Source organism: Capra hircus, chromosome 1 (assembly GCF_001704415.2).
Source record: "Capra hircus breed San Clemente chromosome 1, ASM170441v1, whole genome shotgun sequence".
NCBI lineage: Eukaryota > Metazoa > Chordata > Mammalia > Artiodactyla > Bovidae > Capra > Capra hircus.
The window spans coordinates 129249118-129321206 of record NC_030808.1 but is presented as its reverse complement, the minus strand read 5'-3'; the positions used below and the strand labels follow the sequence as shown (position 1 = coordinate 129321206).

General features: G+C 40.1%; 2 protein-coding genes and 1 non-coding gene across 3 annotated transcripts; 1 reads left to right on the top strand and 2 right to left on the bottom strand.

Annotated features, from left to right (window-relative positions):
• Positions 20496-34324, top strand: MRPS22 (mitochondrial ribosomal protein S22). Its single transcript, XM_005675507.3, has 8 exons — positions 20496-20723; positions 24968-25131; positions 26224-26388; positions 27882-28025; positions 28340-28423; positions 29591-29736; positions 33125-33233; positions 34191-34324. The coding sequence occupies exons 1-8, from the start codon at positions 20552-20554 to the stop codon at positions 34284-34286; spliced, it is 1080 nt and encodes a 359-aa protein (XP_005675564.1). The 5' UTR covers positions 20496-20551; the 3' UTR covers positions 34287-34324.
• Positions 34891-69492, bottom strand: COPB2 (coatomer protein complex subunit beta 2). The gene is made up of 22 exons (XM_005675506.2): positions 69361-69492; positions 64118-64255; positions 58462-58548; positions 58133-58259; positions 57062-57210; positions 54963-55109; positions 54030-54129; positions 53228-53370; positions 52784-52983; positions 51346-51456; positions 48240-48328; positions 48041-48147; positions 46617-46760; positions 45602-45732; positions 45138-45345; positions 40162-40272; positions 38850-39064; positions 36853-36945; positions 36587-36767; positions 35710-35778; positions 35496-35567; positions 34891-35261 (listed from the first exon to the last, which is right to left on the bottom strand). The coding sequence occupies exons 1-22, from the start codon at positions 69361-69363 to the stop codon at positions 35166-35168; spliced, it is 2721 nt and encodes a 906-aa protein (XP_005675563.1). The 5' UTR covers positions 69364-69492; the 3' UTR covers positions 34891-35165.
• On the bottom strand, positions 43816-43887 carry TRNAC-GCA. The gene has a single exon. It is a non-coding gene; the product is annotated as a tRNA-Cys (tRNA).

Below are 72089 nucleotides of genomic sequence, written 5' to 3'. Positions count from 1 at the left end.
CCAAGTAACATACTAGTAAATAAACCATGGATTAAAGAAAAAGTTTTAAAAAGAAAAATTTTAAGTTATTTTGATTTGAATTAAAAAGAAAACAACATATAAAAAGTTATGGGATGCTGACAAATCAGATCTTAAGAGGAAACTTATAGCATGAAATGCTTATATTGGAGAAAAAGAAAGATCTCAAAACAACTTCAGTTTCCACCTTAAGAAACTAGAAAAAGAAGCAGAATAAAGAGAGTAAACAGAAGATCAACACAGAAATCAACATAAAACTGAAGAACAATAGCAAAATAAAACACGAAAAACTGGATCTTTGAGAAATCAAAACTGATAAACTTCTGGTTAGACTTATTAGAAAAGAGAATATACAAATTACTAACATCAGGAAAAAGAGAAGGAATATCATTATAGAATATATAGATAATAAAAATTTACCGGTAATACTGTGGACAGTATTTACTAATAAATTTGAAAACTGACATGAAATGGACCAATTCCTTGAAAGGTACAAACTAGCAAAGCTCACTCAAAATAAATAAATAAGCTACCTGAATAACTCTATTTCTACTAAAGAAATTAAAATTTTGTTAAAAACCTTCCCTCACTGTAAACTCCAGGCCCAGATGACTTAGTTGGTGAATTCTACCAAACATTTAAGGGAGAAACGATACAAATTCTACACAAACTCTTCCAGAAAATTGAAGAGACTAAAAGGTTTCTTCATTGTGAGATGTTTGGATGGCATCACTGACTCAATGGACATGAGTTTGAATAAACTCTGGGAGTTGGTGATGGACAGGGAGGCCTGGCTTGCTGCAGTCCATGGGGTCGCAAAGAGTCAGACACAACTGAGCAACTGAACTGAACTGGAAAGGTTTCTCAACTCATTCTAGACAGCTAGCATTACTCTCATACTAATACTAAAATCAGACAAACACTTCAAGAAAAGGTAACAATAGACCGATATCTTCATGAACATAGAGTAAAAACTGTTAAAGTTTTATTAAATCAATCCAACAATATTTATGGAAGTATGATACATTCTTATCAAATGGGTTTATTCCAGGAATACAGGGTTGGTTTAACATACAAAAATCAATCAGTGTAATTCACCATATTAAACTATATAAATAAAGTCCCGTGATCATCTCAACAGGTTTGAAAAAAATTTATAAAAGTCCAGTATTCATTCCTGAAAGAAATTCTCAGCAGACTGGAAATAGAAGAGAATTTCTACAAACTGACAAAGGACATATATGAAAAACCTACTGCTAACATCACACTTAATATAAAATATAGAATGCTTTCCCTCGAAGATCCAAGGAACAAGATAAGGATGTTAGCTCTTGCTACTGACATTTGACATTGTACTAGTGGTTCTAGCAAGTGCAATCAAGTAAGAAAAGGAAAAAATGTCCTCCAGATTGTAAAAGAAGAATTAAAGCTACCTTTATTTACAGACAATGTGATTGTTTATGTAAAGCACCTGATGGAATTTACAGACAACCTAGTAAAACTAAAAAAGTGAGTTGAGCAGGTTTTCAGGATATTATATACAAAAATCAATAGTATCTCTATAGACTAGCAACACTCATAAATCAAAACGAAATTAACATTTATAAATAACATCAAATATATAAACCCTAAGGATATGTCTAATAGCTATATTTTAGCAATCCTTATACTATATTTTAAAAATTAACCCAAAATGGACCATAGACCTAAATATGAAATATAAAACTATGAACCTTCTAAAAGAAAACATTGTGACCTTGGGTTGGGCAAAGCATAACCCATAAAAGAACACAGTGGTAAATTTAAAATTTCTGTTTACAAGATATTGTTAAAGGCAAGCTACAAAGTGGGAGAAAATATTTGCAAACATTTTAAGTATAGGACTCGTATCAAGAATATATAAGGATTTCTGAAATTCAGTAAGAAAACAAATAACCCAACTTTAAAAATAAGCATAAGATTTGAATAGACAAGTTATCAAAGAAGATACATGAATAGCAAATATGCATATTACATGCAGACAATACTATATATGGGCTTCCCAGGTGACTCAGTGGTAAAGAATCCACCTGGAGAGCAGTCCTAAGATGGCAGAGGAATAGGACGGGGAGACCACTTTCTCCCTCACAAATTCATCAAAAGAACATTTCAACGCTGAGTAAATTCCACAAAACAACTTCTGAATGCTGGCAGAGGACATCAGGCACCCAGAAAAGTAGATCATTGTCTTCAAAAACAGGTAGGAAAAAATATAAAAGACGAAAAAGGAGACAAAGGAGGTAGGGAGGGAGCTCCGTCGTGGGAAGGGAATCTTAAGAAGAGAGGTTTCCAAACACCAGGAAACACTCGCTGCCGAGTCTGTGGCGAGCCTTGGAAGCACAGAGGGCAACATAACAGGAAGGAAAAATAATTAAAACCAACAGATTATGAGCCCAACAGTAACTCCCCCAGCGGAAAAGCAGTGCAGACGCCTGCATCCGCCACTAGCAAGTGGGGGCTGGGCAAGGAGGCGCGGGAGGCGCAGGCTGCAGTGCTTTGTAAGATTCGGGCAGAACGCCCCACGCGTAACCAGAGCGAACTAACTTGGGCTAGCAAACCAGACTGTGGATAGCTACCACGCGAAAAGCTTGAACATAAGACACCGCCAGGACCGTGCACAGAACAAAGAACGGAACAGAAATAGCCAGCTGCAGGCCATCCCCCTCCGGTGACAGGCAGCCAGAGCCGTAAGGGCTGGAAGGGGGCAATCGCAGCCCAAGAGAGACGTTACCTACCGAAATGCAAGCAGGCTTCTTTGCTAACTAAGACTTATGGGGGTTCTGGACAGTCATCAGCCGCTAGAGAAGGGACGCCAGTGATACACCCAGAAATCTGAGCAGCAGAGACAGGAAAGGCTGAGCTACTCGGACCTGGGAAGGGCACAAAATGCAGGCCCAACAGAATCTGCGCCTCTGAGGGCTACCTGAGCACCAAGCCTGAGTGGCTTAGACCAGGGAGGTGCATGCAGCCTAGGGCCGGCCTCAGACGGTTCCCGGTAGAGCAACGTAGGGCCTGAGCAGTGTGCGCCCTGAGCAGGGGCAGGCCCAGCGGATCTGAGACACTGCAAGCACACGCAAGTGTTACTCGTTTGCAGCATCCCTCCCTCCCCACAGCGCAACTGAACAAGTGAGCCTAAAAAAAAAAAGTGTCCACCACCGCCCCCCCCACCCCCACCCCCGTGACAGGGCGGATATCAGACACTGAAGAGACCAGCAAACAGAAGAAGTTAAACAGAGGGAACCGCCTTGGAAGTGACCCCACACTGCCCACAACACCAGAGAAAGGGCCAGATATATCTTTACTATTTTTATGATCATTCTTTTTTGTTGTTGTTGTTTTTAATATTGTTGTGTGATTGTTTTTTCTTTTCTTTTTCCTCTTCTTTTTTTTTAACCTTTTAAAATTTTTAAGTCCTCTATTTTTCTTTTAATTTTTATTTTTATAACCTACTATTACTTAAAAAAAAAAAGACCCTATTTTTAAAGCAAACACCATATATACTCTTTTTGTGGTTGTTGTTGTTTTTAAATAATTCTTGTGGCTTTTTTTTTCTTTTGTCTCCTTCTTCTTCTTCTTTTCTTTAATATTGTATTTTTGAAAATCCAACCTCTACTCTAGATTTTTAATCTTTGCTTTTTGGTATTTGTTGTCAATTTTGTACATTTAAAAACCCAATCTTCAGTACCCAATTTTACCTGAGAGTGAGATTACTGGCTTGACCACTCTCTTCTCCTTTGGACTCTCCTTTTTCTCCACCAGGTGGCCTCTGTTTCTTCCCTCCCCCTTCTCTTCTCTACCCAACTCTGTGAATCTCTGTGTGTTCCAGACGGTGGCAACACTTAGGGAACTGGTTACTGGCTGGATCTGTCTCTATCCTTTTCATTTCCCTCTTTTATCCTCCTGGCCACCTCTGTCTACTTCCTCCCTCTCCTCTTCCCTGTATAACTCTGTGAACATCTCTGAGCGGTCCAGACTGAGGAGTGCACATAAGGAAGTGACTACTGACTAGCTTGCTGTCTCCTCTTTTGATCCCACCTCATCTCATTCCAGTCACCTCTAACTACCCCCTCCCTCTTCTCTTCTCCATGTAACTCAGTGAACCTCTCTGGGTGTCCCTCAATGTGGAGAAACTTTTCATCTTTAACCTAGATGTTTTATCATTGGTGCTGTATAGATAGAGAAGTCTTGAGACTACTGTAAAAATAAGACTGAAAACCAGAAGCAGGAGGCTTAAGTCCAAATCCTGAGAACATCAGAGAACTCCTGAATCCAGGGAACATTAATTGACAGGAGCTCATCAAAAGCCTTGATACCTACACTGAAACCAAGCACCACCCAAGGGCCAACAAGTTCCAGAGCAAGACATACCATGCAAATTCTCCAGCAACACAGGAACACACCCCTGAGCTTCAATATACAGGCAGCTCAAAGTCACTCCAAAACCACTGACATCTCATAACCCATTACTGGTCACTTCATTGCACTCCAGAAAGAAGAAATTCAGCTCCACCCACCAGAACTCCAACACAAGCCTCCCTAACCAAGAAACCTTGACAAGCCACTGATACAACCCTGCCCACAGTAAGGAAACTCCATAATAAAGAGAACTCCACAAATTCCCAAAATATAGAAAGGCCACCCCAAATGCAGCAATATAACCAAGATGAAGAGACAGAGGAATACCCACCAGGTAAAGGAACAGGAGAAATGCTCGCCAAACCAAACAAAGGAGGAAGAGATAGGGAATCTACCTGAGAAAGAATTCCGAATATTGATAGTGAAAATGATCCAAAATCTTGAAATCAAAATGGACTCACAGATAAATAGCCTAGAGACAAGGATTGAGAAGATGCAAGAAAGGTTCAACAAGGACCTAGAAGAAATAAAAAAAAGAGTCAATATTTAATGAATAATGCAATAAATGAGATCAGAAACACTCTGGAGGCAACGAATAGTAGAATAATGGAGGCAGAAGATAGGATTAGTGAAATAGAAGATAGAATGGTAGAAATAAATAAATCAGAGAGGAAAAGAGAAAAACGAATTAAAAGAAATGAGGACAATCTCAGAGACCTCCAGGACAATATGAAACGCTCCAACATTCGAATTATAGGAGTCCCAGAAGAAGAAGACAAAAAGAAAGACCATGAGAAAATACTTCAGGAGATAATAGTTGAAAACTTCCCCAAAATGGGGAAGGAAATAATTACCCAAGTCCAAGAAACCAAGAGAATTCCAAATAGGATAAACCCAAGGCGAAACACCCCAAGACACATATTAATCAAGTTAACAAAGATCGAACACAAAGAAAAAATATTAAAAGCAGCAAGGGAAAAACAACAAATAACACACAAGGGGATTCCCATAAGGATAATTGCAGATCTTTCAATAGAAACTCTTCAGGCCAGGAGGGAATGGCAAGACATACTTAAAGTGATGAAAGAAAATAACCTACAGCCCAGATTACTGTACCCAGCAAGGATCTCATTCAAATATGAAGGAAAAATCAAAAGCTTTACAGACAAGCAAAAGCTGAGAGAATTCAGCACCGCCAAACCAGCTCTCCAACAAATGCTAAACGATCTTCTCTAGACAGGAAACACAAAAAGGGCGTATAAACCCAAACCCAAAACAGTAAAGTAAATGGCAATGGTATCATACTTATCAATAGTTACCTTAAACATAAATGGGTCGAATGCCCCAACCAAAAGACGAAGACTGGCTGAATGGATACAAAAACAAGATCCCTATATATGCTGTCTACAAGATACCCACCTCAAAACAAGGGACACATACAGACTGAAAGTGAAGGGCTGGAAAAATATATTCCATGCAAAGAGAGACAAAAAGAAAGCAGGAGTAGCAATACTCATATTAGATAAAATAGACTTTAAAACAAAGGCTGTGAAAAGAGACAAGGCCACTACATAATGATCAAAGGATCAATCCAAGAAGAAGATATAACAATTATAAATATATATGCACCCAACATAGAAGCACCGCAATATGTAAGACAAATGCAAACAAGTATGAAAGGGGAAATTAACAGTAACACAATAATAGTGGGAGACTTTAATACCCCACTCACACCTATGGGCAGATCAACTAAACAGAAAATTAACAAAGAAATGCAAACTTTAAATGATACAATAGACCAGTTAGACCTAACTGATATCTATAGGACATTTTACCCCAAAACAATGAATTTCACCTTTTTCTCAAGTGCGCATGGAACCTTCTCCAGGATAGATCACATCCTGGGCCATAAATCCAACCTTGATAAATTCAAAAAAATCGAAGTCATTCCAAGCATCTTTTCTGACCATAATGCATTAAGATTAGATGTCAATTACAGGAGAAAAACTATTAAAAATTCCAACATATGGAGGCTGAACAACACTCTTCTGAATAACCAACAAATCACAGAAGAAATCAAAAAAGAAATCAAAATATGCATAGAAACAAATGAAAATGAAAACACAACAACCCAAAACCTGTGGGACACTATAAAAGCAGTGCTTAGAGGAAAGTTCATAGCACTACAGGCATACCTCAAGAAACAAGAAAAAAGCCAAACAAATAACCTAACTCTACACCTAAAGCAACTAGAAAAGGAACAAATGGAGAACCCAAGGATTAGTAGAAGGAAAGAAATCTTAAAAATTAGGGCAGAAATAAATGCAAAAGAAACAAAAGAGACCATAGCAAAAATCAACAAAGCCAAAAGCTGGTTCTTTGAAAGGATAAATAAAATTGACAAACCATTAGCCAGACTCATCATGAAACAAAGAGAGAAAAATCAAATCAATAAAATTAGAAATGAAAATGGAGAGATCACAAACAGACAACACAGAAATACAAAAGATCATAAGAGACTACTATCAGCAATTATATGCCAATAAAATGGACAACGTGGAAGAAATGGACAAATTCTTAGAAAAGTACATTTCCAAAACTGAACCAAGAAGAAATAGAAAATCTTAACAGACCCACCACAAGCACGGAAATTGAAACTGTAATCAGAAATCTTTCAGCAAACAAAAGCCCAGGTCCAGATGGCTTCACAGCTGAATTCTACCAAAAATTTAGAGAAGAGCTAACACCTATCCTACTCAAATTCTTCCAGAAAATTGCAGAGGAAGGTAAACTTCCAAACTCACTCTATGAGGCCACCATCACCCTAATACCAAAACCTGACAAAGATGCCACAGAAAAAGAAAACTACAGGCCAATATCACTGATGATATCACATAGATGCAAAAATCCTCAACAAAATTCTAGCAATCAGAATGCAACAACACATTAAAAAGATCATACACCATGACCAAGTGGGCTTTATCCCAGGGATGCAAGGATTCTTCAATATCCACAAATCAATCAATGTAATTCACCACATTAACAAATTGAAAAATAAAAGCCGTATGATTGTCTCAATAGATGCAGAGAAGGCCTTTGACAAAATTCAACATCCATTTATGATAAAAACTCTCCAGAAAGCAGGAATAGAAGGAACATACCTCAACATAATAAAAGCTATATATGACAAACCCACAGCAAACATTATCCTCAATGGTGAAAAATTGAAAGCATTTTCCCTAAAGTCAGGAACAAGACAAGGGTGCCCACTTTCACTGCTACTATTCAACATAGTTTTGGAAGTTTTGGCCACAGCAATCAGAGCAGAAAAGGAAATGAATCCAAATTGGAAAGAAGAAGTAAAACTCTCACTGTTTGCAGATGCCATGATCCTCTACATAGAAAACCCTAAAGACTCCACCAGAAAATTACTAGAGCTAATCAATGAATATAGTAAAGTTTCAGGATATAAAATCAACACTCAGAAATCCCTTGCATTCCTATACACTAATAATGAGAAAGTAGAAAAAGAAATTAAGGAAACAATTCCATTCACCATTGCAACGAAAAGAATAAAATACTTGTGAATATATCTACCTAAAGAAACTAAAGACCTATATATAGAAAACTATAAAACACTGATGAAAGAAATCAAAGAGGACACCAATAGATGGAGAAATATACCATGTTCATGGATTGGAAGAATCAATATAGTGAAAATGAGTACACTACCCAAAGCAATCTACAGATTCAATGCAATCCCTATCAAGCTACCAGCGGTATTTTTCACAGAACTAGAACAAATAATTTCAATATTTGTATGGAAATACAAAAAAACTCGAATAGCCAAAGCAATCTTGAGAAAGAAGAATGGAATTGGAGGAATCAACTTGCCTGACTTCAGGCTCTACTACAAAGCCACAGTCATCAAGATAGTATGGTACTGGCACAAAGACAGAAATATAGATCAATGGAACAAAATAGAAAGCCCAGAGATAAATCCACACACCTTATCTTTGACAAAGGAGGCAAGAATATACAATGGAGTAAAGACAATCTCTTTAACAAGTGGTGCTGGGAAAACTGGTCAACCACTTGTAAAAGAGTAAAACTAGATCACTTTCTAACACCACACACAAAAATAAACTCAAAATGGATTAAAGATCTAAACGTAAGACCAGAAACTATAAAACTCCTAGAGGAAAACATAGGCAAAACACTCTCAGACATAAATCACAGCAGGATCCTCTATGATCCACCTCCCAGAATACTGGAAATAAAAGCAAAAATAAACAAATGGGATCTAATTAAAATTAAAAGCTTCTGCACAACAAAGGAAACTGTAAGCAAGGTGAAAAGACAGCCTTCTGAATGGGAGAAAATAATAGCAAATGAAGCAACTGACAAACAACTAATCTCAAAAATATACAAGCAACTTATGCAGCTCAATTCCAGAAAAAATAAATGACCCAATCAAAAAGTGGGCCAAAGAACTAAATAGACATTTCTCCAAAGAAGACATACAGATGGCTAACAAACACATGAAAAATGCTCAACATCATTCATTATCAGAGAAATGCAAATCAAAACCACAATGAGGTACCATATCACACCAGTCAGAATGGCTGCGATCCAAAAGTCTGCACGCAATAAATGCTGGAGAGGGTGTGGAGAAAAGGGAACCCTGTTACGCTGTTGGTGGGAATGTAAACTAGTACAGCCACTATGGAGAACAGTGCGGAGATTCCTTAAAAAATTGCAAATAGAACTGCCTTATGACCCAGCAATCCCGCTGCTGGGCATACACACCAAGGAAACCAGAATTGAAAGAGACACATGTACCCCAATGTTCAACGCAGCACTGTTTATAATAGCCAGGACATGGGAGCAACCTAGATGTCCATCAGCAGATGAATGGATAAGCAAGCTGTGGTACATATACACAATGGAGTATTACATTAAAAAGAATACATTTGAATCAATTCTAATGAGATGGATGAAACTGGAGCCGATTATACAGAGTGAAGTAAGCCAGAAGGAAAAACACCAATACAGTATACTAACACATATATATGGAATTTAGAAAGATGGTAATGATAACCCTGTATGCAAGACAGCAAAAGAGACACAGATGTATAGAACGGACTTTTGGACTCTGTGTGAGAGGGAGAGGGTGGGATGATTTGGGAGAATGGCACTGAAACATGTATACTATCATGTAAGAAATGAATCGCCAGTCTAGGTTCGATGCAGGATACAGGATGCTTGGGGCTGGTGCACTGGGATGATCCAGAGAGATGATATGGGGTGGGAGGTGGGAGGGGGGTTCAGGATTGGGAACTCATGTACACCCGTGGCGGATTCATGTCAATGTATGGCAAAACCAATACAGTATTGTAAAGTAAAATAAAGTAAAAAAGAAGAAGAAGAATCCACCTGCTTATACAGGAGATGCAGGTTTGATCCCTGGGTTGCGAAGATCCCCTGGAGAAGGAAATGGCAACCCACTCCAGCATTCTTGCCTGGGAAATCCCATGGACAAAGGAGTCTGGCTGGTTACAGTCCATGGGGTCACAAAGAGTCAGACACGACTTAGCAACTAAACAACAGCTACTACTATATATAAGATAATCAACAAGGTACTACTGCATAGCACAGTAAACTCTATCCAATATTCTGCAATAATCTATATGAGAAAAGAATCTGAAAAAGAATGAATATATGAATATGTATAACTGAGTCACTTTGCTGTACATGTGAAACTAGCACAATATTGTAAATCAACTATACTCCAAAAAAATATTTTTAGAAAGAAAGAAAACATATTCAACAACATTAGTCAGTAAGTCACACAAATTAAAAACCACAATGAGATACCACAACACACGTATGAAAATGGCTAAAATGAGAAGACTGATCATATCAAGTGTTGGTGAGGATGTTGAGGAGTCAGAACTCTCATACACTGCTCATGGAGATGTAAAATGGCACAATTACCTAGAAAACAGTTTGAATATTTCTTAAAAAGTTAAATATACACCTATCATGATTCAACCATCCCACTCCTAGATACTTTACCAAGAGAAATATTAACATATGTCCAAAGACTTGTACATAAATGTTCATAGGCATTTTATTTGTAATAGAGAAAAACAACCCCAAAGTTCCTCAGCAGGTGAATGGATAGCAAATTGTGCTACATCCATATAATAGAATATTATTCAATAATAAAAAGGAATAAGCTGACATGATAACATGTATGAAGTTTAAAATAATTATGCTGAATGCAAAAATCTAAAAAGAGAATTCATGCTTATGATTATAGTCTGGAGCTTATAGAACTCTAAAAAATGCAAACAAGTCTGTAAAGAAAGCATGGTAGCCTGAGGGAAGGTGTTGTACAGGAAGAGTGGGAGGGAGAAATGGGCTGATGGACATGTTCATTATCTTGATTGTGGTGATGCGTACATAACCTATGTACATACATAGGTTAAAATTTATCAGATCATAAGCTTATTTGTGTGTAGTTTCAGTTCAGTTCAGTCACTCAGTCGTGTCCGACTCTGCAACCCCATGAATTGCAGCACACCAGGCCTCCCTGTCCATCATCAACTCCCGGAGTTCACTCAAACTCATGTCCATCGAGTCGGTGATGCCATCCAGCCATCTCATCCTCTGTCATCCCCTTCTCCTCCTGCCCCCAATCCCTCCCAGCATCAGGATCTTTTCCAATGAGTCAACTCTTTGCATCAGTTGGCCAAAGTATTGGAGTTTCAGCTTCAGCATCAGTCCTTCCAATGAACACCCAGGGCTGATCTCCTTCAGAAAGGACTGGTTGGATCTCCTTGCAATCCAAGGCACTCTCAAGGGTCTTCGCCAACACCACAGTTCAAAAGCATCAATTCTTCAGCACTCAGCTTTCTTCACAATCCAACTCTCACATCATACATGACCACTGGAAAAACCATAGCCTTGACTAGACAGACCTTTGTTGGCAAAGTAATGTCTCTGCTTTTCAATATGCTGTCTAGGTTGGTCATAACTTTCCTTCCAAGGAGTAAGCGTCTTTTCATTTCATGGCTGCACTCACCATCTGCAGTGATTTTGGAGCCCAAAAAAATAAAGTCTGACACTGGTTCCCCATTTATTTCCCATGAAGTGATGGGACCAGATGCCATGATCTTCGTTTCCTGAATGTTGAGCTTTAAGCCAACTTTTTCACTCTCCTCTTTCACTTTCATCAAGAGGCTTTTTAGTTCCTCTTCACTCTCTGCCATAAGGGTGGTGTCATCTGCATATCTGAGGTTATTGATATATCTCCCGGCAATCTTGATTCCAGCTTGTGCTTCTTCCAGCCCAGCATTTCTCATGATGTACTCTGCATATAAGTTAAATAAGCAGGGTGACAATATACAGCCTTGACGTACTCTTTTTCCTATTTGGAACCAGTCTGTTGTTCCATGTCTGGTTGTAACTTTTGCTTCCTGACCGGCATATAGGCTTCTCAAGAGGCAGGTCAGGTGGTCTGGTACTCCCATCTCTTTCAGAATTTTCCACAGTTTATTGTGATCCACACAATCGAAGGCTTTGGCATAGTCAATAAAGCAGAAATAGATGTCTTTCTGGAACTCTCTTGCTTTTTTGATGATCCAGCGGATGTTGGCAATTTGATCTCTGGTTCCTCTGCCTTTTCTAAAACCAGCTTGAACATCTGGAAGTTCATGGATCACGTATTGCTGAAGGCTGGCTTACAGAATTTTGAGTATTCCTTTGCTAGCATGTGAGATGAGTGCAATCGTGTGGTAGTTTGAACGTTCTTTGGCATTGCCTTTCTTTGGGATTGGAATGAAAACTGACCTTTTCCAGTCCTGTGGCCACTGCTGAGTTTCCCAAATTTGCTGGCATATTGAGTGCAGCACTTTCACAGCATCATCTTTCAGGATTTGAAATAGCTCAATCATGTGTAGTTTATTGTACACATATTCCTGAATAAGCCTGTTTAATTGTTTATTTTTTAAAAACAATAGGGCGACTCCTCTGGAAATTGTTAAGGTCATGGATATGTGTTTTCTTTTCTCATAGGTTCTATGGAGCCCTATGCCAGGCCTGGGTGTGCAGAAAGCAGTTGAAAACCATTTAATTACCTTCATCTCTGCAAGATGTACCAGCATAGGAAAAAACCTCATTGAGTGGGGGTTGTTACTTGTGCCACTTGGCTGATAGGGAAATTGTGATTTATTGATGTAGCCAGAGTCACAATGCATGAGGGGAATTGGTGTGGTCACTCATTTCTCTGGGCTTCTAGTTCAAGTCAGTTCATTTACATCTGAAATATTTGCAGCCCTGGGTGGGTTTTAAAGAGACAAAACGCATGCTACACAGCCAGGGAACAAAATGGCAAGGGGCAAGAATGATGATGTTGGTGGAGGTGATGATAGTGATAGCAGTGATATTATCTACCACTTGCTGGGCACTGACTATGTGCCAGGGCTGTATTGTTCCATGGCTGTTAACCTTCTCCCTGGGCCTGTGAGGAAGCTGTTCTCATCCCAACTTGGAGAGGAGGAAGCCAAGGTGGTGAATAGCAAAGGCTCATGTAGCTAGTAAATTATAGAGTTATAATTTGAACCCATATCTGTCTGATTCCAAATCTCTAATCATTAAACTGCCCCATTTCCAGGCCAGCATAGATGTTTGAACACATGTACAAATTCCAGTTGAGCTATTTAAAACCCTAAAAGATGATGCTGTGAAAGTGCTGCACTCAATATGCCAGCAAATTTGGAAAACTCAGCAGTGGCCACAGGACTGTAAAAGGTCAGTTTTCATTCCAATCTCAAAGAAAGGCAATGCCAAAGAATGTTCAGACTACCACACCTTGCAGTCATCTCACATGCTAGCAAGGTAATGCTCAAAATTCTCCAAGCCAGGCTTCAACAGTACGTGAACTGTGAACTTTCAGATGTTCAAGCTGGTTTTAGAAAAGGCAGAGGAACCAGAGGACAAATTGCCAACATTTGGATCATCGAAAAAGCAAGAGAGTTCCAGAAAAAAAACATCTACTTTTGCTTTATTGACTATGCCAAAGCCTTTGAATATGTGGATCACAACAAACTATGGAAAATTCTGAAAGAGATGGGCATACCAAACCAACTGACCTGACTCCTGAGAAATCTGTATGGAGGTCAAGAAGCAACAGTTACAACCAGACATGGAACAACAGACTGGTTCCAAATTGGGAAAGGAGTACGTCAAGGCTGTATATTGTCACCCTGCCTATTTGACTTATATGCAGAGTACATCATGAGAAATGCTGGGCTGGATGAAGCACAAGCTGGAATCAAAATTTCCAGGAGAAATATCAATAACTTCAGATACACAGATGACACCATCCTTATAGCAAAAAGTGAAGAGGAACTAAAGATCCTCTTGATGAAAGAGGAAGAGGAGAGTGAAAAAGTTGGCTTAAAACTCAACATTCAGAAAACGAAGATCATGGCATCTGGCCTCATCACTTCATGGCAAATAGATGGAAAAACAATGGAAACAGTGACAGACTTCATTAGTTGGGGGGGGGCTCCAAAATCACTGCAGATGATGACTTCAGCCATGAAAGTAAAAGACACTTGCTCCTTGGAAGAAAAGCTATGACCAACCTAGATAGCATATTAAAAAGCAGAGACATTACTTCGCCAACAAAGTCCATCTAGTCAAAGCTATGGTTTTTCCAGTAGTCATGTATGGATGTGAAAGTTGGACTATAAAGAAATCTGAGTGCCAAAAAATTGATGTTTTTGAACTGTGGTGTTGGAGAAGACTCTTGAGAGTCTCTTGGACTGCACGGAGATCCAAGCAGTCAATCCTAAAGGAAATCAGTCGTGAATATTCATTGGAAGGACTGATGCTGAGGCTGAAACTCCACTACTTTGGCCACCTGATGTGAAGAACTGATTCACTGGAAAAGACCCTGATGCTGGGAAAGACTGAAGGCAGGAGAAGGGGATGACAGACGATGAGGTGGTTGGATGGCATCACCAACTCAATGGACAAGAGTTTGAGTAAGGTCCAGGAGTTGGTGATGGACAGGGAAGCCTGGTGTGCTACAGCCCATGGGGTCAGAAAAAGTTGGACAGGGCTGAGCAACTGAACTGAACTGAACCGAATGTGCATCAGTGCATACACAAGACCACCCAAATGCACACACATTCAAAATAACATATACATAGATGCATGTACACACACATCTGAACACACACTTTCACACCAATTGGCTACTCTGACCTACACATATGCACAAATACATGTTCCCTGAAGACAAACAAACATGCACATAAACATTTGTGTGACACATATAGCCAAACACACACACACTGCATGTGCACATGCACACAGGCACACACTTAGGGCATCCTGAGACCGTACATTCTGCCCTATCTGGCTTTCCATTAGTAGCTTCAATGCTTCTCCCATTCTGGGCCCCAAGACACTGCAGTCCTGAGTCTGAAGTGAAATAATGTTCAGGTCCTGATCTGGGAACTGCATGCAAGTCAGGGCAATCAGATGCATCACATTTTCCCATGAAAGAAATCTCTGATGGGCTTAGTAACCTTTGAAAATATCAGCTCTCAGTCCGAAAGACTTCCTGAGTCCAGATTGAACTGAAAAATAACCTTGTGACAGACCACCCGGTTCTGAGCTGATGGGAATTACTTTCAACCCAGGCCAGCATATCCCTCAGACAAAATGTTCCACATACCAAACCTGACAGCAGCCAGCTCTCACGAGTAGGGGAGCCAAGTGTCTGCTATCATAGATCATATCCACTGTGGCTGTGATAGGCGGTGATGCTCTGGGCCTGCATCATGGTGGGGGCCCCAGAATGGCAGTAAGGAGCTGGCCTAAGTGCCTTTGATATCCATGTCCTTGTGCTATAGGACAGAGAGTCTGCCTGTCATCACAGACAGATGTAGCCTTGGCTTTGGGCAATCATTTTCTGTTTTGAGTGTTCAGTTTGAGGTATAATTGTAGTTCAGTAGGTGCTGTCGGAAGAAAAGAGACAGAGTGTCGTGTGGAAAATTGAGGATAAACAGATAATTCCATGGTTGGAAGAACTGACTCATCCACCCCATCATCTGTGGGGGAGGACAGTCTTCCCGCCTGCTCTCTTTTGGGCTATGTTCAGTCTCTATTATTTCTGCAACTCTCAGTGTTTTTCCCTCACCCTACTAAACACACGTGAAACAGAGCTTTTCCATTGTAACAGCTGCCAGGGACCACAAAGTGTATAGGCTTGTCTCTAAATTGGGTGGCCCCAGGCAAGACCCTTCACTCTGCAGAATCTCAGCTTGTGTATAGAAGATGGGAATATCAGTATCTGCCTTGTCTACTTCATCAGTCTGCCATGAGGACACACTGGACTAATGAGAAGTCTGTGCTCTGAGTGAGTGGGAAGTTTGTCTGAGTGAGTGCTCTGAGTGAGTGGGAAGGTGCTTTGCCATGTCTGATAACATCCTCACCATTGCTCACGGTTCTTCTCCTCAGATACAGCCTTGCACAGGCTTCCAGGCACATCTTCAAATGTTTTCCATTTTCCTCCGGAACTAGGAGGAATAGTTTCCTGGGTTCCAGATCTTGATTCCTTTCTAGCCCTGCTTCAGAGCCTCCCACTACTTGGTGGACTGTGTGGATTCAAGTTCTAGCATCAGAGCCTTGTGCACAGCCCCCACCAGCTCCTTCAGACTTTTAACTCCTGCAGCTCCCGATACAACCCTGCCTTTTCTCAGCCAATGACTTTGCTTTCCACTGCTCAGAGAAGAAAGGCTGAGAATCAGGAAAGCCCTCTGATTCTCCACTCAAAACCTATCCACACGCCACCATCTTTACCTCCCTGCCTCCTGGTACAAAGGCCCCATCCCATCAATGGCCATTGTCCCTACTTAGACCTTATTTGCTGCAGCTTCTTTGGGAACCTCCCATCATCATGTACCTCTTCTCACTTTACTCTTTTCCTTGCTAATGGTTCCTTCTCAGCGCACAGAGGGGCTTTGGCCTTGGAATTTTTGTGTGTGGGAACCTTGGAGATTTGGACCTTGAACAGGAGCAGGGGAAAACATTCTGGGTGAGGATAAAAATGGGAGCACATGTGCCCCTTAGGGACAGCTTCAAAGATAGGGTTTTGAAGATTATGTGGAAGTTGCAAGGGTGCTGCTGAAGATTGAAAGGGTTCTTGGATTGTCCAAACTGTTACCCTTCTCCTTCAGTCTCTGTCATTCCTCTCCCTGACATCTATCCTCACACCCTTATCTTGAAGTATTCTAAAAGACCAGGGCAAAATCCTAGTCCCTTTAGAGAAATAATGAAAAGTTCAGACCTTGTAAAATCAAAATTGAGTAATTGAAACATCACTATACTTTTGCTTTACAAATAATAGGACTCATTCTTGCTCCACAGAGCTGGTGATCCCTCTCTCGTATTTTACCTGATGAATCCTACTACCAGATGCAGCCACATTGTCTTGGAACTGTCAGAGGATCAACTTCCTGTTTCCAAGTAAACAGAGCCCCACCAGGGCAATCTGCTTTTCTCACCAGGAACTTGAATTTAGTGGGAAGCATGTAGAGTCATCCCTCAAGATCCACAGAGGGCTGGTTCTAGGACTCTCTCAGACACTAAAATATAAGGATGCTCCAGTCTCTTACATAAAATGGCATACTGTTTGCTTATAATATACACACACTCTCACTTACAGTTTAAATCATCTCGATTACTTACAATACCTGACACACTGTAAATCCTATATTGTTGTTGTTGTGTATTATGCTAAGTTGTGTCCAACTCTTTGTGACCCCATGGACTGCAGCACACCAGGCTTCCCTGTCCTTCACTATCTTCCAGAGTTTGCTCAAATTCATGTCCACTGAATTGATGGTGCCATCCAACCGTCTCATCCTCTGTCACCCCCTTCTCCTTCTGCCCTCAATCTTTCCCAGCATCAGGGGCTTTTCTAGTGAGTTGACTCTTTGCATCAGGTGGCCCAAGTATTGGAGTTTCAGCTTCAGCATCGGTCCTTCCAATGAATATTCAGGGTTGATTTCCTTTAGGATTAACTGGTTGGATCTCCTTGCTGTCCAAAGCTATATAAATAGTTGTAAATACAATGTAAATAATATGTAAATATTTGCTGACATGTGGCAGATTCAAGCTTTGCTTTATGGAACTTTTAAAAATATTGTTTATTTTAATATTTTCGATATACAGTTGGTTGAACCTGTGGATTTGTAATCCGTGGGTTCAGAGGGCCAACTGAGTTGGAATCAAGTCATTCTGACATCCTGAAGCAATTTCTCTTAAGTTCTTGCCTTTGAGGATGCTGGAGCTTCCATCCTTCAAGTCTTTCAGCTTTCTCTTTAACTGTGTGAGATATTAAGCATCCTTCCCATCACTTCTGTCTCTGTTTCGTAAGAAAGATTTCTGTCATTTGCAACCAGAGAATCTTAACTGATAACCATATAATGCTGTAAAGCTTTCCTTGTGAAGATCTTCAGAAAGCCACCAACTTGCTGCCACATGAGCTTCTTGCACCCCCTTTGGAAACACCAGGCATTAGATCCTGAAAGTACTTTGTCCTCAGAGTCTGCCAAATAAGTACTATCATCATATCCAGTTTTCAGGTGAGAGACTGAGGCTCTGAAAGATGTGGGCATTTGCCCAAGGTTACAGCTGAAATTAAGAATCTTGGTAATCTCATCAGTAATTTAGTGTAGCCCAAGAAAATACAGGAAGGTGGGAGCATCTCTGGGCAAGATAGCACACCTCTCCCTGCCTCTCTTTCTCAAGCACCCTAGTTTGCCATTTATGTTTCTGATCCCTTTCCTGCCTTTCTCTGAGACTGGCATTCTCTCTGCTTGTTGATTAGTGAGCATAATGCTGGAAAAGTCTGCTCCAGACCTTTCTAAACAGTTACCCATTTTAAGCTTCTGCTATCAACTGTTTTTCTGAGTTTGAAATATCAAGATAAAATCTGCTTGGTGCCTGGACAGCTGGGGTCAGCTGAAAATGTTCTTCCTCCTGAATGGATATTTATTTCCTAGTTCCTGTAACCTATGAATGTTATATGGAAACAGGATCTTTGCAAAAATGATTAAGCATTTGAAGATGGAGAGATTATCCTGGATTATCTGGGTGGGTCCTAAATACAATCATATGTATAACCTTACAGAGTGTGGTAAAATGCAGTTGGACACAGACAGAACAGAAGGTGCAGTGAAGCAGAGATTATAGTGATGCAGCCATAAACCAAGGAGTGTTTGCAGTCACAAGAATCTGGGAGACAGGTTTTCCCCTGGAGCCTCCGAAAGGGGCACAGCTCTGCTAATACTTTGACCTAGCTGAGTGATACTGATTTTAGATGACTTGTATCCAGAACTGTGAGATGATTTCTGTTGTTTTAAGTAACCAAATTTGTCATAATTTGCTACAGAAGCTATAGGGAACTAATGCAACATCCAATGAGTCATTTCTCCTGCATTAGGTGTCTACTCATTGTCCAATCAGTTTTATCTAGGAGGATGTTAATAAGACAAACACAACCACAGAAGCCTATCCTCTGGGAAAGTAGGTGGAATATTCTCAGAGAAAGGACATGACTGGGAGACACTTGCATGCATCCCACTAGCACACCCTGACACCTTTTATCTTGTAGGTGTGAGAAGAAGTGTTGAGATGTATTGGGCAGCAGTCATGCCTGAATACAGCACCAAGCCTAGGGCTCTCTCTTTCCCTGCCCAAATAGGGTATGAGTTCATAAACAGAGCTTTTAACTGGGCAATGGTGAGGTGAGGTTATAAGATGAGTTTATCTGTCTAGCAAAATTCAAATAGTCATTTACTTAACACCTCTTTTTAGTCAGATGTTGGGAGTAAGTTAGCACAGGAACCAGTCTGGGGAGGATAAAACCTACACATCCTGGACGACTGAGAAGAACATAACAGGATCCTCTAATCCTTCATTTAGTCATTTATTCAACCAATGTTTGCTGTGTGCATATGTACCAGGCTAGGTGATCTTATAACACAATATATAATGTCATTGATTTCATGGCATGAGAAAAATAAGCAAGCAGATAAATGAGAAAAATAATTGAGCACAAATTGAGAAAAGGGCTGCAAAAGAGACTTAAGATTCTGAGACAGAAAAAGGTGTGTGAGTTGAAGGGGAATGATAGGTGCCATATTGAAAAGCAGAGACATTACTTTGCCAACAAAGGTCCGTCTAGTCAAGGCTATGGTTTTTCCAGTGGTCATGTATGGATGTGAGAGTTGGACTGTGAAGAAAGCTGAGCGCCGAAGAACTGATGCTTTTGAACTGTGGTGTTGGAGAAGACTCTTGAGAGTCCCTTGGACTGCAAGGAAATCCAACCAGTCCTTTCTGAAGGAGATCAACCCTGGGATTTCTTTGGAAGGAGTGATGCTAAAGCTGAAACTCCAGTACTTTGGGCACCTCATGCGAAGAGTTGACTCATTGGACAAGACTTTGATGCTGGGAGGAATTGGGGGCAGGAGAAGGGGACGACAGAGGATGAGATGGTTGAATGGCATCACGGACTCGTTGGACGTGAGTCTGAGTGAACTCCAGGAGTTGATGGAAGGGAGGCCTGGCGTGCTGCAATTCATGGGGTCGCAAAGAGTCGGACACGACTGAGCCACTGAACTGAACTGAACTGATAGGTGCCACGGCAATCGGGGTCTACAATCAGGTGTTATTTGTCCGGAGTAGTGGGGCAGGGTGGGGGCGGGGTTGGGGGCGTGAGAAGTTTGAATGGAGAAGTAGGATGCTTAGGCAGTTGAATTTAAACCTGGGGCTGGGAGAAAAGGTTTGGGCTGGAAGTGGGAATTTGTTATTTAGAGCCATGGAAAGAAAGGAAAGGTCCAGAAAAAAGAGCATATAAACACCTTTTACGTGTGAACAAGCTGTTTACAAGAAACAATCTATTTTTAAACAAGTTTACTGTTTCATAAATAGGAATTGCGTCGCTTCCTCCTCCTCCTTCATCCAGACTACATTTCCCAGGGTGCCGTGCGAACCGCGTGAGACCCAGCATCTTTCTCAGCCGTTTCCGGCGTAAGTGGCCCGGATAATCATGGCGACCCTCAGAGTGTCTTTATCGTTGTGGAATCTCCATGCAGGTTCTCGGGGTGCTGGGCGAGTCTATTTCCGGGCCCGCTCTCGGCCCCGGCCCGGCGACCTGTTCCAGCCTCTGCCCGGGGTCTGTGGGGCGGGAACGCCATGCCGTGGGCTCTGTTCCGAGTCCGGTGAGTGACCTGCTAGGCGTCCCCTGGGGCGTTCTGGGAGATCTAGAGCCCTTCTGATGACGAGACCCACGCGGGGGCCCCGGTTCTTCCCGTGGCGCGCCCTTAGACCCGGGCGGCTCTCTCCTGTACGCACCGGCTCGGACGGTGATTTTTCCTGAACTTGGAATGTTTCAAACACTGCTTGAGCTCCGCTCTTCGTAGAGCACCAAGCTAAGTTTAGGGGTTAAGACTGACCCGGGTTTTTGCGTCAGTCTTAGGGAGTCTAGGGAAGTCGTGGTCCAGTGGGAAGAGGCAGTGCAGTGTGACCTGGACTGTGATTGGGGATAGAGGAGTGAGTGAATGATAGTCGCTCAGTCGTGTCCGACTATATCCGCCCGAATGGACTGTAGTCTGCCAGGCTCCTATGTCCGTGGAATTATCCAGGCAAGGATACTGGAGTGGGTTGCCATTTCCTTCTCCAATGGAGAGAAGAGTGGCACTCAAACTAGGCTGGAAGGGCAGGGGAGCTCGAAAATGTGATCACAGTTGAAACTTGATTAATCGTGTTGAGAAAACAAACATTTCAAGTGCAGGAAACAGCATAAGCAAAAGTCCAGAAATGAGACTGAACCCAGGTAGTTTGGGAACCCATTTTGGAAGTAGGATTGATGAGGTTGGTTATAACTGTGAATCTGGATATAAAAGGAGAAATCAGTATTATTAATATTTCTCAGGTTTCTGGCCTGAGCAGTTGAGTGGAGAGTAAGTCCTATTTGTACCCGGAGAGAGAAAATTAATTATAAGAGTGTTTTAGAAGGGAATGAGAGGAGGAGAAGTGAGGGAAACGGCAGTAGTGGATGAGGTAAGGAGATGGGAAAGGGAGTGGAATTAAACATCTGTTTTGGATGCATTAAATTTGAAATTTGAAATGCCTGTGAAATTCAAGTGGAGGTGTCAGATATGCAATTACATATAAGGCGAGAAACATTGGAGTTAAAATGTTAACAGAAGCTGGGGGGAATGGGTGAGGTTGTCTGAGGTGAGATGTAGTGCTGAGCGCTATTGTGTATTAGGCACTGTAAGAGACCTTCGGTGCCAGAGACCAGTACAAGACAGGGTTGTCGCCTTGGGAGAGCACAAAGTCTACTCGGGACACAGTTTCAATTATTAGTTGGCTGTATATACATGAGTTTATTTCTGCACTGTCTGTTCTCTTGGTCTGTGTGTCTTTTTTTATGCCAGGACCATACTGTTTTGATTAAATGTTAATGGCTTGAAGTCAGAAGTGGGATGCCTCCTGCTTTGTTCTTCTTAGGATTGGTTTGGCAATCACAGGATCTCTTGTGATTTTGATTCCATACAGATTTGTCAATTGTTTTTTTTCCACTTCTGTAAAAAATGCTGTTGAACTCTTGATAGGGGTTGCATTGAATCTGTAGATAGCTTTGGGTAGTATGGACATTTTAATGATATTAATTCTCTAATCCATGAACACAGTACCTGCCCACTTATTATATGTTTGATTTCTTTCATCAACGTTTTGTGGTTTTCAGCAAAGCAATCTTTCACCTCCTTGGTTAAATTTAGTACTAAATATTATTATGTATTTGGTACTTTATTACTTTTTCAGGTAATTTGTTGTTAGTGTATAGAAATGGTATTGGTTTGGGGATATTGATTTTGTATCTTGCAACTTTGCTGAATTTGTTGATCTAATAGTTTACTGATGGAGTCTTTAGGATTTTTATAGATAACATCATGTTGTCTGCTGCAGAGAGACAATTTTACTCCTTTTCAATTCTGACACCTTTTATTTCTTTTTCTTGGCTGAGTACTCAGACTAGAACTTCCAGTACTGGGTTGTATAGGAGTGGTGAGAGTGGGCAGCCCTGTCTTGTTTCTGTTTTTGGAGAAAAGACTGTCAACCTTTCCTCACTGAGTATGTTAGCAGTGTGTTTGTCATTTATGGTCTTTATTGTGTTGAGGTGTGTTCCATTTATACCTAATTTGTTAGAAGTTTAAAATCATTAATTTTGTCACATGCTTTTTTACATCTATCGAAGAAATCTTCTTCCTTCTTTCTATGAATATGTTTCATGTTGATTGGTTTAGTATATTGAGCCGTATTTGCATCCCGAATCTTATTTGATCATGGTGAACAAACTTTTTAACGTTCTGCTGAATCAGTTTGCTAGTAATTACTGAGAATTTTTGCATCTGTATTCATCAGGGATATTGGCCTGTAGATTTCTGTTAGTATCCTTTATTGATTTCAGTATCAGGATAATGCTGGCCTTAAGAGTTTGGGAGTGCTTCCTGCTCTTCAGTTTTTTGGAAGAGTTTGAGAAGGATGGGCATACTTTGTCTTTAAACATTTGAAAAGTCTCCTGTGAAACCATTTGGTCCTGAGCCTGTTTTCACTGGAGGATTTTCAATTATTGATTCAGTCTTCTTAGTAGTAATTGGTCTGCTTTGATTTTCTATTACTTCCTGATTTAGTCTTGGTAGATTGTATGTTTCTAAGAATTTTTCCATTTCTTCTAGGTTGTCCAATTTGCTGGCATATTGTTACTCATAGTAGCCCTTTATGATCCTTTGTAATTCTGTAGTATCAGTTGTAATGTCTTTTTTAGTTATAATTTTGTTAGTTTGGGTCCACTTTTTCCCTTGGTCTAGCTAAAGGTTTGTCAGTTTTGTTTATGTTTTCAAAGAACCACCTCTTTGTTAATCTTTTCTGTTGTTTGGATTACATATTTAATAGATGACTGTGATTGATCTGTGGAGAATGGTCAGAATGGAGGCAAGGAGACAGGTTAGAAGGCTGAGGCAAGAGATAGGATGGCCTTGACTAGGGTAGTGGCAGTGGGAAATAGAGAGTTAAAGACTAATTTATAAGATGTAACAGGCAATTGATTTGTGTCAGTGTCCTTTTGTAAAAATGGGACTAATCATAGTATTTATAGGGTTGTTATGAGGATTAAATGTACCAAGTATGTAAAAGTATCAGTCAGTACTGGCACATAGTGAATATCTAACAGATGTTAGCTGTTAACATGACCGTTTTTATTACTGATGCTATTGGCTAGATGTGGAGGGTAGTGGGGAAGTCAAGAATGACTGTAGGTTTCTGGCCCATGTGACCTATTGGATGGTGCTAAGGATAGGAGGGGAGGCAGGTTTGTGACAGAAGAGAAGTTACGAGTTCTGCTTTGGCAGTATTGAAGTACATGTGAGATGTTTGTTGGGTAGTTGGATGGAAGATGATCTGGCTGGAGATTCAGCTTTTAGAGTTTCTAGGTAATTAATAGTTACAGAAGGTTAGGAGATAATCCATCAAGAATGTGAGAAAGGAGAGAAGAAGAATGTAGTTCAGAATCCTGTGGGACCCCAGCATTTATAGGACCAGCAGAGGAAGAGGTGGTTGGGAAGGAATGGCTTCCCCCACCCACAGTGGAAATGGAGGTTGGGCAGAGGGATAGGCACAATAGGACGGGCAGAGCTGGGATCTGCATCTCTGCTCCTGTCCAGCTTTCTTCCATAGCACCACATGGCCTTTTCATATCGTGTCCAGTGATCCAGGCCTCTCTTTCCTAACTGGAACCTCTCAGCCTAGAATTTCCTTCCCTTTTTTTCTCTGCCCTATTCAGGGCCCCTGGGAAGCATTCTTTGACTCTACCATGCCTTTCTCTGCTCCCAGACTAAGTTTAGTTTCAGTCTCTGTTATCACACAACCCCCTGTACCTCCCTTGTATATAGCACTTAACTCTGAGGAACATGATGGTAAATTGAAATTGATCTAGGTTCTAGAATCAGATAAATTTTGGTTTAAATCCTAGGTATACCATTTAATAGCTAATTGTCTTTAGCAAGGCTCCAGTATCCTCATATACAAAACTGGGATATCAGTACATACTTTGTGGCTTGTTGTAAGCATTCCTGAAAATGTGTGTAACTCCTGTCAGATAGGAAACAATTCTTTGGTTGGCAGTAACCGTTATTGTCATTAATATTGCATTAACTACTCTTTTTCCTGTTGCTTCCTTCACTAGATTTTGAGTGCCTTTTTGGCAGAAACTGTATCTTGATCATCGTGAATGCCCAGTAAATTTTAAATGAATGAATGAATGAGTGAATCTTGTAGGTATTAGCATTATGCATACTGAGGTAGACATGGTGTTAATCATTTTTATCATTGACTTTTTCCGTTTCGATGTCTTGTTGTCTTGTCATTTTTGCCATCTTATTTACTAAAATTTATTTAACAGAATCTGGTAGCCCAAAGATCAAGAAACCTACTTTTATGGATGAGGAAGTCCAAAGCATACTCATCAAGATGACAGGCTTGGATTTACTGAAGATTTTTAAGCCAGCAATACAAGAAACGAAGCCACCAACTTACAAGCTAATGACCCAGGCACAATTGGAAGAGGTATGTGAATGCAGGAATATTGGTAGAATATCTTTCTTTAAAAGATTAAACAAAAATTTCAGGGTCCCTCCAGATTCTGATAGTTGCTTTTCTATAGGTACTAATGAGGGGGAGTTCCAGGCACAGAACTGAGAAAAGAAACTTGTGCAGTCTGGCAGAGAGGAGTAGGGAAGATTGCCATAATTAGACAGACTGCACGTATGGTTCAGGTCTGGCTATCAGGCGGAACCACCTCTGCTCCAAAACCAGCCTAGCATCCTTCCTCTGTCCTTCCTGCTCCAGCCTCCTTCCTGCAGAAACATTTGTTGTGAGCTGCTTTAAGGCTGAAGCTTGGTGAGATTGTGAGATCCTTCTGAACAGTATTCTGTTCCAGGCAGGTGCCCTCCTGCAGTCATGGGTATTGAGTGCTTTGTGGAAAACCCTTTCATGTATGAATATGTGAGAGATTGTTGCTTTTCTTTCAACTCAAAAATCATTGAGAGCCATAGCAGAGTTCAAATACCGAAAAGTATATAGCACATGAAGAGTGAAAGGCCTCTCATCTCTCAGAGGTAACCACTGTCAGCAGTATGGCACGGAGCACTGTGCTCAGTGGTTAAGGGCATGGGCTCTGGAGTTAAACTGCCAGGGTCAAATTGTAGTGCTGCAGCTTCTTAGCAGTTTACATAACATTGTGTGCCTCTATTTTCTCTCATAAAATGACCTCTAAACAGTAACACTTAGCTCATATGGGTAGTTGTGGCATTAAAGGAGCCAGATGCACTCAGAGTATTTGAGCAATATCTGGAACATAGTAAGCCCCCAGTAGGTGAAGTCCTCTGTCCTGTTTTGGGTGGCTCTTGTGGCCTGGCTCTGTCTCAGAGCCTCCCTTTGCTGTTTTGAGAGTGGTTGAGCCTGTGACTGGTGCTTTCATACAGAGACAAAGGCCAGGGCCCAGGAGCTCAAATTTGGCTTTTCACTCACTTATTTGTGCCTACAGCTTCTGTCTGCAGTCTTTAGCACTTTTTTTTTATTAGTATCTGCTTTTGTCAGATGATCCTTTTGGTCTGTAACCTGTGGCTTTCCCTAAGATATATTTTATTTCATTATTAGGCCACAAGACAGGCGATTGAGGCAGCTAAAGTCCGATTAAAAATGCCACCAGTTCTGGAAGAGCGAACACCAATAAATGATGTGTTAGCCGAAGATAAGATTTTGGAAGGAACCGAAACAGCCAAATATGTGTTTACTGATATATCATACAGCATACCACATCGGGTAAGTTTATGTCTAATCGCAAAATGATTCTGCCCAAGCTAGATTGACATCAAAAAGCTCAGTCTTTTTGAGAAGATGGAAATGCTTGCTGATGCCCCAAAATCTCAGACTTCCCAAAGGATTTTCACTTTTCAGAATCTGCAGTAAGAATATCACACTTGCCCAGATAATTTTTAGGCACCACTTCATCTGCTGTAGTTTTTATTGTCTAGCTTCTTTTCCCTTGATTGGCAGTTCCAAAAGAACATTCTAGCACTTATAAAATAAAATACACTAGTTTTGTGTTTGAACCTTTTCAAGTAATGAGTGAAAAGAGTAATTTACATTTCAGCCCACAAACTGCAGTAGAGTATTGAATAGTGATAGGGTTGAAAAAAGGACCACCCCATACTCTTTTATCATATTGATTACGGTTAGAAGACACAATGTGAGCAGTGTCCATGTCTGTGTCAGTCACCTGTATATCTGACATAATGAATGGGATCAGAGTTTCATTTTATTAGAATTTTTGAAGTATTTTAATATACGTTTGCAGTGCTGTGAAGGCTGGTTATGGGAGCATTCTATAACCTGAAAGGGAGAAAGGAACTTGGAATTCAAATTGCCAAAATCTGTTTGAGGAACAACTGTGTTACTTTACCATCTTCTTTTTTTTCTGTTTGCAGTGCTTGATGAAAGTTTTAATTATATTATGCTCAAAACACATTTAGAGACTCTTATTAAAGTTCTGAAGAGTTGAGTCACTACCATCTGGTTAATTTAAACATTAATCAGATGTGTAGCATTTATCAGCTCTTTGCAAAACTCTGTGTAAGTCATTCTGGGTTTTGTAAAGAATTAATATCCAGTTCCTGACCTTTTCTAGTTCTGAAACAATTAACAGTATCTAAGAGGTGTCAAGAATGCTGCCTGTGTTAAATTAGATTGCCAGTTGAGTGGTACAGACAGTGGGTGGAATTCACCCAGTGGGTGAAAGAAGCATCCTTTGGCCTGGGATTTGGCAGTTAAGAGAGTGAAGAGACCAGAGGCAGGTGCACCAGTCAGTCTCTCTGACACATCTGTCTCTTGCCAGAATGAGGAATCGCAGAGGTGTGACATGGACCATAAAACAGTCAAGTCTTATCTGGGTGAGACTTTAGGATAAGAAAACAATTTAAAAAGTTTATAGCACTTCTTTTTTCTGAAATGGATTTAGATGAATCTCAACTTATTTTAGTTGAATCATTTTATGTATTCAACTCACTTTAGGACTGTAGTTCATATTTAATAAATACTTTCATTAGATTTTTGATTGTCAGAGGCACTGCAATGATTATCAAATCTCGCCAAATCTGAGGTTTAAAATTACTATTGAAATCATACACACGATTGCATTTTGTTTGCCCATTGCATTTTATGTTGTTGATTGCAAATTATTCTTGTAATGGTACATAGTGGGACACTGGAACTAAAAATCAGCCCTCACAAACTCATCCTTGTGTTTTCTATTTCAGGAGCGTTTTATTGTTGTCAGAGAACCAAGTGGCACACTACGCAAAGCCTCTTGGGAAGAACGGGACCGCATGATTCAAATTTATTTCCCAAAAGAAGGCCGTAGAGTTTTAACACCAGTAATTTTCAGGGAAGAAAATCTTGAGGTAAGATGACTTCGGGGTCATAGAGGCAGTGGTGATGATTTCTTTGTTGAACCAATTGACTCTGGTGCTGCTGGGTATTTTGCTTTGATAAACACAGGCATTTCTAATGATAAGTAGGGTCATTTGTCTTGTAATTGGGTTAGCTGGGATTTGAATCCAGGTGTGACATGTGGTCTGTGTGTGGTTTCTGCCTCCCTCATGCTGGGCACAGATGTGGCCTGTGTGTGGATGGGCAGGGCTGTCATGGTGTCCGGACAGGTGTCCGGCACTTTCTTTTCTTCTCATCTAATTCCAACTCTGCTATGTGGGTTTAGACCATGTACAGTCAGGACCGGCATGTTGATGTCCTCAATCTCTGCGTTGCCCAGTTTGAGCCAGATTCTGCTGACTATATCAAAGTGAGTATTTAGTTTCTAAATTATGGGTGTAAGTATGGTTATGAGTAAGATTTTTTAGTCCAACACAATGAGTTAGGTTATAAGCTTCAATACAGGGGGAGGAAAAGGGAAATTCCTGAACACCTGTCCAGTGCTGGATGTACATCAAATAGACATTTTCATCCTTTCAACAACCCTTAAGGATGAGAGAACTTAAGCTTAGAGAGTTAAGTAACTCGTTGGAAGTTGCACAGCTAATAAGTGATAGAGTTAGTACCCAAAGCTGATGGCAGATTTTTCTTCAGTGCATGTGTCTTATGTTGCAATTTAATAATCATATAGTACCTTCTGTGTGTAAGGTGTTACTGTGGAGGTACAGGTGATGACAACATGAATTAGGACAGGGAGCCTTGTCGAAGCTTGCAGTCCAGGAGAGATCGTGGGGAAGTATAATCACCACCATAGGTCTAAGATGTTAGGTGCTAAGAGAAGGCTGCAACATGCTCTCAGGGAAGGCCTAAGAGGGCTCTAGGAGGATAGGGAACATTGTGGCAAGCGGATGGAGAAGTATTTCAGGTAGAGAGGAAAGTACGAACAATAGGCAGGACACAAAAGTAGACTTGAGAAATGGCCAGTCATCTGTTTTGCTTGTACACGTGGTGAATACCTAGGGAAGTGGTTCAAGATTAAGCTAGAAAGGTAGATGGGGCCCTATCACAGGTGACCTCAGACGCTAGGCTGACGAGTCTGGACTTCAGTCAGCAGCCTTTTTAATATAGGAATGCCCTCATCAGAGTCCTCATTTAAAATCAGTCCGGAAGAACTGAAGGAATATTAATTAGTAAGATGGAATGGGATAGTTGATTGGATAGGGGAAAGAAGTGGAAGTCCATTATTTCCAGTGGTCTATATATATAATAGGTGCTTCATATATAGTGTATGGCTGCTGAAGAGTAATTGATTTGGCTATAAATGTCTGGCAGACTTGTTCCAGGTTCCACACACTTCTGCAGTGGTGAGCTGTCCTTAATCATACCTGCTAGTTAATGATTGATAGTGGATGCAAGATCAGGAGACCTGGTTTACTAATACTTTCTTGGACACCTTGCATGCTAGTGGATGTATATCCAGTAATGTTGGCTCACTTTTATTTTTGTATTTCTGAAAAATTGCATTTTGTATGGATAGATTCATCATCAGACCTATGAAGATATAGATAAATACGGAAAGTATGACCTGTTACGTTCAACAAGACACTTTGGTGGAATGGCTTGGTATTTTGTAAATAAGAAAAAGATTGATGGTTTATTGATTGACCAGATTCAGAGAGATTTGTAAGTATGATCTTAGTAAGTAAAGAAATTCTCATTATCATTACAGTAAACCTATACTTCAGTTCAGTTCAGTTACTCAGTCGCGTCCCACTCTTTGCGACCCCATGAACCGCAGGATGCCAGGCATCCCTGTCCATCACCAACTCCTGGAATCCACCCAAACCCACGTCCGTCCAGTAGGTGATGCCATCCAACCATCTCATCCTCTGTCGTCTCCTTCTCCTCCTGCCTTCAATCTTTCCCAGCATCAGGGTCTTTTCCAATGAGTCAGCTCTTCGCATCAGGTAGCCGAAGTATTGGACTTTCAGCTTCAACATCAGTCCTTCCAATGAACACCCAGGACTGATCTCCTTTAGGATGGACTGGCTGGATCTCCTTGCAGTCCAAGGGACTCTCAAGAGTCTTCTCCAACACCACAGTTCAAAAGCATCAATTCTTCTGTGCTCAGCTTTCTTTATAGTCCAACTCTCACATCCATACATGACCACTGGAAAAACCATAGCCTTGACTAGACAGACCTTTGTTGTTGGCAAACCTGTATTTAATCTGTGTTATTTTTCCAGTGATAACAGTGTACTGCCCAGTGATAAGGGCTTCCCTTGTAGCTCAGTGGTAAAGAATCTGTCTAAAATGTAGGAGACACAGGAGACATGATGAGTTCAATACCAGGAGTGGGAAAATCCCCTAGAGGAGGGCATGGCAACTCACTCCAGTATTCTTGTCTGGAGAGTACCATGGATAGAGCTTGGCGGGCTGCGGTCCATGGGGTCTGAGTTGGACACCACTGAAGCAACTGAGCACACGTGCACGCCCAGTGATAGCTTTCACTTAGTTCAGTTTATTTATGGATCTGTTTTTCCAGTATAACCCAGTTTTCTCAGTCTTCGCTTCTGTGTCATGTAAACATGGCTAGATTCTTTGAAAAAGTAAATGACTCTGGACCTGTGTTGTGTACCCTGGATGTTGACTTATCCCTAGCCTTGCTTATGCTTCTGGGTACCAGTGAACTTGGCAATGAACAAGGAGATTAGATAGGAAATGCAAAGAAGTAGACATAAGGTCTGCTGGGTGCTTTTCAGTAAAAATCATCATTTATGAAAATACTCCTGCTTTTGATCCTCCTTGTTTTTGCAAGATTTTTAAGGTGTTAAAAAGGTTACAGGTTTTTTTCAAAGTTGAATAAAACAAAGAATGTCTATTGTATTTTAGTACACAACTGCTGTGTGCCCTGCCTTCTAGCTGAGATAATACTTTATGATTTGTGATGACACTGAAGAGAAAATTGTCTTTTGAGTATCTTTCCATTGGTTGAGTTAAAGATCAAAATGGCAAGAAAAAGAAACAAGCATGGCTGTAGTAAGAAGGTCACAGGAAGGGTTAGTGATTACTGTCACCTTGAATGTAAGGAGTTTTGACTCAGTCTATCTATCCTCCATGTAATCTGACCCATTCGCACAAAGGCTTTGGAACTAGAAAGTTCCATATTGTCTTAAGAAAGTCCATATGGAAATAGCATCATTTCTCGTAGAAACATTCATAATGGGAAATGATTTCCAGGCCAGCCCTCTTCACCAGCATGTGTGGTGTAATCGTGTAATCCAATTCAGAGGGCAGAAATATGCCTTCACCCCACGTAAGTAGGAGACTGCTGGTGATGATGAGCATGTTCAAAAATGACTTGCCTTTAGGTGCATCAGCTGTGAATGAATTTAAAGCTGCTCAGCTGTAAATGTTCTGAAATTATTTAACATTTTTTGGCAAGAAATTAGAGCAACACAGAATGTATTTCACTGAAAATTAGTTATTTATTAAGGTGTACTCCTAAGTTATTATAGTAATGCTTATCACATGTAAGCTTTACCTCTGAAGCAATTCATTTGCATAATGGGAGGGAATTTTGAGTACTTAACCTTTCCTGCTCTGCGTAAGTTTAAACTTCCTGTGAGAATCAGCAGGACAGTTTGCTGCAAATCCCAGGTTAAACAGCAGAGGGTGCATATCCTTGGCAAATGGAGCCCATGCCAGAATTCTGCACAGATTTATTTCACACTCAAGTTCCCTGTTGGTCTTGAATTGAGGTGCTTTAAAATCTTTTTTACATGCGGATTTACCTGCTTTTAATTTCAAATACAGGCTGGGTGTGAAGCTAAATCAGTCCGTGAAACAGGTATTATACAGCAGCATGAATGTAAAGAAGCCCTGCTGTGACCAAGATATAGAAACCCAGTTAAGCTCTTTATGGACTCACATGCTTAGCTCTTAAGAGAATGACTGTTATCTTCTGTTGCCACGTTTGTTGAGCTATTAGAGTACAACAAACACAACAGATTGATAATGAACATTAAACAAATATTTTTCCTCTGCAAAGTTTGGTTTCTCAGCTCTGGTTTTCTCAGTTTTACCAAGAGATGACCTTTCAGGTGAACAGGCTTTGGGATGAGCCCAGAGCATTTCTCTAAAGTTACCATGGCTTAAGAAACTCTTTACCCGACTCCCACTCCACTCTAGAAGGGCTTTGAGGTGGCAAATGGAAGGTGTTGACTGTGTGAGAGGATAGAGGTTATTTAGTTTGGGGAAGGCTAACTTTCAGTGTTGATAAAAATTGTCTATAGGTTTCTCAAAAGGTTAAGTACAAACTGTAAGAACTGAGCTCTTGTTCTGGCTTCATCATGGGTAGCTGTGTGACAAGACATAAGACAGATTGCTGAGGGAGAACCTGAATTCTCTTCTGTCTAGAGTGCATAATTTCACATTTGCTTCCCTAGGATGCTGGTTTTTAACTAATGGGATCCTGTGAATTGACAGGTGGCTTGGGAGTCTTTCCTTGGACTTCTAGATGCCTCTCAGAGGCATTTATCCACTAATTCAGAGTCTCAATGAAAATTCCTCAGCAGATGTCACTGCTAGTGCACCTGAAGGCAAGTGGACTGAGCATCCCCATGCCCACCAGCCTCTGGCTTATGTGGGATGAGGGTACAGACCCACCCTCTGAGTTGTATTACTATCTGCTGGTGATGTGGGCCAGCCTGGAAATCATCCACTGTTAGAACACTGTTTCTATGAGAAATGATGCTCCACTTTCAGAAAGGATACAGCCACATTTTGAATATATTCACTTTCATAAACTGGGTACCCGCCTGTATTGACTCTTGCCCTGTGAAACCTAAACTAGCCAATATTCCTGAAAATGCTTTTGAAATATGAAACTGAAGGCTGTAAAAAAGTTTTTTTTCTGGCCCAAAGGAAGTTTGAAATGTAATTTATAAAGTTCAGCATATACTTTTATAGGATTGTGAAGCCAAAGAAGAAAACTATAAACTAAAGTTAAATATGTAAAAAGAAAATGAAAACAACAAACCCTTTCTAACAGTAAACCCTTTCCCTCCAGAGCTGATGATGCCACCAGCTTGGTCCAGCTCTATCACATCCTCCATCCTGATGGCCAGTCAGCTCAAGAGGCCAAAGAGCAGGCTGCTGAGGGATTACAGTTAATTAAGGTAAAGGGACTTCTTTCACATTCATTATCATGTAGTGACTGAGTGAAGAAATCATAGGGTTCGCTCTCTGGGTCAGGAAGATACCCTGGAGAAGGGAATGGTAACCTGCTCCAGTATTCTTACTTGGAGAATCCCGTGGACAGAGGAGACTAGAGGGCTACACCCCGTGGGGGTTGCAAAGAGTAGCACACACCTGAGTGACTAACACATACAGATTCGTGGTCTTAAACCAGAGTGATTAGAGCCCCTACTTCTTCAGCCTGGACAATAGAAACAGCTGCCACTGGGTCCACGAAGTTCAGATAGTGGGTGGCAGGTCCTGTGCTCTTTGGAGCACATGTCGGACAGTTTGGTCACATTCCTGTCCAGAAGTGGGGAGGATAGTGCATTCTCATTTTGGAACTATATAGCTCTCAAAAACGATGGGCTTACACAGATTTCTCTGTAAATGTTGAAATTTTTTTCAGAATGTGGGGAAACCATCATACGATTTTCATCTTTTCTAATGCTCAGAATAGACATGTATTTGTGGATCTGGCTTCTGTCCCAATATTACTTTATGCTACTGCAAAGCAGTTAGAAAGCTTACTGAGGATAAGAACAACCAGTGGTGACATTATAGGTAGAGTAGGAAAAGCCCATTCTTTAAAGTGAAAAACCATAGTGCTAACTTCCATCCTCTGGATTTCTCTTGAACCTAATGCTTCTCATTTTGATCCAGCAGTGTCAGGTTTTCTTAATTTTTTTCTGAAAAATGACAGTCACGTTTGGAAACTTCTGGTGTTTGGAATTAGGTTGCTTTAACTGTGATACTGTTTTTCTGTCCATGTAGTATGCTTATTGTTTGGTAATCAGAAAAATATTGTGAAATGTGGAGGGTTTTTTAAACTGGGACTTCACTAGGAACTTTATCAATAGTATATTCTCTATTTTAAAACTTTTTTTTTTTTTAAACAGGTCTTTGCAAAAACAGAAGCACAGAAGGGAGCATATATAGAATTAACACTGCAAGCTTACCAAGAAGCATTCATTAGTAGTTCTGCAGCTTCCTAAAAATATTTTTTAAATAAACTTCATTTTACTAAATTCTAGCTGGTTTTCTATCGATACTGAAAAAAATGTCAAAATTGAGAGTTCCTTATAAAATTGTTTTTTAGATGCCAAATTGTGCCTCTATCAGAAATACAAAGAAAAAACTGTTTACTCCACTCACTTTCCGAGGCTATGAGAGGATAATCAAGAAGTATATTTAAATGCCTGGTTATGAATTTCTCTAATCATGTCAGATGAGTACAGCATAAAAAGAAAGAAAAAAAGTACTATGTCTCTGTGTTACCAAATGGGTCAGTTGGTAATTTAAACAGAGCCCAGCTTAATGAGGTCAGGGGAGCTGACTCTAGAAATAGGTACTACCAGACAAAGTCAGAGGAAGGCATAAGAAAGCTACATAGAATGAGGGGAATAATGCAGTGAGGTCAAGGGAAAGTTTAGAAAATTATAGCACAGATACTCAATTCTAAGAAAAATATGAGTGATGCTATTTGAAAATAGTTATTCAAAGAGAAGAGAACATGGGCTGATACCTAGAAAAGGTGTAGTTTTGGCTCAGCCAAACTCGAATCCTGTTTTCATTTTGCAGAAAGGAAACTCTGAAGTATCTTCATTAATTCAAAAGATTTTATGAGATATGGTCCAATGACAGTATGAAAAAAAATCAAAGCCCACAGCTGTTTTAGTTAATAAGGGAACAGTGATTTAGATGCTGCACATAAACTCCTCTGAAGATGAGGGGATTGTGCTCCTAGTGGGCAACAACGTCTATACATAAAAAATGTAAGGAGTTTCTCAGAGTCCAAAGCATGGTGGTCAGGGTGACGATCAATACCTGTCCATAATAATGATCTGTTTAGCTGAGTAAACGGGAAACATTATTTAGTCGTCCAAAATATCTTCATCCAGGTTGATATCTGTTGTGTCAATATCGTCTAATTCCAAATTATCCAAATCTACTTCCAGCTCAAGTAAACTCTGCAAACAAAAGGAAGAGGGTGAGTTCTATAGTACTGTGTTAAAGAAAAGTTACCTGTGATTCATGATCCAAAGAGAACTAAACCAACAGTCAGAAAAGTGTATCTTTCCATTTCAAAGCTCCTGCTCTGAAACTGATTACATCACTTAAAACACAGGCCTGCACAGCTAGCACACGTTCACGTGGAGAGAGGGTGAGGCTGGGGTCCACCGGGAAGCTGGGTATGTCAATACCTTTTCTTCTTTGTTGGCTGTCTGGGAGGTCACGATAACAGGAGTAGGAGAAGCAGGTTTCCCATCAAGTTCCTGAAAATCCACAAAACAAAGGAATTTGTTCAGGAATTTGAAGTTTTTCCCAAAGGGAAAACTGATCGGGATTAGGAAGTGGGAGATGGTACTTAAAATCAACAAATCTCAACCAGACTATCTTGTGTAGTAGTCTACTGACCTGCTGAGCTGCAGATCTTGAGGGCTGAAAGCCCTTTGCCTCTTCCATAACATTTCTTTCTTCATTTGGCTATCAGGGAATGAAGCAATGATGAAATGAAATATTCTGAAAGTATAATTCATCTATGAACTTAGCCCAAATCCCAAATACTAGCTCTCAATTAAACCAAAACGTATGTTCAGTTCAGTCACTCAGTCGTGTCCGACTCTTTGCAACCCCATGAATCGCAGCAAGCCAGGCCTCCCTGCCATCACCAACTTCTGGAGTTCACTCAAACTCATGTCCATCTAGCCATCTCATCCTCTCTCATCCCCTTTTCCTCCTGCCCCCAATCCCTCCCAGCGTCAGAGTCTTTCTCAATGAGTCAACTCTTTGCATGAGGTGGCCAAAGTACTGGAGTTTCAGCTTTAGCATCATTCCTTCCAAAGAAATCCCAGGGCTGATCTCCTTCAGAATGTACTGGTTGGATCTCCTTGCAGTCCAAGGGACTCTCAAGAGTCTTCTCCAACACCACAGTTCAAAAGCATCAATTCTTCGGTGCTCAGCCTTCTTCACAGTCCAACTCTCACATCCATACATGACCACAGGAAAAACCATAGCCTTGACTAGATGGACCTTAGTCGGCAAAGTAATGTCTCTGCTTTTGAATATGCTATCTAGGTCGGTCATAACTTTTCTTCCAAGGAGTAAGGGTCTTTTAATTTCATGGCTGCAGTCACCATCTGCAGTGATTTTGGAGCCTAAAAAAATGAAGTCTGACACTGTTTCCACTGTTTCCCCATCTATTTCCCATGAAGTGATGGTACAGTTTAAAACCTTAAGTTGTGAATGCCCTTCTACTTGTAGTTACACAAAATTAGGGACCCCAGGCACTCACCGTGACAAGAGGGTACTGTTTGGCCGGCCAGAGGTCGGCATGCGTTTCCTTCACCCATTCTTCTACAACAAAGGCTTCCTTTAATCCAGGGAAAAGGTTTTCATATTCTGTTGGATCAGCAAGGGATTCTGCTGCTTTCTGATTGACTTTTGAGAGGTTTTCTCTCCAGAGTTTCACCACCCTGTTACAGATACGGAACCAGAGGGAGATTGGTAAGGACTCTGTTTTTACCTGAAATATTTTCTCCCAAAATGAAAAGTCTGTACCTTGAAACCTGACTGGGTAGGTAAGTTCGTGCCAGGAAGGCAGCTTCTGGCAGTCGTCCAGTTCTAATCAAAAGCTCCAGGCAAGCATCAAGCCTACAGATTAAAGACAGGCACTGTTACCACGAATAAACGCTGTAATGATGGCACTTAGCACATTAGAGAAATGTGAATTTAGTGCTGCAAAGTCAGCATTCCCTCTCCAGCTCCCACATGTATACCTCTTTTCTGTCACTGAGCCATTAACTTATCACCAGTGAGCTACAAAATAGACTCCAGGAGTGTGAGAAATAAGACAGCTTTTGTGACCATTTTCAATCTCCTTAACTGTCCTAGGCAGACTCTAAAGGGGCTTTTTAAGACAAGGTAGCTGATACAAACACATTTAAAGGCTTCAGGAGATACAAAGGAGAAACTCTGTTTCACAAGTATATTACTGAGGGCAGCATCTCTAAGATGAACAGTGCTGGACAATGCAGTGGTGCCCAGTAGGAAAATATCCAAGTGTCCATTTTCTTTATTTCAGTTTTTTCCTGTGTAAGTTTGATAAAGTGGATAATGTGTTTTAGAATTAAGAATTTTTTTGATTTTAAAAAGGTAAGCATGTAAGAATTAAAGATTTTAAAATTAAAAAAAAAATAAAAAAATAAAAAGGTAATACTTGGATTTTACAAAGTAATATGCCATACACTGCATAACATCCTCAGCACCAAAGTCACAAACGTTAATATTCTGCAAAAAACGTGACTACTAAATACAATAAAAACACACCAAGTGGCATAAAAACATAAAAACAAATGATAAGAGTTTAGGTCTGATTCTGCCACCAAATACTCGCTTCAGAATTTTCTGGGTTTTTGAATGATCGATAAGAAATAGACCAGACTTCCCTGGTGGTCCAATGGTTAAGAATCTGCCTGCCAATGCAAGGACGACATGTTGCAGGGCAGCTGAGCCCAGGTGCCACAACTATGGAAGCCCCCATGCTCTAGAGTCCCTGCTCCCCAGTGAGAGAAGCCATCACAGTGAGAAGCTAGTGCCCCACACCTATAGACGCCCTCGCTCGCTGCAGCTGGAGAAAGCCCCTGCTCAGCGACAGACCGGCGCAGCCAAAAAGCAAACAGTGGACCTATTCTTGTTAAGTTGCTCAGTCGTGTCTGACTCTTTTGCAACCCCATGGGCTGAAGCCCACCAGGTTCCTCTGTCCATGGGATTTACCAGGCAAAAATACTGGAGTGGGTTGCCATTTCCTTCTCCAGGGGATCTTCCCAACCCGGGGATCTAACCCATGTCTCCAGCATTGGCAAGCAGATTCTTTACTACTGAGCCACCAGGGAAGCCCAGACCTTTTCTCACAGGTATATAAATGTATGCATACACATGTTATAAAATACATATACATTCAAAGTTTTTATGATTAACTGTGAGGTTCAGAAAGTCTGTAAGGCAAAATTAATGAACACTTTTGCATTTTATTCCATAATGGTCAACTAATGAAAAGATCTGATATGTATACTAACTGCTACACTTTTGAAAATATATGACATTTCAATGCTTTAAATGCAAATCTAGTTACTAGTTAATAACTAGTAACTAGCATCCTGATCCCCCTTAATTTTTGTTGTAAACAGATCATTCAATTTCGGCAAAATCACCTGCAACATTCACGTACCAAATGACAGCCTCTTGCTGTCATTAAATAAAATACCTTAGCCAGGAAGTGGCAGGGCTATTGAGAAAGGGGTTTAACATTTCTCCCAGTTGACCTTCCCTGAAGCTCAACTCTGCTCAAACATTTAGACCAACTGTGGTAAAAGCATCCTTTGCTGAAGCAGCCCTGTCCCCCTGCCTGCTCCTACCAGCAATAGCCCCTAGCCAGGCATCAGTGCACTCTCCAGGGTTTCCTCTTCACATTCTTCTCAAAAGGCCACCCTCAAAACTCAGTGCAGACAGTGCTTCTCATTACTCTGCCCACCTTTAGACCTTGGGTTCATACTTACTTGCCCTGTAAAAAGTAGCTCATGAAAGCCACATTATTCTTGCCGTCTCTCTCTGCGCCCTCTGCTAGCTTGCTCACCATACTAGCGTTACCAGAGGCAGTGGCCAGAAGCAGCAGACCCCCATAGTCCTGTGCATGATGCAGGCACTCCTGGGCCAGGCCAAACTGGCACTTACTAACGGCAAGCTCAGCAAGCTGCTTCCACTTCTGTTCTGACTGTAAGAAAGAGTTTCCACATTAAAATAGCTTTTAAATAAACATCTGAATTTCCAATACCAACATTATTCTGTTAATCTGAGCATTACTGTGCTGACAATTTTATATTTTCTATAATTATAAAAGATATGTTTTATGTGTACTGAGCTGTGCTTGTTAAGTTGGTTCTGTCAGTCAAAATAAGAATAGTGAAGTGAAGTCGCTCAGTCGTGTCCGACTCTTCGCGACCCCATGGACTGCAGCCTCTCAGGCTCCTCCGTCCATGGGATTTTCCAGGCAAGAGTACTGGAGTGGGGTGCCATTGGAATGACAAAATATATAATGAGGAAATGGAAACTATTCAGATACAAAATTAATTCAAACACAAATCAATTTTAATGCTGTATGAATAATCATTAGCCCAGTATATTTTTATTTTGTAATTATACAGTGAAACTAAAACTAATAAGTTTTAAGGTAATTAGATTGTCATTTAAGGAATGATTTACAACTATTTTTTAAAAGACTAGAAAAAAAGATTTTATGTTCTTAAATATTTAGTAATAAATATTATTTTTGTCATTGGTAGCTTCTCAGAAATCAAATAAAATGCTGCTCATTTGGATAATCTTAACATAGCTAAAATTTCTTTAGTACATCTGAAATGAATTTACCTGTAAAAGCTAGATTGAAACTATAACGGAAGCCCTCAATATACGACCCATAAAAATGTCATTAAACTGTCTCAAAATGTCAGAACCCTTCTTTAAAACCAACATCTTCCTCACTAGCTTGGATTACTGACAAATTACTGCTGTGTCTGCATTCTTTGAAAGTTCCAGATTCCTTTATCTACTATCTTCCAGCTTTTCTTCTCTTCCAAAATAGATCCCATGTAAGATAAAAAAACAAACTTTAGCTTTAATTAGAATGCTAAGAATATATTAATAAGAATATAGAAATAACTAATTATTTTTAAAAAGACCAAAGAAAGGCAATAACCTCACCAAAATGAGTTACTAATTTGCATTTCAGAAAACTTTAGTAACACAACTTACAATAAACACATACCTACTGACTTTTCCATCAGTTACAATCAATCATAAATTAGTACATACCTCTGCTTCCACTGCTAACTGGTATGCAATTTTTAGTTCTCCAAGCTGAAGAGCAAGTTCAAAGCGATGCTCAGGGTCTGTGGATACTGTAAGAGCTTGCTGCTTGAAGCCCTGAACAGATAAGATATATGTGTGTGTTTATGTACAGCAAAACCTGTGTGTGTGGTCTACATATTCAGTGCATACAAATGGCAAATAATCCATTTTCCCCTCAAAACTAAATACACTGCTGACATTGGAAGCCCCGTTACTTAAACAAAAGTAACAACAACAATAACTACTCTTCAATAAGAAGACAGAAAAATTAAGGAGCCGTTAAATCAACTGGTAAGAACATACAGGGCAGACAAAATTCAGTTGCACGCCTGTTTTCTAAGCATGGAAGCCGACCAATGCTTGATAAACTCAAGTTAAACAACTAGTAAAACTTAGAAGTATAAAAGTAAACATGAAAAATGATTCTGGAAAGTTGACTGAATAAGAACCATTTTTTAAAAAAAGGCACAGTAGTATATACCTAGCTGTCTGTAATTGCCCAAGCTGGGCCTTAGAGATCTAGATCTGGGCCTCAGAGAAAGTGAAAGTGAAGTCGCTCAGTCGTGTCCGACTCTTTGCAACACCATGGACAGTAGCCTGCACCAGGCTCCTCTGTCCATGGGATTTTCTAGGCAAGAGTACTGGAGTGGGTTGCCATTTCCTTCTCCAGGGAATCTTCCTGACCCAGGGATCGAACCCAGGTCTCCCGCATTGTAGACAGACGCTTTACCATCTGAGCCACCAGGGAAGTGCTCAGAGAAAGGAAAGTCAAATGTAAAACTTGACAATTTTCAATAATCCGCAGGTCATTTAGCAAACATTTTGCTTTCAGGTCCAGACACTGATTAGGTGTCATTACCTATGCCTTTAGTTGGTCTCATGTCCAGTTTACTCATCAGCAAGTATTCCAGAGGGCAGAAGTCTAAAACCTCCTTCCCATGCTCCAGTCAGTCATCAGAAACAAGCTTTTAAGCCAACCACTATAATCACTATATTAGCTTCTCCCTCAAGACAGTGCTGATGGGGGTCTGCCCTACGGGCAAGCTCTTCAGCTCCAGGGGATTGATATAATGAGACAAAAAGTTCAAGCTGCAGAAGACTTCCTCAGACTGAGGGTGAATGCTCTGTTAGGTCAGGATGCAGAAATTGGACAGTTTTGTCTCACTAGATAGTCAGCATGGCTGTATCACTGTGTTCAAAATAAGTTCCCAGACTATACAAGCTGATCCTCCCTCCACTCACTCCTGAGTACAATGTAACAAGGAATTCTGAATAATCTGCATTACTCCTTTTCTCCCCTAGCACTAATGTAGACAATATACAATCCAAGAGTGGAGGATAGAAAATCTATAGAACTAGTCAGATATAGGTGAGGGCGAAGCAAAGGAAATGAGGTGACTATATATGTTTACTTTTGTTTTCCTCCAAATCCCCACTGAAATGACACTTTAAAGCACAAACTCCCAAGGACACAGAGAAAGGCAGAGGAGAAATCAGTATTAATAACAACACTTTGTGAAGCTTGAAAGTTGGTGAAAGAGTTAAACTCACCGAAATAAACATTCAGTTAAAACACTGCTGCTGCTAAGTCACTTCAGTCGTGTCCGACTTTGTGCAATCCCATAGATGGCAGCCCACCAGGCTCCCCCGTCCCTGGGATTTTCCAGGCAAGAACACTGGAGTGGGTTGCCATTTCCTTCTCCAATGCATGAAAGTGAAAAGTGAAAGTGAAGTCGCTCAGTCATGTCTGACTCTTAGCGACCCCATGGACTACAGCCTACCAGGCTCCTCCATCCATGGGATTTTCCAGGCAGGAGTACTGGAGTGGGGTGCCATTGCCTTCTCCGAGTTAAAACACTAAAGAAGACTAATCCCTAAATCTGGAGTCAAGACAGGATAGAAATAACTCAATTCACACCTCAGCAGTGTCTTGTTAAGGACAGTATTAAAGCCAGCAAAGAAATCAAACTGCTTAGGTCTATATAAGAAGCAGTTAGACACCCCAGGTCCTCACGCCTCCCCACATCCTCTCAACACACATGGAAGACAAGGCCTGTTTTCTAGAGAAGGTAAACTAGAGGGTCTCCAGCCTGAGGGATACCTACAAACCCAAAGGAATACTAAGTGGCAAAAGGAAAACAGGAGATTATAAGAATGCATACTTAACTAAATGTTTGAAATACTAAATACTGAGACACCAAGCTGTACTCTACTCCCCACCAGAATGATGGTGATTGGGGAGCTTCTCTGTAAACTAACCAGTCAAAGGGGCTAGACTTAAAAATACTAAAATGTCAATGAGAATTATATGCCAGCCTGAGCAGTGGTTGGTACAATATTAAGTGCTCATTAAACTTACTAAATGAACAAATTCATTACATGAAGATACTGACACTGAGGTTTCCCAATCAAATGGCCCAGCCACATCACATATTTTAAGTTCATACTCAGTAAGTTCACCCATAAACTCAGATCTTTTGACCTGCTTCTTAGACCTCCACTCTTAAACGAGTGCCCAAAGACCATCAGATACCTGAGGAAAATCTTTAAAAGGAAAGACAGAAATCAAACCAATAATAGCAGAACCAGTAACAGTAATCTGAAGAAAGCATACCAATAAGGGAAAAAGAAAACTTCAGCTATCACTTATACCCTAACAGAGGGTATGAAGAGAAACTCTGATCCATAAACAAGATTTTAAAAGTTCAAGAATAACAAAATGAGAAAACCAGTGCAAGAAGCCCAACATCTGAATAACAGTTCCACGGAGAGAATATGGAAAATACAGGGAGGAAATCAACAGAAACATGATTCAACAAAATCTCTCAAAAATGAAGGAATGAGCTTCCAATTAAGAGAGCTTATCTAATACCCAGCAGAATGAATGATAACTGACCCCTAAACCAGGGCCCACCATCATGACAGCATTACAGAACAAGAGGAACAAGATCCAAAAAACTTCCAAAGAGAAAAAACAGATCAGGTACCAAGAATCAGGAATACAATGGTTTAGACTTCAACAATAACTAGAAACTAGAAGACAAAATAGAATTTTTTCCTCAAAATTCTGAGAGAAAACTATCTCCAACTTAGAATTCTATATCCAGTTAAGTGGCCAAATATGTTCTAGGGTAGAACAATGGCATTTTCAGATATGCAAGATCACAAAAATATTTACTTCCTATCAATAAAAAACCCTTTTCTCAGAAAACTACTGAAGGACATACTCCAGCAAAATGAGGGAGTAAACCAGCAAAGAAGACAGGGGATATAGGAAACAATGGCTCAAGCCAAAGGGAGGCCCCAACATGATGGGGAGGGGATACCCATGATGAGGGAAAAAGTCAGTTGAGCCTGAAGCAGACTGAACACACTGAAAGGAGATAGCAAGGAAATCTGGAGCAGCACAGTAGGAGGAAAAACCCTCAACACAAAGAATAAGCAAAGTTAATAAAAGAATCAATTATTAACTCAGGGAAGTAGTAGTTAGCAGTTTGTCACTCAGTCGTGTCCGACTCTTTGCGACCCCACGGACTGTAGCCTACCAGGCTCCTCCCTCCATGGGATTCTCCAGGCAAGAGTACTGGAGTGGGTTGCCATTTCCTTCTCCAGGGGATCTTCCCGACCCAGGGATCGAACCCGGGTCTCCCGCGTTGCAGGCGGACGCTTTAACCTCTGAGCCACCAGGGAAGCCCAAGATATGGCTCAGCTGTGAACAGCGTTTAAATAGCCATAACAATATAAACAATGGATACTGATCTAATAAAAATTATGATGTAACGATTTAAGTGGCATGTAGGTTGTTGAAGCAGGGGGACTGAAAGAAAGATAAATTCTTCATTTTCTACAGAGTGTGAAGTCCCAAGAAATACCTAAAACTGAGAAACAGCAATATAACAAGCATGTTAAACATGTGGAAATAAATGCCAATAGTCAGCTAAAAGAATTAAAAGTGATTACCACTAGGGAGCATAAATGAGAGAAGGGAGAGGGCTGTGTTTTCCTAAGCCTTGCAAAGCTTTTGTGCATATAACTTGGATTTTAAAGCAGCACTTTCCACAAAAGTCAGAAACAACCAAAATGTCCACTGACAGAGGACTAGATAAAGATGAGGTACATAGATACAATGGTATACTACACAGCCATCAACAGGATGAAATAATGCCAATGGGTCTAGAAGTTATCATACTAAGTGAAGTAAGTCAGAAAGACAAAGACAAATATCACGTAGTATCACTTATATGTGGAATTTAAAATATGGCACAAATGAACCTATTTAAGAAACAGAAACAGATTCACAGACATAGAGAACAGATTTGTGGTTGCCTAGGAGGGGAGAGGGAGAGAGATGGACTAGGAGTTTGGGGTCGATAGGTGCAAACCATTTTGTATAGAATGGATAGACAACACCCTACTGTATAGCACAGAGAACTATATTCAATATTCTGCAATAAGCCACAATGGAAAAGATTATAAAAAAAGAATGTATATTTGTGTATAACTGAGTCATATACAGCAGACAGGCTCAACACTGTAAATCAACTATGTTTCAAGAATAAACCAACTTTGATCATGAAAATGCTACTTTAAGGAAAACACTCATCACTAATGATAAATTTGATGTGTATTTTACAGAAAGAGAGAAGCTAGCTAGGAGAGAGAAAAATACAGCACAGAAATGAAAATACTGATAGAATGGAAAAGAAGTCTACAGAAAGGGAAGACTAATTAATCACCTTCAACATATAAAGGGGATATGAAGGACTATGAGAAAGGAGAGGGAAGCATATTAACAAGTGACTTAAATTTATAAGAGAAAGTCCACTGCCATAAGGAAATCAGTGACAATTAAGAAATAAAGTTCTTCAAACTCATACAAACATTCTTTCAAATTGCTGGCTTTAAAAACACACACAAATAAACAAACAACCCCCCCCTACCTGCTTTTCCAAGAAGTGTGCAACTCTGGTCCTCTGCTCTTTTGGGATGGTCGGGAGGACCTTATCAGCCATGCTGAAGTCCCTCCGCATGACGGCTGTCTGGTACTCCAGCACTGAAACCAGCAGGGAGTAGCTAACAATGTTCAGTTCCTTATCCCCCAGATAAAGCCTGTTGTCTTTAGGAATATAGCCCAGGAGATACATCGTCCTGTAAGAGAAATGGAAACTAATTTAGAATTAAGCCCAAATCAGTACACACTCTCTCCCGCCCTCCCTCACTCTGCCTCTTGCTCATAATCTTTTCATTTGATTGATGCAGTTTTAGTTAGCAATTGCCACCTATTAAAACCATAAAACTGAAAAACCAGGCCTACCATTGTAACAAGCCAGCAACTGGTTTTATTTTTAAAGTATACTTTTAAATTTAGGATGTTAAAAACAAAAGCAAAATGACAGTCAGCTACCTGTCCAAGTGGGCAATGGTGACTATTTCTCCTCCGACATAATAATTTAATCTGTTCACAGAACTTGTGTAAATGAAGCAATCGCCTACCCACAGCCCTGTTTTCACAATTTCCTGAATCTCACCAAGAACCTACAGAAAGAAAATGAAGCCTGTTATTATCTTATTCAACAACAAATAACAAACTGTCAATAACAAAAAACTGAATATAATTAGGGGTGATGGATAGAAAAAGAGATGCAAAGAAAGAATCCTACTTCAAGAAAGAAAATCTTTCTTGGAATGTCTATCTTCTTTATTCATTTAAGAACAGATTCCTGGATGAGCATCTATAATGTTAAGTCTCACCGTTGAGTCAAAGCTATAATCTAAGAAAGTGCTGATCGAAATTCCTAACATACATGAGACTGGCATAATAAGTATTTCATAAAATCTTCTAAGATACCTCCACCATGGATGATTTATCTTTATATTTGGAGGTTCATTTAATTTATTTTTTTAAAGATAATTATAGACGCTCTTATTTTAATTTACTTTTTAAATGGAGGAAAACTGCTTTACAATATTGTATTGGTTTTTGCGGTACAACAAAGTGAATCAGCCATAATTAATATATATATCTTCTCCCTCTTGAGCTCCCATCCCTTCCCCGCCAAGTTCCACCCCTCTAAGTCATCGAAGAGCACCAGGCTAGGCTCCCTCTGCTTGAAAACCCATTTTAAATAACTCTAGCTAAACTGTCTTAGGACCATAACAACTTCTAACTTCCTTACTGAAAAACTGTCAAAGTTGGTCTAAAGATTTCCTATAATCAAAGCACAAATCTCTTTTAACAAATACTTTCAGACCCTGATCTCTGAGCCAAGACTTTAATTTTCACATTTTACCGTAACCCCTTAAATGTTTATTAAGTTTTCCCAAACCTAATTTATAATAAAATGTTACAATGAGTGAAGTTCAGCTGTAAGTACATAATTCATTTAAAAACAAAGCTGAAGTTTTATTGATGCAATTACCTCAAAACCGTCTTCAATGCCATCTTCAGTAACTCCTTCATGTGTTTCCTGTGCAGCCAAGACTTTTTCTGACAGATATTTAAGGATAAAAAATGACTCCTCAGTTGCAATACAGACTAGCTCTCCAGAGTCAGACCAGAAAATCTACGACATGACAAACAAAAACACAGATAAACGATTTTAGAGTCTATATGAATGTGACAAACTGCATATGCTGTTTCCTACAAGACTTATCTTCTTACATTAGGATAATAAGTAAGCACTTAATCTGATACATATATATGTACACACACACACATGTGGGAGGGTGGACAGGGCGCTGCTATTTTATGTACAGAAATGGAAAGCCCTAAGGGAGGCAGGAAGAAACGCTGGCAGTAAGTCCCGGGTGCACTGAGTTCAAAGGAGCACGAGAATATTCCCAGCTGCTCTTCAACAGTGTTTCTCCCTCCCTCCCACCCCCATTATGACCTCCACCCCAAACCTTTTTTAGGCATTGTTTCCCAATCACTTTCCTTTATCAAGTTTTATTATCACAGATACTACACATCTGAAAGTGAAAGTTGCTCAGTCATGTCGACTCTTTGCAGCCCCATGGAGAGTATCCTGCCAAGCTCCTCTGTCCACGGAATTCTCCAGGCAAGAATACCGGAGTGGGTAGCCATTCCCTTCTCCAGGGGATCTTTCCAACTCAGGGATCAAACTCAGGTCTCCTACACTGCAGGCAGATTCGCTACTGACTGAGCCACCAGGGACGCCCACTGTCCATCTATACATTATGTAACACATAAACATACACACAGTACACAAGCTCATGACATGTATGAACATATGAACATCTATGCTTTACAGACAGAACAGAGTACTTTTTCTCATCACTGGTTTCAGGAACTGATGTCTGTCCCCTTAAGGATGATGCCCCCCTTGCTGAGAATGCAGACTCTAGAAATCAGAACTAGGACCCTGGGAGATACCGGTCTCCAGAGATAACTTCCTGACAGTGAAAGCTCTCAAAGAAGCAGGCAGATCTAAAGGTAGAAAACTGTCGCTGGTGAAAGGCCGCCTAAAGTTTAAATAGCCGTTATCAGGTAACGTAGGCAAAGGCTTTCTGAACTGAGTGGGAGACTTGCAGGTCTTGCCACGCCAAGAACTCATTGACTTTTCCTCTTCAAAGCATTAAAGCCATTTAAAATAAGACTAGCACTTGGCATCTGTACAACTCTTTATACTTTTCAAAAAGCCCAAAATCTACTGCCTTATTCAAATACCCCAATCTTCCTTTTTAAAGCAATCCTGAGGTAAATGGCCCCATGTCCAGCACAATGGGACAGGGACAGCAGGGTACCAGGGTATTTCTTGGCCTCAGGGACCCAGAGTTTGTCACAAAGAGGTACATTCCAACAATAGCAAAGATGGAAGCTCACGTGTTTGGGTTGAATTTCAATTCTGCGTATGAGTTCCGTATTTTCCCAGTCATAGAAAGCTAAACCATTTACAGACCTGACTCCCAGTAAGAAGCCTCCATAGATACCTACAAAGAACAACAAAATATTTTCAAATCTTTAGATGTTTTTGAGCGATTACAAAGTTTCTAAAATTGTATCATATATAAACAGCACTTACTTTCAGCTCCAAAGTCTGGTTTAAATGATTTTTTTTCCTTAAAGTTCTTAAATATCTTTACAACACTGTTGCTCTCTCTTATTGCATATCTGTGGGGAAAAGGAAAGCAATCATAACCTATTACATATATACTAAACTGTAATTCCACCAAATATTATAAGTATCTTCACATGTATTTAAGTAGTGAATTACACAAAAATATAAAATTAATATCTGAAGATTCACTAATGTATTTTTTTCCTAAGAGATCAGTGAACTGCTTACAGTTGGACAAATAATGAACAGGCTTCACAATGTCTATTATACAAATTACTAGGGCTTACAAACCATTTTATAAGATCCAAATGTCGTTCAACAGGTGAATGAGTAAACCAACTGTCGTCTATGCATAAAATGGAATACTACTCTGCCCAAAAGGGAGCCAGTCATCGATCCATGCAACAAGCTGCTGTTTAGTTGCTCAGTCATGTTTGACCCTTTGCAACCCCAGACTGTAGCCCGCCAGGCTCCTCTGTCCATGGGATTCCACAGGCAAAAATACTGGAGTGGGTAGCCATTCCCTTCTCCAGGGGATCTTCCCAGATAAGAGATCAAACCCGCACATATCCTGCATTGCAGGCAGATTCGTTACCACTGAGCAATCTGGGAAGCCCATGTAACAACATGGATGCAACTCAAATACATTATGCTGAGCAAAACAAGCCAGACGACAAGTACATACCGCACAACTCCACTGACGAAATCCTAAAGAAGACAAATCTAATGTAGTGGGGAACAAGGGTGGGATGCTGACTAAGAGAAACAAGGGGATTGGTTTTGAGGTGACAGAAATGTTGACTGTGCTGGTGGTTACAGGTTACATCCATTTGTCCAAATTCGCTGATACACTTAAAACAGTGCCTTTTATTTTGTATAAATTATTCCTCAATAAAAAGTAACTTAAAAAAACACATCTTTTATAAGTGGCTCACTAGTCAGTCATGCTTAGCAACAACTTAATAAATTGTGTATACTCGGGCCTCTCTCTTGAAAGGGGTCTATGACTGGATATTCAAGAGTATATGAGAAAGGGATGGAATAAGTACTTTGCTCCAACAGGAAAGATGCTGAACAGGGAGGGTCTGGGCTGGATAAACCTGAAAGAGGGAACTAGCAAAACAGAGGGAGACGTGTGCTGAGAGAGGTATGGCAATTCACAAACTATAACTGTGCTCAAGGTAACAAAGTACATTTTACTATATGGAACTGTGCATAAATGAGTTTATTTAGGAAATTGATGACAAGATCTTACCTCTCAGTGACCTTTTTGTTAAAAACTAAAAAGCATGCATCTTACTGAGCAATGCTGAGGCCTAAGTTCCTCACTGTTGGCAGAAGAGGCAACACAAAATACGGAGAAAACCAAACCAAGAAAACTATGAAGATGTAATTCAGTGTGTAGTCTGGAAAAAACCAAAACCCCCATGTTTATTACATGCACCAAACAGGAATCAAAAAGGAACCAGTCAGTATATATCTAGTATAATATTGAGAGGTAGATTTTTTTTCTGTTTTTAATGAGACAATTATGAACATTTTTAATTCAGACAGAATTTGTTAAGAATGGGAGATAAGTAACATCATGAAAACTCATTTTCATGATGTTAAGTTTTTATCATGATTACATTAGAATCTAGCATCTCTCCAAGTGGCTCAGATGAGGGCAGCAGCGGCAGCTCAGGATATAGGTTCTGGGGTGGGGGTGGGACCTGCCAAGGTCTTTATCTGAGGGCCTACTCTGCCTTCAGCCCTGCCGTGGGCTCCACCAAGGAAAAACAGGTGTTGGGTCCCCAGTTTATTATTGGGTCAGACTGAGTGAGCCAGCTCAAAACTGGGTATAAAATGTTAAAAGCAGCTCATGCTGTACATTTGCCCCTGACTATTCTGAAAGAGATGGGAATACCAGACCACCTGACCTGCCTCTTGAGAAACCTATATGCAGGTCAGGAAGCAACAGTTAGAACTAGACATGGAACAACAGACTGGTTCCAAACAGGAAAAGGAGTACGTCAAGGCTGTAGATTGTCACCCTGCTTATTTAACTTATATGCAGAGTACATCATAAGAAACGCTCGGCTGGAAGAAGCACAAGCTGGAATCAAGATTTCTGGGAGAAATATCAATAACCTCAGATATGCAGATGACACCACCTTTATGACAGAAAGTGAAGAGGAACTAAAAAGCCTCTTGATGAAAGTGAAAGAGGAGAGTGAAAAAGTTGGCTTAAAGCTCAACATTCAGAAAACGAAGATCATGGCATCTGGTCCCATCACTTCATGGGAAATAGGTGGAGAAACGGTGGAAACAGTGTCAGACTTTATTTTTTGGGGCTCCAAAATCACTGCAGATGGGGACTGCAGCCATGAAATTAAAAGACGCTTATTCCTTGGAGGAAAGTTATGACCAACCTAGATAGCATATTCAAAAGCAGAGACATTACTTTTCCAACAAAGGTCCGTCTAGCCAAGGCTATGGTTTTTCCAGTGGTCATGTACGGATGTGAGAGTTGGACTGTGAAGAAAGCTGAGTGCCAAAGAATTGATGCTTTTGAACTGTGGTGTTGGAGAAGACTCTTGAGAGTCCCTTGGACTGCAAGGAGATCCAACCAGTCCATCCTAAAGGAGATCGGCCCTGGGTGTTCTTTGGAAGGAATGATGCTAAAGCTGGAACTCCGATACTTTGGCCACCTCATGCGAAGAGTTGACTCACTGGAAAAGACTCTGATGCTGGGAGGGATTGGGGGCAGGAGGAGAAGGGGACGACAGAGGATGAGATGGCTGGATGGCATCACTGACTCGATGGACGTAAGCTTGAGTGAACTCCGGGAGTTGGCGATGGACAGGGAGGCCAGGCGTGCTGCAGTTCATGGGGTCACAAAGAGTCGGACACAACTGAGCAACTGAACTGAACTGAACTGAACTGAATCCTTCAACACAGGTCTGGTGAGAACTGGTCTTCAACATGGAGCAGCACAGCCTACTGAGCCTTGCAGACCTCTTCAATACAGCTGCACACAGAATGTCCACTGGCAATCAGGGGTAGCTGATATGACACAGACAAAACTTACTCTGAAGAATCGTGGGCCCACGCGAACTCCTGGGCAGACCCAAAACTCTTGTTCCTCAGTGCCATTGCTGTGTAGATGATGTACTCGCCGTCACCACACACCACAACAAACCTACAAGTTAGAAAAGCCAGGGTGGGGAGAAGTACAGAGGACCAATGACATGCAGAAGTTAAAAAACAATGATTTATCTTGTTTCTAATACGGTGAAATATTTCTAATAACAAACGTTATTTCAGTTGACTGTTACAAATGAACCTAATATCTTTTAAAGTTATATATTTCTTAGAATACAGAGCTAGACGTAAATATTACACCCAACAAATCAAAAGCAGATTATGAAGATGGGGTTACTGCTGAAAATATTGCAATGGCCTCTCTTACAAACAAAGGGTCAGGAAGATAAGAAAGGCTGGTGACGTATAGGAGAGGACTCCAATAATTCAACTAGCATTTATTGAGTACTCAGATACCTGGCATTTTGCTCATTACATCTACACAATAAGAAGGCATGATCTTCTTGCAAGGCTACCATCATTTTAAAGCTGATCATTCACATAAGTGAAAATATCTTATCCCACTTTTTAATGACTGTTAAATTTATGATGTTTATAACAAACAGGGTATTTTTAACATTTGTTAAGAAAAAAAGAATGTTGCATAGTCAAAACTTTCTCAACAGACATATTGGCTGTTATTAGACTGCCAAAGCTGAAATGTAAAACTTAAGCAAAAATTGTTTTATGATATTAAGGGGAAAATATGTAATGTGTTCTTACTCTTCATAAGAAAACTTTATTGCAAGTAATTATGGAGACCATTTACTGAACAAGGCAGCATACTTGGTTTATATACTTGGTCTTTTTTAATACTCAGGACAACATTATAAAATACTCAGATCTACTGTAAAGTAATTTTTAAAGTTTACACGTTTAAACTCATTGTATGAGAAACTTTTCTTTCACAAGATGTTTAGCGCTTTACAAATCTTAAGGGAGAAACAAAGCTGATGATACAAATTACAGAGAAGAAGCAGAATTATTACCTTTCCCAAAACTTTTTCAAAAGACAAAGACCTCACCACTCTTCTTAAGAGCAATGAGTCAGCAAATATTTAGAGAGCACCTACTAAGTCTCGGGTAAGATAGGATTCTTGCTCTTGAAGGAGCATAGGACATGTCATAAGGACGCATACCAATATATATGAAATAGAGTCAACACAAAACTATTCCACTGTTCAAAACTGTGTAGTGGGAAAGGCCAGGAAGATAATTATGCTTCACCGTGCATGCAGACAAGATCAACGAGCCTGGCTGCCTGCCACTGTGTTGAGGCCAGGGCAAAAGCTCAATGAGGAATGCGTGTCACAGGGCAGGACTGGGACAAACTGTGGATATGCAAACACACACAGGCCCAGAGGGAGATTCTGGTGGTGGCTTACCGTCCGTTAGGATTGTGCTGAATAGTCTGAGGGTATATTTCACAACTGCCCATATCTTTTACTGCCAGTGGCAGTCTTTCTCCATCTTTAATTTCGGCATCTCCCATTGCTTTTAGGTTGGCCTGCTGGACTTCTGAATGTTTGGCCCAGATTATCTTTCCATTGGCATCCATGGACATGGCAGGTTCCTCCCGACCAAGCTGGAGGAATGACAAATGACTTTTAGCCACAAAAAGGAAAACAAATGATACTACAACAAAATAAACATTTTCTATTTTCATTTAATGAAGGGCTCCTTTCTTCCACTTAACTCTCCTCACCAGTACCTAATCTCTTTTAAGTACATAGCTCAATGACAGAGTGCCAGTTTAACAAAGCTGGTGACTTAGAAGAAAACTGCTCCCCCTGTATACCCTATTCAGAGACAGTGCAATGAGAGATTACCTTAACAATGATGCTCCCTTCATCATAGCCCAAAGCAACGTTATTGGACCCTCGCAGGCTGGCCACACACCATACTCTCTCCATTCCATAATTCAAAGTACTCTCAAGGCGATAGGTGCTTGAATGCCAAATACGTACGGTTCCTGAAAAAACAACGTGAATCAGCCATTTGACTTGAATACCCAACAGTGAACTGTCAGGTGGACCAGCCACGTGGAAGTCTTTATATTCAAACACAACACACTTCCTGGAAGCTTCATTTTTGATCTGTAGTCTGTGACTTTATAAAGCAACATAAACATATAATACAAAGTGCATAACAAGCTAAAACAAAGAAACGTAATTTTTATGTGTGAAGTAATGACTGGATTCCTAGGTACAGTGCCTACTACATGCCAGATGCTTTTTATGTTATTTCTCCACATTCTTTCCCTACGATCCTATGAGGTAGGTGTATCTATTCCCATTTCATAATGTACCCAAACCACACGTTTATGAAGTGGCAGAGCCTGAATCTGATCCTGGGCTTTTAGACTCCAAAGCACAGGCTTTTTCCGTTTTCCCCTAGCACTTCCAGGTGTCCTCTTATGTACCTAACAGAGTCAAAACACATCAGAATCATGATGATGATAATGATAATAACAATGTCCTTGTACTCTTTTATAGCTTAAGTAATCTACTCTAATAAAAAATATCAAAATCTTTTGAAACTTCCAATGAAAATGCAGGGCACTAAGCTGGCTTAAATATCCAGTCAGCAATGAATGATAAGCATAGGAATAAATATACATTTTTAACTTACCATCTTCTGAACCTGTGATGATGATTGGCAGCTCAGGATGAAAACTGGCACAAGACACATTTTGGGCATGTCCCTCCAGTGTCTGTACACAAGTTTTATTCTACAGTCAATACACAGAAAACACTCTTATTAGTGGAAGACAATAACTCATCCTTAATTTTCCCAGAGCACAGATACACAATCAATGATAATGGTCGTAACAATCTGAACAATATTCAATACAGAGATTTTTGAAAGAGAATGATCTTACTGTGCACATGTTTTCTCACTGTTTGTTAGTACAGGCAAAAGTAACTATCATATTTAAAGAAGAAAACACACACCCCCTGAAAGAGCTGGTTTTCATCTAAGTATCAGTGCCCCAATTTCCTAAAATGTCTTTAATGTTTTTATTCTGCATTTAAACACAGATTTGAGTATCTTACTATAAGTGGTTTTCTAGGCCTCATTTTATTAACTATTCATGGTTATTTTGATGTGAGAAACAAAAAAATAAAAATTTAAAATCTTGGAGATACAAAGTATAGTAACAAGAGTTCATAATCAGGTTTACAAGAGTCTATGTGGCAAAATGATAGCACTATTGTGATGTCTGACATTAGTCACTAGTGTGCTAGTTTTGAAATACAAATGAAGTCTGCCAATGAGGATACTAAAGGATGTAAGAATTCATTTTAATTAAAACCTTGAAATTTCTCATTTCTAGTAGTAAATGAAAAATAAACATGATGGCATTTTATTTTTAAAATCTTAATAAGCATTTGTTGTTATTTTCATGGGGAATTCTGAGACCACAGTTTAGGTGCAATTCCTGATGCCTTAACTTATTATTATGCTCAAAACAGAGTTCAACAACCCAAGTTTGAACTGTCCTGTAAGAAACAGTGAGAAGTATATTTAACATAAGGCAAGTAAGCTATGTAAAAACTGTACCTGATAGTCCCATATTTTCACAAGACGGTCATCTGCTCCTGAGATGAGGTATGGCTTGTCACCACCACTGTAGTAATCAATGCAATTCACGCCCTTCTCATGTCCCTCCAGAGTGAAGTTTGGTGACGATGAGCCCAGCTGCCACACCTTCAGAGAGCAACAGCATCTGCCAGTCAACATGGGGCCTTCATTTCAGAAGGCAGCTCTACCACACCCCTGACAGGTCAAAGAAATGCCAAAGCCCAGGGGAGAAGCTGAAGAATGCTCATTTTTTCACCCACTTGTTTGGGTTCTTTCTCACTTTACTTGAATTTCCAGGGAGCAGAATCACTATGGCATTCTCTGAAATGCCAATTCCAGGCTTTATCCTTAGAGATTATGATTCAGTGGAACTACAGTGAACTTCAGGAATCTAGATTTTCAACAGACACCCCAGGTGTCTTGACTTTGAGAAACACTACTCTATGGGTAGGAAATGATGTTATGAGAGAGTTATTAATAACACAAAGCTAATGAAAATGGACTTAGTAAGATGTATTAAGAGGAAAAAAATTACGGCTTTAATCAAAAAATTTAAAGTATGAAAAAGCAGTCATATATTACTACAGCACTGCTATTGAGCTTTGGAGAAGGAAATGGGATCCCACTCCAGTGTTCTTGCCTGGAGTATCCCAGGGACGGGGGAGCCTGGAGGGCTGCCGTCTGTGGGGTCGCACAGAGTTGGACACGACTGAAGTGACTTAACAGCAGCAGCTATTGAGCTTTATCTTTACAAAATATTTATTTTGTATGACTACTACATGGGAGGCCCTGTGGGGAGTATAAAAATATGTAAACAAACTTTACTAGAGCCAAAGGTAAGACAATTTTGTCCTCAAGCTATATCTAATTTAGTGAAGAAACTTCTAAACTAATTTCAAAGTTCTCAACGTTATGTCAAAAACAAGGATAATTGAGTAAAAGAAAAAAATAATAAAGTAAATCAAAGCCCTAAGATAGTCAACATGTACCATTTAATAGTAAGTTGTCAGACAAACAGAAGATAACATTTTATATAAGTCAAAGGAAAACTAATAAAAATGTTATATAGATGTAAGCCTATTCATGTAACCAAAGTTAAATCTATGCATATAGAAATATTTTAAGTACTACAGTGGGAAAAGGAATATATTTTCACTCACTGCAACATGTATTAAGCATCTAATACAGACAGGGCACTGTGCTGCTTGCTAATGTGTGTCTGCTTGTGGGAGGAGGGTAACATACGGTTCCTGCCCCAAACATCAACATTTCGGGAATAAAGATTTCCCATTATTATTCAACAGGAAGGCCATAATAGAGACCCCCAAAAATGGAAGGAATGGGATGAGAATGGCTCTGTCTAGGGGTGAAATGGATGGCTGAAGAGAGCTTCTCAGAGTAAATAACTGCTAAGCCTTGAAAGATGAGTAATTCTCCAGAGGAAAAGAAATCAATAAGGGAGAATAAAGGATACTGTAGGCAGAGGGACCAGCTGAATGAGGTAAGGTTCTGTGAACATTCACAGCTTCTTGAGAAAATGGTGAGGAGACCAGGTTTACAGGAGATGTCTTGTAACATTAGCTAAGGTTGGTCTTGCAAACCCTTATATTCCATACCAAGGCATCTGGACTTTACCCTTAGATTGGGAACTGACAAGATGGAACCCACGTTTTAGAAAGATAACTGGCAGTGGTATGGAGAAATGGAGTAAGAAAAAGAGAATGAAGGTAAATGAAATAGATTAATAATCTGCAGAAGGCAACAGCAAATACACTAACAAAGAGGAAAACAGTGACCTAGAGAAGACACAGGCATTTTCTTATTCTGGGTTTGCAGAGGTTTAAAACTCTTACTATATATTGCTTCCACATGGAGAAACACCCCTCCACTAAGAGCACTGAGTTGCCACACCATTTTTCTAAACAGAATATGCCCTTCTGAATCAAAATAAGAAGTCCTATTTTGCTTCAAAATGAGCTTTTGAGATAAACTTCTCAGATAGGAAGCCAGCAGTAAAATACCTAACACAATTATATCTCACCAACAAGCATAACTGACACAAACAATGGGCACCTTACCTTGATTGTCCTGTCCAAAGAAGCACTGGCAAACTGGTTGTTATCTTTAGGGTTGATCACAATCTGCATTACATAATGGGTGTGTCCTTCAAACACTTGTGAGCAAGACCATTTTTTATCCCAGTCCCAGAGTTTAATAAGCATGTCATCTAGATCAAAAGAAAGTCTCCACTTAGTTGCAATATCTATTTCTTTCATTCAGAACTAAGGTGCAGAATCTCTGTGCCTTTCTAAGGAAGAAAATCTAACACAAATCATATATTCCATGACTTACAGACACAGAATCAGAATTGAACAATTTTTCAAAATGCTTATTCTAAGAATAATTTTAACTTTCTGAAGAATGGAGATAAAAGACATTACTAATAGCAAATATACAAATTTCATGGAAGAAATTTAAAACAGACTCGATGGGTTTTACAGATTGATAAAAGAATAACACAAGTTTGATTAGAGTCTAAGTATGACTGAATAATGATGACAATGACTATTTCAGAAACAAGCATTTCTCTTTTAATCAGTTCAGTTGCTTAGTCATGTCTGACTCTTTTCGACCCCATGGACTGCAGAACGCCAGGCTTCAATTGGTTAAAAAAAGTTCTGAATTACTTCTCAATTTCTAACTTAAAAATGTTTCAAAGAGCTATTACCAATTCAGTGCAACTTGTTTTAACTGCCTTCCAAAAAGCCCCACTGCTTTATACATAATACCAAGGTGCAAACTAGTCTGAATATAAAGATAAAACTGACTAGAGTATATGACAATCTGCCAAAAACTCACTCACTCAGCACATAAATTAGCTTTCTGTTCAGCAGATGTTCCAGCATCTAGACCTTCAGGTCTTCCCTGACAGGAATTGGAGCAACTGCTACACAAATCCTAAGTAGAGCTGATATTCATTAAAATACAAAAGCAAGCAGCACTGATAGCACGTAAATGGATTTAAATAGTTTAAAGGCTGCTTGGAATCAGAACTCTACTTGTAACAGCAGTAAATGAATTGCATGTCTCACTAAATGAAAGTGAATTACTCAAAGAGACCTACATGACTAAAAGGGGTCATCTCTTACCACTGCTGGTTAGAATGAAAGGCTGGGTTGGATGAACAGCAATACAACGAATGTAGTCTGAATGTGCCTCAAACATATGAACTCTCTCCAGAGTGTTGTAATTGAATACTCTAATCTGCATGTCATCCTAGAAATGAAAATTTAAAAACCATCATTACTCTTATGAAGTAAATTGCACAAAAAAATATACTACAGGCTCAAGGTATAAAGTCCAGGTTCAAAACACTGCACTCATTAACAAAAGAAAGCAAGAATCAAAATTCTGCAACTCATTTAGGTAATCACTGACCAATTCATAAATGGGATTAGAAATTCACATGCTTACTTACCGCTCCTGTTACAACCCAATTCTTCCTTGCAACAAACTTTGCAGCTCGAACAGGAAGATCACATACTTCAAATGTTTTCACCAGTGTCTTAAAAATGTAACAAGAACATACCACTTTGAGTTATGAAAAAACAACTGAAAAATCTGTTCTATTTAAAACATCCAATTATTTAGATCACTTCTAATCTTAAAAATATTCTCTAGCTAAAATATAAAAGCAGTCGAATGGAAAACATTGACCAATCATCTTTTCTTTAACAGATTAAACGTAAAATACTTATAAAAGAAAAAAGCAAATATCCGCAAGATGAAGTTCCCCATCCTCTGTGCTCCAGTCCTTCCCTACTTCTCTAGCCCCATCCTTAGCTACTCTCAGCCTTACCTTTGCTCCCATTCCCTCCACCTGAAAACCCACCCAAAGAACCTTATACTCCACTTTCACAACATAGCACTTTCATAATTATATGCTTAATGTCAGTCCTTCCTGCTAAGCCCCCTGAGGGTGGGAATCTTATTCACCACTGTATACTTAGAGCCTAAGAACAGCAGATGAAAACCCACCCATGTGTAATAAGTATTTATTGAATGAATTAGCTCTTAGTTTTCTTCTTTTAAAAATTAAACCCATAAACTCATAAAATAAACTTATAAACAATATACAATTCTTTTGTATACTTCAGCAAGATACTTCCATACAGAAACTGTTTCTTTTTAGTGATGAACTAAGTGATTCCTAATTCTTCACAGTGATTAAGATGTCCTTTAAAGCTGCTCAGAATAGAGTTATATACACAGAATAGAAAGCTGCTCAGAAAAGAATTATACACACAGGATAAAGGTGGAAAACTAGAAGACCGTGCCAGAAAGAACAGCAATGAACACATTTCTTTGTCTTCCCACTTTGATACCTTGTTCTTTAAAATTCTGAAAGTCAAACTATCCCTTTAAAAAAAAATATTTCATTCTTTTTATATATAATTTATTTTTTGGCTGTTCTGGGTCTTCACTGTTGCACAGGTTTTTCTCTAGTTGTGGAGAGTGGGGGCTCTTCTCTAGTTGTTGTGCATGGGCTCTCATTGTAGTGGCCTTTCTTAAAGCAGAGCACAGGCTCAAGGGTGCACACGCTTCAGCAGTTGTGGCACGTGGACTCAGTTGTTGCGGCTTCTAGGCTCTGGAGCACAGAGTCAATAGCTGTGGTGCACGGGCTTAGCTGCTCTGCGGTATGTGGGATCCTTCTGGATCGGGGATTGAATCCGTGTCTCCTGCATTGACAGATTGATTCTTTACCACTGAGCCACCAGGGAAGCCCCAAACTATCACTTTTCTATATCTGTTTCTGTACTAGAGAATAGTGAAAAGAGCATATTATGATTGATTAACCATGTGTACCAAATATAAAAATAGGAATTGGCTCGTAAGAACTGTTGAGCCCAATCTGGCTTCCTGAGCAAGACCTCAAAGATTCTTCAGAAAAGACTGAATAAGTGGGGGCATGAGCTCCAACCTGCACAATCATTATCAGCTGACTGTGATACAGACACACGTGAGCAGGCAGAACATGCAACCTACAAGATGACATGGTAATACACAAAAGCTCTTACTTCAGTTCAGTCACTCAGTTGTGTCCAACACTTTGTGACCCCATGAACCAGAGCACACCAGGCCTCTCTGTCCATCACCAATTCCTGGAGTTTACCCAAACTCATGTCCATTGAGTTGGTGATGCCATCCAACCATCTCATCCTCTGTTGTCCCCTTCTCCTCCTGCCCTCAATCCTTCCCAGCATCAGGGTCTTTTCAAATGAGTCAACTGTTCACATCAGGTGGCCAAAGTATTGGAGTTTCAGCTTCAACATCAGTCCTTCCAATGAATATTCAGGACTGATTTCTTTTAGGATTGACTGGTTTGATCTTAGAGTCCAAGGGACTCTCAAGAGTCTTCTCCAATAGCACAGTTCAAAAGCATCAGTTCTTTGGTGCTCAGTTTTCTTTATGGTCCACCCTCACATCCATACATGACCACTGGAAAAACTATAGCCTTGACTAGATGGACCTTTGTTGATAAAGTAATGTCTCTACTTTCTAATATGCTGTCTAGGTTGGTCATAACTTCCCTTCCAAGGAGTAAGCGTCTTTTAATTTCATGGCTGCAGTAACCATCTGCAGTGATTTTGGAGACCAGAAAAATAAAGTCAGCCACTGTTTCCCCATCTATTTGTCATGAAGTGATGGGACCAGATGCCATGATCTTCGTTTTCTGAATGTTGAGCTTTAAGCCAACTTTTTCATTCTCCTCTTTCACTTTCATCAAGAGGCTCTTTAGTTCTTCACTCTCTGCCATAAGCGTGGTGTAATCTGCATATCTGAGGTTATTGATATTTCTCCTGGCAATCCTGATTTCGTCTTGTGCTTCATCCAGCCCAGCATTTCTCATGATGTACTCTGCATATAAGTTAAATAAGAAGGGTGACAATATACAGCCTTGACGTACTCCTTTTCCTATTTGGAACCAGTCTGTTGTTCATGTCCAGTTCTAACTGTTACTTTCTGACCTGCATACAGGTTTCTCAAGAGGCAGGTTAGGTGGTCTGGTATTCCCATCTCTTTCAGAATTTTCCACAATATAGTGACCCACACAGTCAAAGGCTTTGGCATAGTCAATAAAGCAGAAATAGATGTTTTTCTGGAACTCTCTTGCTTTTTCGATGACCCAGAAGATGTCGACAATTTGTTCTCTGTTCCTCTGCCTTTTCTAAAACCAGGTTGAACATCTGGAAGTTCACGGTTCACATACTGCTGAAACCTGGCTTGGAGAATTTTAAGCATTACTTTACTAACCTGTGAGGTGAGTGCAATTGTGTGGTAGTTTGAGCACTCTTTGGCATTGCCTTTCTTTGGGATTGGAATGAAAACTGACCTTTTCCAGTCCTGTGGCCACTGCTGAGTTTTCCATATTTGCTGACATATTGAGTGCAGCACTTTCACAGCATCATCTTTCAGGATTTGAAATAGCTCAACTGGAATTCCATCACCTCCACTAGCTTTGTCATATTGATGCTTCCTAAGGCCCACTTGACTTCACATACCAGGATGTCTGGCTCTAGGTGAGTATCACACCATTGTGATTATCTGGGTCGTGAAGTTCTTTTTTGTATAATTCTTCTGTGTATTCTTGCCACCTCTTCTTAATATCTTCTGCTTCTGTTAGGTCCATACAATGTCTGTGCTTTACTGAGCCCATCTTTGCATGATATGTTCCCTTGGTATCTCTAATTTTTTTGAAGAGATCGCTAGCCTTTCCCATTCTATTGTTTTCCTTTATTTCTTTGCATTGATTGCTGAGGATGGCTTTCTTATCTCTCCTTGCTATTCTTTGGAACTCTGCATTCAAATTGGTATATCTTTCCTTTTCTCTTTTGCCTGTCACTTCTCTTCTTTTCACAGCTATTTGTAAGGGCTCTTAAGGAGGCAACAAACTCAGGGATCTGCTGAGCAGTAAAAAATGAAGCAGCCACAGCACTAACAGTCATGGTTCAGGCCTACATTGAGTGCTGTTGCTGATACAAATGACCTAAGGGATAGTCTTCCTACTCCAGAAGCTAAACAAGATAAAGAGGATGAAATACTACATACTCAACATATAAATCACCAATGAGAAGTAAATAAAGAAATACTTGTATCGTGCCTGACAGGTTACATACACAATTTTATCTAATTTGATTTAATCATTCTGACAATCCTGTGAAGTAGAAAGGCAACATATCATTTTCATTTAGGTAAGTAAATCAAGCCTCAACATGGTTAAGTCTTGCCCACATCATTTAATTAGCAGGATGGCTTCAAATTCTAACGTACTGATTTTTTAACTGCTGCACACATCACTGTAAAGAGTATATAATTCCTCATTTGAAATTCAAGAACATTTGAATTTACTCCCTAAAACCTTTTCGGCTCTCTCAAGCATCTTGCTCTCCATATACACAAGTGCCAAGTAACTTCTGTTGGTGATAAAGGAAGAAAAGCAGGGGGATCCAAAACAAATCAACTATTCAACAAGACTTACTGAACATCTACTATGAGCCTGACTGTCAGGTGCCCACTTGAAATAACAATGGGAAGTAACATTAGGGAAATCCCACTTGAAATAACAATGGGAAGTAACAGTAGGAAAAACACTAGGATAATCACTAGGGATTTTCTTCAGAAACCTGCAGGGTTTCCTTCAGAACCTTCTTTTCTTGGAGGAAAGAAGGAAATTTTAAAAATTACCAATGAGATGAATTATGAAGGGGGAAGCAGATGGCCCTGCAGAAGGGCACAGAAGGGTACAAAAACAAAGATGAAGCAAAGCAGATGACCTGAATCAAGCAGTTACATTACAGTAAAAATAAGGGAAGTACACCTGGGCTTTAGAGCACACCTCTCACCACATAGTGAGAGGAAGGAGAGTGAGAGATGGTGAAATGAGGCTGACAGAGGGAACCTCTAGGAAGCATGGTGGGGGTGGGGGAGGCACCAATATATCTGTTAAGCACAAAATCAGAAAGATTTTAAACATTTGGATAGAATAGATCCTCTACCCCACCAAAGGCAGTAGGCAAACATCCTTTCTACATCAAGCCAAAAGGAATTCATAAGATTTGAAATTGCAGAGGACAGAAATTCTGAATTAGTGATATACTGATAAATGGAAAATTTATTATTCAGTAGTTCAACACATAGTTACTGAGCACTTATTGTGTGTCAGGTACCGTCACAGCCACTGGGATAGGGCAGAAAACAAAATGTTAATGTGAATAAAATATCACTGGTGGGGTCCTGGTTGAATATGCAGTCCTTACTGTTTCATTAGAATGATATAAACTGAAAGGGTGGTTTAAGTTTACTTTTGAACTTGGTTCCTCCTAAGGCCTATTTTTGCCATCTTAAACCCCTCAAATGTGAATTTTATCTGGATTTTAAAAACTTAACCTTGGATGTTGGGGATAATTACTGTATAAACAGACACAAAAGTGTACAGCATAGTGCTGACTATATGTTCTAGACGTTGAAAGAAAAAGATTAAGGATGGCCAAAAAAGACTGGAAAAGATAAACTAAGTTGAAATATGTATTACTTACTCAGAGGAAAGCATTTAAGACAGATAATCTGTAAAAGACATATTTCTACATGTAATGAAAAGCTGACTGCAAACATCTCTCTGTTATTGTCTATAATCTGTATGGCTGCCTGAAAGTTATCTGCACCATGCACTATATTAAGCATGTGGGGGAAAATTAGTAAAAGTAAAAATCTCATTTTGAAGATTTTTAGAATACTCACTGAATGGAAAATTAAGTACCATTAAATACTATTATCTAGAGCAAGTGATCTTATATTGGTCAGTTTCTTCAAAGAAGAGCTAATACTACCTACATGAGAACTTAATACTTCAATATTGGATACAATGAGCCCAGAACAGTTTCTCCCACAAGCTCTATCTTCATAAATGTTAGCTTATCTTTATTAAAAATACTTCGTACCAATTTATTTGGAAAAGCAGTATATATACACACACACACACACACACACACACACACACACACACTACCATTTATCCTCTTTCATTATAAACAGTCTAAGACAGTATTTCTAATAAAGTCCTTAAAAATTTCTACCTGTGTTTCATGATTCCAAACGCACACGCTACCATTATAAAGACTGGCCAGCATCCATGGCTCTGTAGGATGCAAATCCACACTCTTAACTCGATCAGATCGAGCAGTAAGTTTTCTCTTGATATCAAGTCGCAGAGGCTAAGGACAAACAACATGAAAAACAAGCAAACAAAATGTTATATTGCTACGTCAAATGAAACATGTTTGCGATCTTAAGTAAAAACAGTGCATTAACATGCCTACAAAACAATTCAGTTTTTACTTTGCGAAACTGCAGCCACAGTTTAAAGTCTAAAGCACCTACTTATTCACTCATACATATAAAAAATATGAGTATTTAAAAAACTTCAACTTACAGCAGCACTTGTCAATCTTTTTGGTTTACAGACACTTCTATAGCATTAATTTTTGAGGACTTAAAAAGCTTCTGTTTATGTGAAGGGTGAAAGGTGAAAGGGTTAGTTGCTTAGTTGTGTCCAACTCTTTTACGACCCCATGGCCTGTAGCCTGCCAGGCTCCTCTGTCCATGGAATTCTCCAGGCAAGAATACTGGAGTTGATTGCCATTCCCTTCTCCAGAAGATCTTCCCAATTCAGGGATCGAACCCGAGTCTCCTGTATTGCAGGCAGATTCTTTACCATTTGAGCCACCTTATTTATGTAGATTATATTTATTAATATTTATCATGTTAAAAATTAAAACTGAGACAACTTTATTCATGTATTAATTCATTTTCAAAAACAAACTAAACCTATTCACGTTAACTTAAATAAAATAACTACAGCTTTGAAAGAAATTTAGTGATAAGAGTAGCAATGTTTACAGTTTTGCAGAACTCTTTAAATTCTGACCTAACAGAAGACAGTTCATTTCTTGTATCTACTTCGGCCCTCAATATGTTGTGATATGCTGTTTTGGTTGACATATGAGAAAAAAAAGAAGCAAACCTGGCTCATAGATACAGAGAACAACAGATTGGAAGCTCCAGAGGTGGAGTGTAGAAGAGGGAGAAATAGGTAGAGGGGGTCAAAAGGTACAAACTTCCAGTTATAAAGTAAATCATGGAGACGTAATGTACAGCAAAGCAGTTAATACAGTGCTGCGTATTTGACAGTTGCTAAGAGAGTAGATCTTAAATGTTCTCATTACAAGAAAAACACACAAAAACACACAATTTTGTAACTATGTATGGTGACAAATGTTAACTGGACTTACTGTGGTGATTGTTTTATTATATATAAATATCAAATCATTATATTAGACACCTAAAACTAATATAATGTCAATTATACTTTTACTATTTTTTAAAATTGAGTTCTTCAGAGAATAGTAGATTTATTTTGGCAATAGTGTTATTAATAGTAAATGCTAGACAATGTAATGTGGGATCATTAAGGGCCATGTCCATGAAGGGCTCTGGAGTCAAATGGGAATGTTTATAATATTTTAATGGATTTAAGTTATAATAACCAAACGGAAATTAGGAGAATTTTGAACCAAAGCTAAAATACTCTCTATTGTCATAAATACTAATAGTTTTAAACAGCATTTTTCAACCTGGATTTGTCATCCAAACCACAGGAAAAAAAATGATCTGAATAACTATTTTCTCAGTTCTTCCAAGGATGGCTTTTTAGGAGAAAAGTTAATTCATTATACACACTGATGGTTTATCGCAGTAGTCTCAGTTCTCTCCTGGAAGCAGATATGAGGAAGACTGATTTAAAACATGTTTCTCCTTCAGCAGGTTTTAAACACAACCTAAGAGTTCACTTGACAACTTGAGTTACCATCAAATTTTTATTTTTGCTATCTTCCATGATGTTCATGAATGGGAGAGAAATTTAACATTACTTTTCTACACAAATGAAGCCTGCTCAATGATTTCAGCAGAGGTAATTTCCTGAGACAAAGCAAAAGACCTCACAAGGCTCTTATTTATTGTTTTGGACATCTATCAAATCTGGGTCACTGACTACTTCGAACCTGGTTCTCACTTCTGTAAATGCCTCCCCTTCTGGCAACAACCTCCACCTCTTACTTTCCTTTAAAAGATCTGAGTTCTCTGGCTCTTCACAATCACCACAAAAATATCTTCTCCATCTCAAACTTTCTACTTTCAAACCATTATCTTCACATTCCTTCCTGAAGCAGGACTTTTCACTTCATCTATTTCTGAATCTTGCCCCATTAATTACCTTCACAAATATTAACTTTTTTTCTGGTCTCTCCATAGTTAGCAGACACGATGTGTCTATTACATGCCAGGAATCATGGTGGGAGTTTAACATAAGCCAGCATACCTCATACTTTTTCTCCAGCAAATGAGGAAATTGTACACTTTTAAACTCATATTTTACCATCAAAAAATGTCTTAAATGATTGATTACTGAGTAAAAGGGAAGGTGGCCCAAGGTACAAAGCAACACCAGTATAACAACATGCCCCTAATGCACAATCTCAGTTTTTAAAAGCACAGCCAAGGGCTCTTGCTGTATTTCTCCCAATATTTTAGTGCCTACTTTGAATGAGACATCGTACTAGGGACTGTGGAATACCAAGATGAATAAGGTACTCATAAAAGTGAGTGAAAGTGGCTCAGTCGTGTCTGACTCTTTGCGACCCCATGGACTATTCAGTCCATGTAACTCTCCAGGCCAGAATACTGGAGTGGGTAGCCTTTCCCTTCTCCAGAGAATTTTTCCAACCCAGGGATCAAACCCAGGTCTCCAGCATTGCAGGCGGCTTCTTTACCAGCTGAACCACAAGGCAAGCCCAAGAATACTGGAGTGGGTGAAAATCAAAGTGAAGTTACTCGGTTGTGTCCGACTCTTTGAAACCCCAAGGACTGTAGCCCACCAGGCTTCTCCATCCATGGAGTTTTCCACTGGAGTGGGTAGCCTTTCCGTTACTCCAGGGGATCTTCCCAACCAAGGAATCGAACTGGGGTCTCCTGCATTGCAGGCTGATTCTTTACCAACTGAGCTATCAGGGAAGATACTCATACTGCAGCCTTAACTCTAAACATCTCCTTGTATCTCCCCACTTAGCTTAAATGTTACTGCCATCATATAATCTTTTGGATTACCCTACCAGAAGTATCCTTTCCTACAGGATCCTACAGAATTTAACGTTTAATATTTGTGCACACGTCTTTTTTTGGTTTCTAGAGTAGATGCTCCTTAAGAGCTCATTCATGTGCAATATTCAGCACTTTATATATCTGGGTATGGGAGGCTTCCGTGGTGGCTCAGCACTTAAGAATTTGCCTGCCAATACAGGAGACATGGGTTCAATCCCTGAACTGAGAAGACCCCCTGGAAAAGGAAATGGCAATTAACTCCAGAATTCTTGCCTGGAAAATCCCATGGAGAGAGGAGCCTCGGTGTGTCCGTGGGGTCACGTGACTGAGTGACTAAAGAACAACAAAAGAGGTTTAAGAACAGAGAGGATAATCAAGATCTAAAGAATCATGATGGACTCAAGCTTCAGTTCCATCACTCATCTCAAATGCACGACAGTGGGCAAGTTTACTTAACTTCCCTCAGGTTTGATGTACATAAAACTATTGACTATTATCTATCCCTTAGTGTAATGAGAATTAAATTCAGTATTAAGCAGTAAGAACAGGGCCTTGCCTATTTTAACCACTCCATGAACATTTATAACTCACTCTCCCACCTGCTATGAGAATTAGGAAGCAAATGTTTAGCCAAATCCATGGCACACAGTAAACACTCTATGGTAAATGAGTGAACAAATTTACATTTAAAATCTTGTGTAAAAGATTTTAAGATTTTAAATGTGTTAAAGAATTAAATATTTAATTATAAAAATACTCTTAAAAATCTCAAAAGAAAACTAAATTAGGCAGATGCAAGCGGCTGTTTCCAAAAATGTCCATTTGAAAACCAAAGCACACTCCAGAGCAGGTCCTTGGTAATACAAGGCAGTAGGACTTAAGTTTTGTTCTGGGGCTCTTAACCTGGGGACCCAAGAAAGCTCATGAATGAGTATTGGTGGGTGAGAGTATCTGTGAGTGAGCCCATTAAATTTTTATGCAATGTTGTGTTTCTCTATGCACTTTTATGGAAATATTCATAACATTCACAAGTTTCCCAGGGAATCAACTTCTGTTGCAGTTAAAACTCTGTAGCAATTAGCCTTAAACTCCCCCCCCCACCCCACTTTTAACTGCAAAGTGAGGGACCTGGACTTATTAATCCCTAAGGTCTTCAAGCTCCAAAATCTCTGAACATGTGCTGCTTAACAAGTTTTAAAAAAAAGGCAAGAAAATGTTTAAATACAAAATACACAATCTCTTACATGCTTTTGGAAAGAAATTCTCACACTATCGCAGTTTTTCTTACTATTAAAACTTAAGTGCAAAAATATTTTAGCGCATATTTGGGGGTGATAATAAAAAAATGGTGTGATGATTTGTCATTTGTCAAAAATGCTGTGTGACTGTCATTCTTCAGTTCAGTCGCTCAGTCATCTCCGACTCTTTGCAACCCCATGGACTGTTCATCACCAACTTCCGTTTACTCAAACTCATGTCCATTGAGTCGGTGATGCCATCCAACCATCTCATCCTCTGTTGCTCTCTTCTCCTGCCTTCAATCTTTCCCAGCATCAGGATCTTTTCAGGGTCATTCTTCAGTCACTATATTTGCAAATGCAGACAAGCACGCCAACCAGTTTTATAAAATACATCCCAACTCTTCGCTTCTCGCTTGACACTTAAGCTGGGATTCCAAAGCATCTGAAATTCCTCTTTTGACTCTACAGGATCCATTCACATTTCGAAAAGCGGGGCATAGGGGCGCCTGCCTGTTTAAGTTCCTAGTTTGCGGCATACTATACCAAAACAAGCAGAAGAGTGCAAAATCAGCTGTCACCGTTTTAAAAGCACAATGAGGTAGTTTCATCAAAACCTTCTACAGAATTCAACATTTTCGGCTTTCTATATTTCCCTACACTAAGGACCCCACTGCGGACCGTAGAGACTCTAGTAAACGCCGTAAGCACCGAAATTAGGGACCCTCCAGGCACTGTCTCCCCAAACGACCTGCCGCCTCTTCCCTTCCAGAATTCAAACTGCACCAGGACCCCTCAAGGCCTGAGGCGGTGGCTGCAGCGGGAACCCAGGCCGCGGACAACTGCGGGTCCCAGGCCAGGAGCTCCAAGAACTGGCCTTGGCCACATGGGGCCCCACTGCCTCCTGCAAGGCGTGGACTTACCATGGCTCCGTCGGTCCGAGCCCCGGCGCCCTCACTCGCTACAGACCAAGAGGTCCTGGAGAAACCCACCGACCCGCTGACCAGGCGACTGACTGACGTGGAACTTCCGGGAGGAGTTCTCGCGATAGTAAAGACCAGAGCGAGCGCCTGCGCAAAGTCGGCGCTGGGCGGGTTTTCTAAGCCCCGCCCCAATTTCCTAGGCAACAAGGCCTCCAAAGTGCCCCAAGCCGACCTGGCGCCTCCGGAGAAGGGGAGGTGTGGCCTCTAGAATCATTTGCAGTGCCCTGGGGCAGCTGAGAGTGGAGTAGAAACAAACCGAGAGTTAAAAACGATAAGAAAAAGCGAAATACTACTTTCGAGTGCTAACGGCCGGAGAAACTCCCCCACAGTGGAGTTGTGTCACGGGAGCTGAGAAGTGCTGTCAGCGGGAGAGGGCAGAGGAGAGAAGGGAAGATGAAGTGAGGCTCTCAGCCCACTTGTACCTTGGTCGGCCTGAGAATGAGGCCCATGTAGTCCTTTCCCGACCCTGCTTGGGGCACCGATTTCTGTTGGAAAGATGTGGGCGGCTTTCAGGGCTGAGCTTCATTCTTCTGAGATCGGAGGGCAGAGAAGAGTCTTCAGCTTTGGAGCTCCCCAGGAGATAGGAGTATCATCAGGGCCTGCAGGATCTCCTTTTGTTGAGCATCGACTGCATTGTTCGTTCATTTATAATTATATATCAATCTTCGGCTATGTGCCAGAATACTTTCCTCTCTAATTCTTCACATCAAATCTGAATTATCTCCATGTTACTGATGAGGAAGTCAGTTCAGTCTGTTCAGTTGCCCTGTCCTTTCCGACTCTGTGATCCCATGGACTGCTGCACACCAGGCTTCCCTGTCCATCACCTACTCCCGGAGCTTGCTCAAACTCATGTGCATCAAGTTGGTGATGCGGTCCAACCATCTCATCCTCTGTCGTCCCCTTCTGCCTTCTATCTTTTCCAGCATCAGGGTCTTTTCCAATGAGTCAGCTCTTCACATCAGTTGGCCAAAGTATTGGAGTTTCAGCTTCAGTATCAGTCTTTCCAATGAATATTCAGGACTGATTTCTTTTAGGATTAACTGCTTTGATCTTAGAGTCCAAGGGACTCTCAAGAGTCTTCTCCAACAGCACAGTTCAAAAGCATCAGTTCTTTGGTGCTCAGTTTTCTTTACGGTCCACCCTCACATCCATACATGACTACTAGAAAAACCATACCTTTGACTATATGGAGCTTTGTTGGCAAAGTAATGTCTCTGCTTTTTAATGTGCTGTCTAGGTTGGTCATAGCATCTGCATGAAGCAGATGGCTAGAAAGAAAGGATGGTGCTAAAATCTGAAAATTTACTGAAATAGGAATTGGACTTTGATTCAGTAAGCAGTTGGTAACAAGCCAGAAAAGAAACATGTTTATGTATGCACTGTGTAAGATTTATCTTTCATTGCTGTGTATGAAGAAATGGATTGGAACAGTGAGACAAGTTTGGAGGAAGTGGGTATGGAAATAATAGTAATATTGAATAGATTTCATTGAGTGCTTACTTTTGTAATTGAAATATGCACTTTGCATGCTACAATTTATATAGTAATACTAACATATAGTCATTATTTTCTTCAACTTATAGCTTCACAGGCAGATTCTTTACTGTCTGAGCCATCAGGGAACCCCAATAGATGAGATTGAAGTGGGTTAGCATGCCCTCCAGGGGATCTTCCCGGCCCAGGGATTGAACCCATTCTCTTATGTCTGGCAGGCAGTTCTTTACCACTAATGCTACCTGGGTAGCCCCCAATACATGAGACGATGAAGCCCAAATGGGTTAAATAATAAGCTCTGTGCCACACTGCTCAAGAGCTTGGTGACATACTTGAGATCTGAACCCAAGTTTATTTCCCAAATGACTGCTCTTTCTACTGGACTATGAGTTTTTCCTTTTTCACTAAGAAGTTAGAATCAACAAGATACACAAATGATTTGACTTTGTTTTGAAGTTAAGGGATTGGGAGATATTCTAATGCTAATATTTTGAATCTACTGAACCAAGAGGAATATCTTTAATTAGAGGAAGAAGTGTAGCCAGAAAATGACACAGAAAAGGCACAATTAGAATAAGACAGCAAGAAAAACTGTATGCTACAGAAGGAAAGGGAGATAGAATATAATAGGGTGACTCATGGAGGAGCCTGGTGGGCTGCAGTCCATGGGGTCGCTAAGAGTCGGACATGACTGAGTGACTTCACTTTCGCTTTTCACTTTCATGCATTGGAGAAGGACATGGCAACCCACTCCAGTATTCTTGCCTGGAGAATCCCAGGGATGGGGGAGCCTGGTGGGCTGCCGTCTATGGGGTCGCACAGAGTCGGACATGACTGAAGTGACTTAGCAGCAGCAGAATCATTTAGTTCATTGACAAGAGTCTAGATGGCTTTAGAGAATTAAAGGAAACTTGGTTTTGGGGGGGAAAACTATTGTCAGTGAACTAAATGATTATGAGGACTCTAGTAGCCTTAAAATTTTTTTTCAGTCAAGTAATGCTAGGGGGAATAGGTTTGCAAAGGATTAAGAAATGATTGGATGATAAAGCAGTGAAAGTGGTGAGTATAAAATATTTTACCAAAAGTTTAGTCATGAAAAGACAAATGTTGATGTCTCACTGAAAGTGGATTGATTGTTCCTGTATTTGGGGTGTAGTTGACATTAATTACCT

What these genes read in the sequence shown, in the direction of transcription:
- MRPS22 (XM_005675507.3), top strand. Translation starts at nt 20,552, where the DNA reads ATGGCGACCCTCAGAGTGTCTTTATCGTTGTGGAATCTCCATGCAGGT. An exon ending in TGGGCTCTGTTCCGAGTCCG is followed by an intron (nt 20,724 to 24,967) that starts GTGAGTGACCTG and finishes TTTATTTAACAG; the next exon opens with AATCTGGTAGCCCAAAGATC. An exon ending in ATTCTGCTGACTATATCAAA is followed by an intron (nt 28,424 to 29,590) that starts GTGAGTATTTAG and finishes TTGTATGGATAG; the next exon opens with ATTCATCATCAGACCTATGA.
- COPB2 (XM_005675506.2), bottom strand. An exon ending in TGGGCCCACGATTCTTCAGA is followed by an intron (nt 48,329 to 51,345) that starts GTAAGTTTTGTC and finishes TTTTCCCCACAG; the next exon opens with ATATGCAATAAGAGAGAGCA. An exon ending in ACCAGACTTTGGAGCTGAAA is followed by an intron (nt 48,148 to 48,239) that starts GTAAGTGCTGTT and finishes TGTTCTTTGTAG; the next exon opens with GTATCTATGGAGGCTTCTTA.